Here is a 72,089-nt window from a genome sequence, read left to right on the forward strand (position 1 = left end):
GCGGCATATCAAGTCTAACCACTGGACTGGCAGCTCCGTCTGCTAAAACTTGGTGAACAACCTTCTGCGTTCTCCAAGGAAATAACTGAGGCGGCACAGTCGGCCAAGGTTAAGAATGTCTTGGTTGGAGTCTATGACGGCACCACCAACCCTGAAGACCACCTGATGGCCTACACCAACCTTATGTATTTACAGGGGTTGGATGATGCTGCATGGTGTAGATGCTTCCCAGCTACACTGAAGGGCATTGCCCAACAGTGGTTCGGCAACCTGCCGCCCGGGTGCATAAACAATTTCAGGACACTTGCGTTCTTGTTTGCCTCTAACTTCTCCATGAATATACCCGCCAAAAAGATAAGTCTTGACTTGGGCGCGGTACAACAGGGAGACAGGGAAGGGCTCCGTTCTTATATCAGGTGGTTCAATCTGGTAAGAATCCAAATCCAAGGACTATCTGACGATGTTGCATATACAGACTTCTTCAAGGGTCTAAAAGACGGGTCAACTTTTAAGTTTGACCTCGTCCGGAAGAGAATCGCCACTCTTCAAGAGGCGCTGATGGAGGCGGAAGCTTATATACAAGCGACCGAACTCCGCTCCACCAGCAAGCAGTCGGACTCAAAGAAGTCCGACAAATAAAAAGGGAGTCGGCAAGATCAGCCGGCTCAAAAAGCTGAAGGGAGAAAGAAAATAAAAGAAGTTTGGGCGGCGGAGGACTCTGATCAGCCGTCCAAAAATAAAAAGAAAGAGTTTAAACCGTATGTCCCCAAGTACGAGTTTAACAAGGACTGCTACTCCATCCTCATGGAGATAAAAGACCGGGTGACTATTGAGAAGCTCGCAGCTATGAAGGGTCCGGCAAAAAACCGGAACAAAAACAAGTACTGCCATTTCCATGAGGATATTGGCCATGACACCAACGACTGCTATAACCTAGAGCGGTTGCTGGACAGATTGGCTGATAAAGGGGGCTGAAGTCCACAATGCAAATAATGATTTGACATATTCCGAGTCGACTACTAGGTTGAGTGTATGTCTTTTTAAACACACGAGTGTATGAGTTGGGAGGGCATTGTTCACATTTAAAGGGTTGGTTGGGGAGCAATCGAGTACATCTTTTACTCGCCACATAAATGAGAGTTGAGTGTGTGAGCACTAGTCTTGAATTCTATATGCTCTTGTGGTTTGCTCTACTTGACAATTGTTAGGGAAGATTGGTAATTGAATGGATTTGAGTGATTGACTTTAATATATTTATCGGAATTGCCTTGAATCGTATTTATTGGTTTGAATGTATTTGGGGTGAAATATTGATTTATTTATTCATTGCTTTGCTTAGGGACAAGCAAAGGTTTAGCTTGGGGGAGTTTGATGAGTCTATTTTATATGTATTTTTATTCCCCGTCTCGTGGTCATAATTATGCTTATTTGAGCTCTGCGGAGCTATTTTTATTACTAACATACGTTTTCTAGTGTTTTTGTAGAGTTGGTATTATTTTGCAGGAATTTGCAGAATTATGACAATTCCCGAGGTTATTAGCCACTACAAAGATATTAGAGTCATACGTGAGGAGGTTCAATATTCCAAGTTACTAACACAGACCAACCAAGGAAGAAGAATTGGGCTAAAGTTAGAGGCTCAATCACGTTCACGCTAAAGATCTAGGTCGCGAGTTTACTCCAACCAACTGGGCCCGATTGGATGAAGAGTACTACTAGCCCTGCAGGGCCCTAGGGTAAAACTAACTCTTCTGATAATAAATTGTAGGGTACAACTCAAGATAAGATCGGAGATGTGCAGTCTTGCTATCAAACTTCCATTCCCTAATAGACATTTAAAGAGTAAGTTGGATAAGCAATTTGGTAAGTTTCTGGAGATTGTCAAAAATTTGCAGGTAACAATTCCTTTCACAGAATTAATTACTCAAGTTCCAGCATATTCTAAATTTATAAAAGAAATTTTGACTAGAAAAAGATCTATTAGTGAGGTAAAGACAGTTGCTTTTACTGCAGAATGTAATGGTATATTACAAAATAAATCTCCACCTAAACTAAAAGATCTGGGTAGTTTTTCTATTCCTTGTCATATTGGTAATGTGATAATTGATAAAGCTTTATGTGATTTGGGTGCTAGTGTACGTGTTTTTCCATTATCTGTGAACTCTAAATTAATTATGGGTAAATTAAAAGCTACCAATATTACTCTACAAATGGCCGATCGTTCTGTTAAATACCCTTTAGGTGTTTTAGAGGATGTTCTTTTTAGAGTAGGTAAATTTTATATACGTGTTGATTTTGTTATTGTTGATATTGAGAAAGATTTACAAATTCCAATTATTTTCTTACATTATGTGTAGGGGATGATAATATTACTTTTAATCTAGAGGAAAAATGAGCAAGTCGCGAAAATCGAGCCCGTAGTGAAAGTCCAACCTGATCGGGTGGCATTTGCTCAATCAAGCAAAAATACGAAGAAAATCAAGGCCAAAAAGGAATCTCGTGCAACGAGTATCAAGAAACCACCTGATCGTACCTTGGAGACGGGCTCGGTCGGGCTAAGCTCGCCCGGTCGGGTGCGAGAGCGCGTCAGCAAATATGGCCAACTTTCAAAACGCCATAACTTTTGCGTTTCTTAACGAAATTTTGTGTGTGACCAATCGTTGGAAAGCTCTTCAAGTCTACTTTCCAATGAAATTAGAACCATTGAATTATTATTTGTATAAAAAAAGTTATGAGCAAAATAGTGAACCTGACTTGTTTTTGCCTCTCTTCCTACTAACACTTTGTTCCTTTCTTGCTCAAAATTGTACTAAGGTGATGCATTGCAATGCTTGGGATGGTGGTGGTTACGAGTTTGATGATGTGGGGTAGTCACTTGGGTTACTAAATTCCCTTTAAGCCAAAGGGAACATTGTCTGATTTAGCTTGGGGGGGATTTCTTGTACATATATAGGCACTCTTTCTTTCCCTTCTCTTTTTATTTTCTTTGGTGTGCTTAGTTTAGTTTTATTGCTTTCTTAGTCTAGTTTTTATTTCTTTATTAGTCTAGATTTTATTGTTTTCCTAGGTTAGATTTATTGCTTTCAAAAAATAAAAAAATTCAAAAATACGTTCCAATGAATTATGAATCATGCTTCCCTGTGCCCCTTGATTAAAATTTTTGGAATTGTTTTGATTCTTGGTTATTGATGATAAATATTGTGGATTAGTTGATCATGATTGTATGTTTGATTGCCTTGAAACCTAAATATGCGTCAATTTTGCCAAACTACTTGTGAATATAGTGCTTGACTAGTTGATTGTTGAGGAATGTGTGTTAGTTCCTGGTATGTCAATGAAGTTGAGTATTGGTTTTTAACTTTGAGTAATGTTTGTATGACTCATTATTATGCACATTGAGGAGGACGAAGGCATTTGTTCTTTTAGGTAGCCTTCAGATGATATTAGATACATTTGTTCCCTTCTTGCTACCCATGTTGTTTTCTTAATCTTTTATTGTTTATTTAGCCACATTACAAGCTTAATTTTGCCCCATTGGTTACTAGTCCCAAGCTTAGCTTGGGGGAGCTATTAGTTAGTGAGGTGAGGGAGTTATAGTGTGCACATAATTTGCACAATTTGGGTGGATATGATAAGTTATTTGCTCTTGTATGTTAATTGGAAAAAAATGAAAATTGTTGTTCAAAGTTGAAAAAATTCCAATGTGAGATAAAAAGAAAAAAAGGAGCAAAAGAAAAAAATTGTTTCAATATTCAAGTGTTCTAATTGAAGGTTACTCAAAAAAAAAAAAAAAAAAAAAAAAAAAAAAAAAAAAAAAAAAGAGTTCAAATTTTGTTTGTTCACTCAAGTTCCATAATATCATATTTGTATGAGTGATTTATTGTAAGTGTTGAAAATATTGTTAATATTGGATTGGTTGTTTGGTGAATTTTTGTAGAGTTGAGTTGGAGATTTATGGTCATTATTTATTTTTGACCTTGGTTTTATTTGTTAGGATTTGGCTCCCTTAAGCATGGCTTTACTCTCACTTTTTCCCAAATTTATCCTACCCTTTACCAAGCCTTACATTACAAGCTTTGAAGACCTTCCGACCTTTGTTCATAGAGTTGTATGAATGTGAAATTAGTTGTTTATCAATGCAAAGAATGATTTGACATATTCCGAGTCGACTACTAGGTTGAGTGTATGTCTTTTTAAACACACGAGTGTGTGAATTGGGAGGGCATTGTTCACATTTAAAGGGTTGGTTGGGGAGCGATCGAGTACATCTTTTACTCGCCACATAAATGAGAGTTGAGTGTGTGAGCACTAGTCTTGAATTCTATATGCTCTTGTGGTTTGCTCTACTTGACAATTGTTAGGGAAGATTGGTAATTGAATGGATTTGAGTGATTGACTTTAATATATTTATCGGAATTGCCTTGAATCGTATTTATTGGTTTGAATGTATTTGGGGTGAAATATTGATTTATTTATTCATTGCTTTGCTTAGGGACAAGCAAAGGTTTAGCTTGGGGGAGTTTGATGAGTCTATTTTATATGTATTTTTACTCCCCGTCCCGTGGTCATAATTGTGCTTATTTGAGCTCTGCAGAGCTATTTTTATTACTAATATACGTTTTCTAGTGTTTTTGTAGAGTTGGTATTATTTTGCAGGAATTTGCAGAATTATGACAATTCCTGAGGTTATTAGCCACTAAAAAAATATTAGAGTCATACGTGAGGAGGTTCAACATTCCAAGTTACTAACACAGACCAACCAAGGAAGAAGAATTGGGCTAAAGTTAGAGGCCCAATCACGTTCACGTTAAAGATCTAGGCCGCGAGTTTACTCCAAGCAACTTGGCCCGATCGCATGATGAGTACTACGGCTACAAATTTTTACCTACACCTTAGTGTAGGTAGAACTCCCTACACCCCCTCCCCACTGCATCATCCTATACCTCTCCCCACTACATCTCCCCACACCATTCCCCCTCCCATCCCAAATTATAGCAGCTATCACCATTCACCGCATCTTACCTCCGAATTATACAGTATACAATATCCGTCTTTATTAACTCTAGAGAAATCCATTTTCAGCGATCTCACCGCCATTATCTCCTTCCCCAACGACATTATAATTCTCGCCTCGTTTGTGTAACCGCCGTTTTATAAAATCCAGATAAATCACAAGACTAATCACTTAAAAACACTCGATTCCGATAAGGAATCTCGAATCATTGAAATTAAATTTAATGGCAGTAGCAGTTGTGCTTCTGGGCAACAATTGTAGTAGTCATGGTTATGGTGGTGGTAGATGTATCTTCCATTATATGGAGTAGCGGCGGGAAATATAGGAGTTGATATTCTATCCCATCACCACCACCATGGATCGTTTGTCATGGAGGAACGACGGCTTGAGTTAATTTGGGATGGCGTAGCGGGCTAGAAAATCGAACAGGGGAAATTGTTGGTAAACATTTATAATTGAACATATAATATTTTTAAAATGAACATTTTTTAATGGTTGTAAATAAACAATTTTTTTTATTGATTGTAAATGAACATTTATTATTTTATAACTGAACATTTAATTATGGAGCATTAAAATTAACCTATTGCGGATAACATGTCACAATTTAATTATTTGATCAATAAATCAAACAATTTTTTAAGGATATTATTGAAAAATAAGTACTACATATCTAAAAGTCAATAACATAAAGAATTTAAGATATGTCAATTATAAAAATATTTAAAACTATATGTGCAAATGAATATATAGAAATATGAATATGTATTATTTTAATGTTCATTTGTATATGCGCAAATGTTCATTATTACAATATAAATGTATAGAAAAAAATAACTACTTCATGATATAATAGGTGTTTTAGTATCAAAATGAGCATTTAAGTATATGTATATGTTCATTTAAAATTATGCATTTACTTGTTCAATATGAAATGATCATGAATCATAATGAAAATGGACAATTATCAATATGAAAATGAACATTTACATATAATAAAATTTATTAATTTTTTGAAAAGTTAGTAAGCATATATGTGTACTATGGAAGGATGGAGTTTTAATATGTTACTGATGATTTTATATAGAGTATAAGTATATCTCTACTAGTCTACTTTACCCATTTTACTCTAGGGATTTAAGATATACAAGCATAACTTATTGTGATCATTGTGAACTGTTTAAATGATCATGGTAGTAGAGAATACTTTTTTTATGTTATTATATTGTTCATGAACATTTAATGATATGGTCATAAACATATAGTTAAAGAGATGATATAGTGTTGAGAATTTAATGAATTACTAGTACTGATATGATAATGAACATGTTCTCTTTTTTTTTATTATTTATTTTTTTTTGACGAGGATATTGAACATGTTCATTCTACTATAGTTTGCACAACAAAAAAAAATAATCTGTTTTCACATTTTTATAATAATATCTAGCAAACAATACTACTATTGTATGAAATACGACATACAAAATATATAACTTGTTTATACATCAAATATGTTAAAACAATATTCTATTTAAAGAAAAAAGAAATTGCTTATATTTTAACTCATTTATCAACCTTCTCGCTGCCCTTCATTTTTTTTCAATACATTTCATTCAAAAAGCATTACTTGAGGCGTGTATTCCATTTGCAGCTTCCTGATTTGATTTTCCTGTATATCCAAAAAACCAATATATATTATAAAGATAAATGGTTTATTATTGGAAAAAAAATAAGTGTCTAAATTTTAATAATATAAAAGTGATAAAATATGGCATAGAACATTCAATAACATATAAATGAACATAAAGAGATATGATTATGTACAATTATATACTTATATTATTTTTCTTCATTTTACAAATCCATTTTTGATTTGGGTATTGGATACACACACTCAACAAGTCCATAGTAAATACCTTATATAAGGGTTGTCTACAAGTACGCAATGTTATGGTTTTGCAAATATTAGTACTCCCTCCGTCCCATATTATAGTTCCTGTTTTCCTATTTTGGAGACCTAAAATGATGTTCCTGTTTTTATTTTTGGATAGTATGTAAAAATCATTATACCCTCGTTTTTTATAACTTTATTCATTGAACTTCCTAATTCACTCTTAAATTATCCACTTGCCTTGTACTTTTTTCCACTTTTTCTCTCTAACTTTTGTCTATAATTGTATTTTTCACTTTTTCTCCTTAAATTATTCACCTGTCTTGTACTTTTGTCTAGCTTTTTCCACTTTTAATATACTTCATCCACCTTTTCCTCCCATTTCTTAAATAGCGTGAAAAAATACAAACAGGAACTATATATTGGGACGGAGGGAGTACATATGTTCAAAATAAACATATTATTAGGAATAAATGAACATTACGTTTTTTTAATATGAACATTTGAATGATTATTTGACAATCAATTTTAAATTATTAAACATTCATTAATCTCATTTTTGAATCAACAATAAGTATATGAACATTATTCATTTTATGAATGATCATATGTTATTTTTTACAAATTAAATTCAAAACGAAAATGAACATTCATTAGAAAAAAAAATTCCCACAATAAACTAAATTTACATTTCAATCCCAACGAGTTTTGATCAAATTATCCAGAAAATTATTACAAGTAAAATATGTTTCTAATTTTTTGTGTCGAACACTTTCATAATTTAATAACTCACCACAAATTAATTTAACACAAAATAGAGTATATCATACATAATTTAACTATAATAATAGGAAACCACAATAATTTGATATACACCATAATTTGATGGCTAGAGTTTTCTGGTGAAATGGCAAAATTCAACAAAAAAATCAATGAGATAGAGAGTGTGATACCGTGTATACCTTACGATGAATTTTTGTTTGAATGACGACGATCTAAATTGTTATTCAACAATCAAATTGGGAAAAAAAAAATAGGATAATCCAAATAGTCATCGAACAATCATATCAAATTACTTCAAACCTTCACTTTCATTCAACAACAATTCACAAAATAAGAAATCAAATTGAAAAACAAGAGAGAATTTGGTACCTTAGCTTAATAACAATCTTGCATAGACAATGAAGATCTGGTGAAGGACAAAATGAATATAGGCAATTTCTAAGAGTAATATAGAGCACTTTTATTTTTTGAAGAGAGAGAATGTGGGGAAATAGCAAGGAAACTGATATGCGAGCGCCGAGCAGTATGAAGCGTGTTGTTTTGAGTGGGGGTGTAGGTAGAGTTCCCTACTCTAGGGTTCTAGGGTGTAGGGATAGATAATTCATACTACAGCTGGACGCGCCTTTATCCTTAGGCCTTACTCCAGCTGTTCAACTTAATGTCGATTTCCGACATTTATTGACCTTATTCCAATTCACGCAACTATGAAGTATATTTGAGGACTAAGTTTAGCTTAGAAGGTTAGCTGATTATTGTACTGCTTTAGTCTTAGTTTTATATTTTCCGTAACTTGTCTTTAGTTAAAGATTTTCTTGATTAAACTTTTAGAAACTAGTTTTAGTTTTATTTGATTTTAGTTTGTTACAATTTTACGGAACTATTTCCTTGGTTTTCATTCTTTTATGCTTTAGTTTAGTTTCCATTAGTTTATTTCTTTTTAGTTTTCATTCTTTTAAGTCTTTAATATTTTGCTTTATTATTAATTATTATTGTTTTGTTTTAGTTTTATTATTATTGTTTTAATTATGTTTAATTTAATTGCTTTGATTAGTTTAGTTTTAATTATGCACGAGTAGTTTATTTCTAGGGTTCTTGAGGATCCATGAACAATATGAAGGGATGATTTATTGTTATTGATTGTTAATATTTTGGGTTAATTTCCTATTGATTGTTATAATGCTATGCAATTACATTTGCGCAGGTTTAATTGTATGAGTTACTTTGATTCGAGATTCGACAGATGAGAGTTGATATTAAGGCTTAGTTTCAATAGACAGGTTAATTTATAAATGGTTAAATCAAGATTCGAGAGATGCGATTTAATATCGCTAAGTTAATTCTGTGATTATAATATGTAGCGAAAGCCCTTTATAATCTGGTTAATTTATGCATTGATAATTGGTTGTTATGTTTATCCCGGAATATTATTTATTGGTGAACATATGACCCTAGGTCTTTTTATTATTGCTTATTTCCCTTAGTTTAATTATTATTGTAGTATATTTCTCACAAAAATACTCGTTTCTTGATAATTTAGATTATAATAATTTATTAGGAATAAAAGAACATTATTTCCCTGTGCATTCGACCCTACTTCCCTATCTATTATAGTTAGTGGTTTTAGGAATTACTTTTGATTAGGTGATACGACTTTAGCCTGTCATTGATTGAGTTTCTCCTACTAACCAACCACTAATCTCTTCATTGTTATTTGCACCATCCATAATTATCATTTATATAGGTCAAATTGTAGGTAATTGCAATCTAAAGTCTAAAATACAGCATGCACGTCAGAAAAGCACTAACCATCATGTAAGTACTATGTATTTATGCTATATCAAGTTATAGACAAGACCAGGAAGAAGACTGATATAAATGCAAACATGAAGAAGACTGAAGTCTTCACAAGACAAAATAAGAAACGTGACATTGCAGACATTCCCATGTAACAACCACCTCCTCCTTATACTCATCTTGAATTATATACCCTAACATATTCTTATTTATACATTTCAATCTAACACCTTCTTTACGCACCAACTTGTAAACAATTAACACTTCCTTGTCATCCCTCATATAGCAATTAACGTATGATCTAATTTAAAACTTACTTGAGGATAGTGATCTAATATTATCCTGTGATTGTTAAAGTTGGTTTGTAAGCTGTAATTGATGGTTAGAAAAACTCTAGGAAATGAAACCTGTGTATATTTCTAAGCTAGTGATGCAACTGCTATGAATACAAGTAAATTTTGGTCATACCTCCTTAGTGTTTGATTCTTATAAAATTATGTATCAGATGGAAGCACTACAATGTAGTATTTCCCTTTTGATGCTATTTTGACTAAAGAACATTCAGGCAACTATCACTAAAGAATAAGTAACAATTAACATATGATCTATTTAAAAAAACGGTTTAAAATAGATCAATACACTATCGTTAAAGGCAACTATATTACTTAAAACTGGCTTTGCATGTCTCTAACTACTGTAAACCTATTTAATTTTCAATCAACATAAATCACGTACAACTGGTTACAATAATACGAATTAATACCTAAATGCCTAATTTAATTTTCCAAACAAACAATTGCAATTGCATAATCGCTTAATTCACATTATCAAATTCTAAAATCAATTGCATATATATCGCATAATACCTTGAGCTTGCATTACATGTTGATTATCCTCCTGAACTTCATTCTCATCCTTAGCTTCAATAATAGCTTGTTCTACATCTTCAAAAGCTTCATCTTCTTGTTCAAGTTCGAATTGAATGGGATTATGATACAAGTTTTATATATTTGACAAATCAAACAATGATCAATTAATTTGCACAATTGAATCAAAATCAAATAGATGATTAGTAATTTTTATAATTCTTACCTTCATAGTTGCTTTCAATTTGAGCTTCTCGTTCAGATCGAAATTGATGACGTTAATATCGAAGTTTTCTATAGTGTCCTATATATTTCGATTTAGATCAATTTCAATTAATTGTTTATAAGAATTAGCAATTTTTGCAGAAATTGATTGATTATGGAGAAATTATGAACCCTAGAATTGATTAGAAGGAGAGAGAGAAAAAATTCGAGCTCTGATGATGAAGTTGTTAATGGCGTCAATGATGAAGTTGTAGGAGAAAGAAATTATGAACCCTAGAATTGATCCATGCTTGCTAAGTGGATGAAAGACTACATAACTGTTCTAGAGAATGAAAATTCACCTCCTCCCGGTGAAATAAGTTGCCGGAAATTTTCATTTATGGCACGTGTTGCACCTAACACCATAGTTGGTGGTGTTTTGGCTACTACGCAAAGTTTAGGGTGCTCGGTGCACCTAAGCCATACCTTAGGGTGTTGCAGCCAATTTTACATTTTTTCTTTCGTTTGGGGTTTTACGAGTTTAGGGGTTAGTGGGCTGGGCTGTGAAGATTTCGGCATGTTTTGCTTGGGGTGGTTTTGGCACGTGAGATTTTTGGTCTAGTTTATTGTAGACCAGGTCCACCCAAGATTTTTTAGTAGACTTGTAGTGATGAAATCCAAAGCCGAGATAGATACATTAAATCCTCTTAACTATGAAAATTCATATCATAATAAGCTAGAGTTGGGATTTTCCACTATTCATGTCATCATTGACTTAATTTTTTTTACCAATATATAATATATAAATATGATTATATAATATGTTGTTGGATTTTTCATAATGTCTACTTTTATAAATTTATTTTTTCATAATTTTTATTAACCTCTAATTAAAAATACTAATGATCAAAGTTGTATCTCGACAGATGTGCAAATCCAACTCTAGCTTATAAAAAAAACAGATTGAGTACCATTGTGCAGTCAGTGTTATGACTAATGAGGCCTTCACGTCAATTCAACAAACTTTAGTTTGCTATCATTATAACCTACTACGTATTACTAATCAATTCTATAGTATTTGACATGACTAAATTTGATGTTTGGTTACTTGTACATGTTTTGTACTTGCACACTTGAGCGAGGCTGCAGTTTTCAGAATGGCTTTGGCAGCGGAATGAAGAGTCCAAGGAGGGAATCTTTCGTTGTATCCATTGAAGTTCAAACCAAAAATTCGATTGGAGACAATTTCAATATGTTTTACTAATCCAAAATGAATGTTGACTTTTGAGCTTCATACCTATGCTTATACCACCATACTGAAAATGAATGTTGACTTTTGAGCTGCATACCTATGCTTATTATACCTGAAAATGACCTGAACAAATGAACATCCTAATTTTTCAAAGTTTCAAACCACCTAAATTTTTCAAACCCTCGATTTTCAAACAAACAAGAGCAAAGGTTCAAACACTTAGTGCTTCAAACCTAACAAATAGTCCAAAATAAAACACAGTCTAAGTTTGGTACCTAATTATCAATTACAAACCAAGAGTGTACTTAACAAATTACAAACCAAGTTTCAAAACACAAGTTCAAATATTCTAGTTCTCAAATAAGATTAGAGGATGCAATAGGGCTTTCAATTGGATGAAGATCGGGTGATGTACAGTGGCGGATCCAGGATTTTGTGGGTGCTAGGTCACCGACTCACCGTCACCAATCGATCGCATACAAATCAATAATTAATGTATATATATTCTAAAAGCTAATAAAAAATTCATTCCAAATTTGTATACATACGGTGTACAGTAATTTACTGGACATCAGAGGACACTTTTATCAAATTTTAGGTCACTTTAAAAAAATTTTGGGTTACTTTTATTAATAAAGAATAAATACTTTGCAACTTATATTTATGCCAAGGTAACATTTATTCATATTAGGGTCATTTTTACTCATTTTAGGGTAACTTTATAACAGATGTATAATATTTTATTGTACATTCGATTTATTTAAAAGTTTGTCAAAATATCTTGTGGAAGAGGAGGATGATTTGTGGCAGATAATTGACAAATCACCAGTAAAATTACAAAAAAGATTTAGAAAGAATGTAAGATTTGAGGGATGAAGGTAATAAATTAAAAAATAAATTTCAATAAGTTACCTAGTGAGAATAAAAAAGGAAAAAAAAAAAAAGAAGTAACAAAGAAAGCAAAAGATAATGGAAACGCTGTTGGTGGGCTTTGATCAGTGACCTCAATATAGAGGAATGAGGCTTTAACCACTTGACTAATGAGCGCTTATGATTATTTAATGCAATGTTTAATATTTAATGGCCCTTTTTTTTTTTTTTTTTTTTTTTCCTTCTCCTGGGTCAAGTGACCCACCGTGCATAAGGGTGGCTCCGCCACTGGTGATGTATGTGGCGTATCATTCTTGTTCTCCACCTCAAGCTTCATAATTGATCCACAAAGCATTTCCAATTGAGGATCCATAGAGTCTACAAAACACCAAAAAAAAAAACAAAAAACAAGTTACTGCCAATTGAGGACATTACTTCCTGCCAACAGTCACAAGTCACAAGAGCAATTATAAATCCCTGAATCCTAATAGTGTACAATGTGTGCACTCTTAAATTGTAAAGAAATATGGCAGGGATGGAAATGTCCAAACTAGTTCCTAAGGTAAAGCAAGTCAAACATATACCTCAGCAACTGCATAACAGTAAAGTTTCCCAACATTACATCAACAATTAAGAAAACTAGTAGGGACTGGGGAGTAATAAAACAGGAAAATAAACTAATAAAATGCTGATTAGGGCTTTACAGTCTCAGTCAAAAGTTCAAAACCAAGCAAATATAATTCAATTCCAGGATTTTAAGGGGAAAAATAGTAACCAAGAACCAGCAGACAAGTTCATTGACCCAATATGTATTTCAGTATTTGCAAGGATGTATGATAAGTTCAAAGCTAAACTTCCCAAGGAGTCTTTCATGTAAGTCAGCAAAGGAACTATTTCACTAATCACCATTTAAATATTTAAGCTACCCAATTTCTACATAGGTTAAGAAACATACTACTCCTTAGTAGGTTCTAAGTTATAATAATACAATACCATCAACTCATCAAGCATAGAAACTTGGAGAAGAAAGAGGATTGAGTCCTCAAATTGGCTTTGAATTAGAGGGCACTGAACAACTTTAATACTCCATATTCACAATTCCATTAAGCTCCTTGCCTCCTTACAAATTATTGAAATTAACAATAAACCTTTAAGATATCTTCCTTTACCTGTCAACCACTTTGATGTCCGACATGTCACTCTTACAACTAACTGAAAAGCCTTCGATAAACTAACCCGATTATTGCAATGCCGCATAATGGCCTTTTTACAACACCCTTTCCTCACTTTCAATTAGCTAACAGCAGCTACTTTCCTTCCACTTCACAAATCCATACAATTCCATCTCTTCAACCCATAAAGGGAAGAAAAACACACGAAGTTACATCCACTGCCCAAATAAGCCTTGATTCTTCTGTTTAATATGGACAGAAGTACCAGGTATGGGAGATGAAATGGTCCTCCTCCGAATCTTTGCCATGTACTTATACAATTTACTATTATTGATCCAGCTCTATGTAATTTACAATATAATGGATTTTCCCTAAAGAGAGGGGGTGCAAGTCTACTTATGGGGAATATTCTAGAAACCCTTGAATCCTTGGATAGGGATAATCTCAGCAAAATACAGTGATAAAGCAAAATCCCTGAATCCTAATAATGTACAGTCTGTGCACACTCTTGCATTGATAAAGAATATGGCAAGGATAAAGAGTGTCCAAACTAGTTCCTAAAGTACAGCAAGTAAAACTTATAACTCAGCAATTCAGCATACCAGTAAAGATTCCCAACATTACATAAGCAATTACCCATCACTATCAGCAATTTATTAAGCTACCATTTTCGGAACAAACATAGCTTACATTTCCATTTGCATCCATCTACATTATACACAGCATGTTTTATAAATAAAGATCATTGAACAACCAAAAAAGGGGTGAATGCATGATCAACTCATTCCAATTACATCAAAAAAAAAAGTTGTGTTAGATGATTTTTATTAAACACTAAATATATCAAGACATAAATTTCTCAACACAAGAAATTATAACATACCTCCTTCGGCTCTAGGATCAGTTCCACGTTGCCAAACATAAGTCATCCCATCCCAAGCAGTACTAGCCAACAACCCTTCGTCAAAAAAACTCATATCGATCCCGCCTGGGGAATCAGTATGAAGATCATACTTCTCAATTAAAGCATCCTCCACCGTAAAATCCCACATACAAACCGTGTAATCTAAAGAAAAACTCATAACCATGTTCCGGCGATGTGGCGAAAACTTAACCTTCATTACAGCATACTCATGACCAGAAAGAACAGCAATGGGAGTCCTAATACTCCTCACATCCCAAACCCGAACCATATTATCCACCGCCCCGGTAGCCAGCAAATAATCATCATACATATTCCAATCACAAGACAAAATCTCATGTTCATTACCAAGTATGGTCATAGTAGAGCGCGGGTTTCGAACATCCCAACACCGAACCGTGTAATCCCCGGAAGCCGAGGCGAAAACATTGTCAAGCAGGGGATTCCAAGCAACAGAATAAACACAATAATCATGTCCCTTGAAGGTGCGCACACGGGTGGGGTTATCAACAGTCCAAAGATTAATTGTATGATCGAAAGAACCGGAGATGAAGGAATTACTGCGTTTTGGGCTCCAATCGACGGAATAAGCTTCATCGCTGTGTCGAACGAAAGAGCGACAAGGGTTTTGTTGAGGGGGAAGAGAGGTGTCGTACAGTTTGAGGGAGCCGTCGGCAAAGGCGGCGACGAGGAGGTTGTTGTCGGATTTGGACCAGGAGACGTCGTTGATGCCCTCGGCGGTATCGAAGAAGGTGAGCTCGGAGATGGGGGTGGGAGATGATGGGGTGGGGGAGAGGTCGAGGATGTGGAGGCAGCCATTGCCGTTCTTGCCGAAGTTTTTGGTGGTGGCGACGGCTAAGCGGTGTTCGTAGAAGGGGCTGAATTTGACGGAGCAGCCCTGGAAGGCGGTTTTGAACACCGGCATGATTGGAGTTGATTTGCTCTGGTGATTGTGTAGGGTTTGTCTACTAGGTTGGTGGGTGGATTATGAATTTATGATGGTCGTTTCTCAACAAATGATGTAGATTAGGGTTGTACAATTGTGGGGGAAATAACCTAAATTAGCCCATTTTAATTAGTGTTATATTATTGTCAAGCCCAACATCCAATATACATTAAACCCTAACCTTAGGGTGTCCTTATTCTATCAAGTCAATTCGTGAAGCAAGTCAAGCCCTACATCTTGTAAGGAATTAAGCCTGAAACGTTTCAACACTTGTTAAAAACTAATTTAAGAATATAATATGTTAAAACAACAATTATGTATCGCTCATTACCTCAAAGAACATAATACTTAAATTCAAATAACATAATAGCTAAATTTAAAGAATATAAGGGCTAAATTCAAAGAATATCGGCGCTAAAACAAATACTTCCTCCGTTTCTTATTAGTTGATGCGTTTCATTTTGGCGCGTATATTAAGAAAGAAAGCAAGAGATGTGCAAAATACCAAAATACCCTCTCATTCACTCTCTGACATTACCCCCCACCACAGGTACAACAACCACAGCAGAGGTAACCAACCTCCACATCAGAGACCACAACAGGTTGTTACTTCTCCTTCTGATTCTGGCCTATCAGAAATCAAAACTATGTTAGCCAATATGCAAAAGCAGATGCAGAGTAGGGATGCGCAAATTGATTCGATCCTAGCACATAATAAAATCATAGATAATCAAATTGCGCAACTTTCCTCTACTCTACAAACTTGCCAGCAGGGAGCCCTACCATCGCAGCCAGTACAACCTACAGATCACGTGAATGCAATTACCCTGAGAAGTGGTTCAAAATACGATGGGCCTTGTTGTTACTAGCCCTGCAGGGCCCCAGGTTAAAACTAACTCTTCTGATAATAAATTGCAGGGTACAACTCAAGATAAGATCGGAGATGTGCAGAGTCCTGCTATCAAGATTCCATTCCCTAATAGACATTTAAAGAGTAAGTTGGATAAGCAATTTGGTAAGTTTCTAGAGGTTGTCAAAACTTTGCAGGTAACAATTCCTTTCACAGAATTAATTACTCAAGTTCCAGCATATTCTAAATTTATAAAAAAAATTTTGACTAGAAAAAGATCTATTAGTGAGGTAAAGACAGTTGCTTTTACTGCAGAATGTAGTGGTATATTACAAAATAAATCTCCACCTAAACTAAAAGATCTGGGTAGTTTTTCTATTCCTTGTCATATTGGTAATGTGATAATTGATAAAGCTTTATGTGATTTGGGTGCTAGTGTACGTGTTTTTCCATTATCTGTGAACTCTAAATTAATTATGGGTAAATTAAAAGCTACCAATATTACTCTACAAATGGCCGATCGTTCTGTTAAATACCCTTTAGGTGTTTTAGAGGATGTTCTTGTTAGAGTAGGTAAATTTTATATACGTGTTGATTTTGTTATTGTTGATATTGAGAAAGATTTACAAATTCCAATTATTTTCTTACATTATGTGTAGGGGATGATAATATTACTTTTAATCTAAATAATGTCCCTAAAAGCCCCATCTTAGAGGAAAAGTGTTATAGTGTTGGTGTGGTTGATATAAATAATTTTTCTAATAAGCCCCAAGCTCTCGTTAGAGATCCCTTGGAGGCGGTATTTTGTGTTACATCTTCCGCAGGAAAAACTACTACATGAAAAGATGAAGTGGATGCTATAGAAAGAGCTCTAAATTGTGTAGGGCTTGGGGTTGAAGATGAACAAGTGGAGAAAAATGAGCAAGTTGCGAAAATCGAGCCTGTACTGAAAGTCCCACCCGATCGGGTGGCATTTGCTCAATCAAGCAAAAATACGAAGAAAATCAAGGCCAAAAAGGAATCTCGTGCAACGAGTATCAAGAAACCACCTGATCGTACCTTGGAGACGGGCCCAGTCGGGCGCGAGAGCGCGTCAGCAAATATGGCCAACTTCAAAACGCCATAACTTTTGCGTTTCTTAACGAAACTTTGCGTGTGACCAATCGTTGGAAAGCTCTTCAAGTCTACTTTCCAATGAAATTAGAACCATTGAATTATCATTTGCATAAAAAATTTATGAGCAAAATAGTGAACCTGACTTGTTTTTGCCTCTCTTCCTACTAACACTTTGTTCCTTTCTTGCTCAAAATTGTACTAAGGTGATGCATTGCAATGCTTGGGATGGTGGTGGTTACGGGTTTGATGATGTGGGGTAGTCACTTGGGTTACTAACTTCCCTTTAAGCCAATGGGAACATTGTTTGATTTAGCTTGGGGGGGGGGGATTTCTTGTACATATATAGGCACTCTTTCTTTCCCTTCTCTTTTTATTTTCTTTGTTGTGCTTAGTTTAGTTTTATTGCTTTCTTAGTCTAGTTTTTTTATTTCTTTATTAGTCTAGATTTTATTTTTTTTCCTAGGTTAGATTTATTGCTTTCAAAATATAAAAAAATCCAAAAATACATTCCAATGAATTATGAATCATGCTTCCCTGTGCCCCTTGATTAAAATTTTTCGGAATTGTTTCGATTCTTGGGTATTGATGATAAATATTGTGGATTAGTTGATCATGATTGTATGTTTGATTGCCTTGAAACCTTAATATGCGTCAATTTTGTCCAACTACTTGTGAATATAGTGCTTGACTAGTTGATTGTTGAGGAATGTGTGTTAGTTCCTGGTATGTCAATGAAGTTGAGTATTGGTTTTTAACTTTGAGTAATGTTTGTATGACTCATTATTAGGCACATTGAGGAGGACGAAGGCATTTGTTCTTTTAGGTAGCCTTCAGATGATATTAGATACATTTGTTCCCTTCTTGCTACCCATGTTGTTTCCTTAACCTTTTATTGTTTATTTAGCCACATTACGAGCTTAATTTTTCCCCATTGGTTACTAGTCCCAAGCTTAGCTTGGGGGAGCTACTAGTTAGTGAGGTGAGGGAGTTATAGTGTGCACATAATTTGCACAATTTGGGTGGATATGATAAGTTATTTGTTCTTGTATGTTAATTGGAAAAAAATGAAAATTGTTGTTCATAGTTGAAAAAATTTCAATGTGAGATAAAAAGAAAAAAAGGAGCAAAAGAAAAAAATTGTTTCAATATGCAAGTGTTCTAATTGAAGGTTACTCAAAAAAAAAAAAAGAAAAAAAAAAGAAGTTCAAAAGGAAAAAAAAAAAAAAAAAAAATTCAAATTTTGTTTGTTCACTCAAGTTCCATAATATCATATTTGTATGAGTGATTTATTGTAAGTGTTGAAAATATTGTTAATATTGGATTGGTTGTTTGGTAAATTTTTGTAGAGTTGAGTTGGAGATTTATGGTCATTATTTATTTTTGACCTTGGTTTTATTTGTTAAGATTTGGCTCCCTTAAGCATGGCTTTACTCTCACTTTTCCCAAATTTTATCCTACCCTTTACCCAAGCCTTACATTACAAGCTTTGAAGACCTTCCGACCTTTGTGCATAGAGTTGTATGAATGTGAAATTAGTTGTTTATCAATGCAAAGAATGATTTGACATATTCCTGAGTCGACTACTAGGTGGAGTGTATGTCTTTTTAAACACACGAGTGTGTGAGTTGGGAGGGCATTGTTCACATTTAAAGGGTTGGTTGGGGAGCAATCGAGTACATCTTTTACTCGCCACATAAATGAGAGTTGAGTGTGTGAGCACTAGTCTTGAATTTTATATGCTCTTGTGGCTTGCTCTACTTGAAAATTGTTAGGGAAGATTGGTAATTGAATGGATTTGAGTGATTGACTTTAATATATTTATCGGAATTGCCTTGAATCGTATTTATTGGTTTGAATGTATTTGGGGTGAAATATTGATTTATTTATTCATTGCTTTTTATAGGGACAAGCAAAGGTTTAGCTTGGGGGAGTTTGATGAGTTTATTTTATATGTATTTTTATTCCCCGTCTCGTGTTCATAATTGTGCTTATTTGAGCTCTGCGGAGCTAATTTTATTACTAATATACGTTTTCTAATTTTTTGTAGAGTTGGTATTATTTTGCAGAAATTTGCAGAATTATGACAATTCCCGAGGTTATTAGCCACTACAAAGGTATTAGAGTCATACGTGAGGAGGTTCAAGATTCCAAGTTACTAACACAAACCAACCAAGGAAGAAGAATTGGGCTAAAGTTAGAGGCCCAATCACGTTCACGCTAAAGATCTAGGCCGCGAGTTTACTCCAACCAACTGGGCCCGATCGGATGAAGAGTACTACAGCTGGACACGCCTTTATCCTTGGGCCTTACTCCAGCTGTTCAACTTAATGTCGGTTTCCGACTTTTATTGGCCTTATTCCAATTCACGCAACTATATATATTTGAGGACTAAGTTTAGCTTAGGAGGTTAGCTGATTATTGTACTGCTCTTGTCTTAGTTACAGTTTTACGGAACTATTTCCTTGGTTTTCATTCTTTTATGCTTTAGTTTAGTTTCCATTAGTTTATTTCTTTTTAGTTTTCATTCGTTTAAGTCTTCAATATTTTGCTTTATTATTAATTATTATTGTTTTGTTTTAGTTTTAATATTATTGTTTTAATTATGTTTAATTTAATTACTTTGATTAGTTTAGTTTTAATTATGCATGAGTAGTTTATTTCTAGGGTTCTTGGGGATCCATGAACAATATGAAGGGATGATTTATTATTATTGATTGTTAATGTTTTGGGTTAATTTCCTATTGATTGTTATAATGCTATGCAATTAGATTTGCGCAGGTTTAATTGTATGAGTTACGCAATATTGATTCGAGATTCGACAAATGAGAGTTGATATTAAAGCTTAGTTTCAATAGGCAGGTTAATTTATAAATGGTTAAATCGAGATTCGAGAGATGCGATTTAATATCGCTAAGTTAATTCTGTGATTATAATACGTAGCGAAAGCCCTTTATAATCTGGTTAATTTAAGCATTGATAATTGATTGCTATGTTTATCCCGGAGTATTATTTATTGGTGAACCTATGACCCTAGGTCTTTTTATTATTTCTTATTTCCCTTAGTGTAATTATTATTGTAGTATATTTTTCACAAAAATACTCGTTTCTTGATAATTTAGATTATAATAATTTATTACGAATAAAAGAACATTGTTTTCCTGTGGATTCGACCCTACTTCCCTATCTATTATAATTAGTGGTTTTAGGAATTACTTTTGATTAGATGATACGACTTTAGCCTGTCAAAATTTAGCGCCGTTGCCGGGGAAACGATTTTTTTTTTATTTTTTATTTCTGATTAATTTGTAGTCTAGATTATTTCCCTTCGTCTCAGAGAACGTAAGTTCTTTGGGACAGTTCTCATATTTGTTGTTTAGTTCTTTGTTTATGCCCAGGTGTTCTAGATCAGGTTACATCCCATTCGATCCTAAGATCGAGCGCTCTTTTCATAGACAAAAGAATTTTTACAAGCGAATACTGGCAGGTTTCGGGAGTGATATTCCTAGAGACCCTCCATCTGATTCTAGTGACACAGAAGTTTCTTCAGAACCAGAATCAGAGATGGTGCATCCACCACCACCTCCACCCCGCAAGTTCAGTGATTATTCGCAGCCATCCCTGGGTGATTTTCCACACCTAGCTCCTACACCAAATCTCGAGGGAGTACAATTCGATATTAGACCCCAGTTTATTACTATAATCGAAAGGAAGCAATTCAGCGGAGCTAAGGGTGAAGATCCAAATCTTTATATTCTGGATTTTTGCCAATATTGTAACACTATTAGACAAGCTGGGGTCACGCAGGACCAAATCAGGGAGATTCTTTTTCCTTATTCTTTATGTGGTAAAGCTAAATTATGGTATAATTGATTGAATAGGACTGCCCTTGGTATTAGTGACTGGAATTCTCTTGCTATGAATTTCTATAATAAATATTACCCTGCAGAGAGGACAGCTTTGTTAAGGAGTTCGATCCAAAAATTTTCCCAAGAAGTGGATGAAAGTTTATATGAAGCTTGGGAAAGATTTAAGGATTTGCAGAGAGAATATCCCCATCATGGGCTAGCACAGTGGCAGATAATCCAAGCCTTCTACAACGGGCTTGGAAATTCATCCAGATCAATCCTAGACTCAGCAGCTTATGGAAGATTTATGAATCTTCAAGAGGATGTAGCAGGCATAGTTATTGAAGAGATTGCAATTCATAATTCCCAATATGGGAATCCTAGAGGATTTGCAGACAAAGGGAAACATAATGTCGATTCCATATCCTTTGTGCAAGCTCAGTTAACCTCTATTTTCCATAAATTAGATAGTATTAGTACTGCTATTCCATCTTCCGTAGCTAATGTTTCTGCTGTTGGTACTAACACTACAATATTCTGTGAAAATTGTGGTCTTGCAGGTCATTGGGCGCAGGACTGTAGGAATTCACTTGAGAAGATTAATGCTTTTCAAACCTATAAGCAAATTAGTCCATACTCTAACACATACAATGCAGGGTTGAAAAATAACCAAAATATGTCGTACAATATTACGATGTGCTTAACCCCCCACCACAGGTACAACAACCACAGCAGAGGTAACCAACCTCCACATCAGAGACCACAACAGGTTGTTACTTCTCCTTCTGATTCTGGCCTATCAGAAATCAAAACTATGTTAGCCAATATGCAAAAGCAGATGCAGAGTAGGGATGCGCAAATTGATTCGATCCTAGCACATAATAAAATCATAGATAATCAAATTGCGCAACTTTCCTCTACTCTACAAACTTGCCAGCAGGGAGCCCTACCATCGCAGCCAGTACAACCTACAGATCACGTGAATGCAATTACCCTGAGAAGTGGTTCAAAATACGATGGGCCTTGTTGTTACTAGCCCTGCAGGGCCCCAGGTTAAAACTAACTCTTCTGATAATAAATTGCAGGGTACAACTCAAGATAAGATCGGAGATGTGCAGAGTCCTGCTATCAAGATTCCATTCCCTAATAGACATTTAAAGAGTAAGTTGGATAAGCAATTTGGTAAGTTTCTAGAGGTTGTCAAAACTTTGCAGGTAACAATTCCTTTCACAGAATTAATTACTCAAGTTCCAGCATATTCTAAATTTATAAAAAAAATTTTGACTAGAAAAAGATCTATTAGTGAGGTAAAGACAGTTGCTTTTACTGCAGAATGTAGTGGTATATTACAAAATAAATCTCCACCTAAACTAAAAGATCTGGGTAGTTTTTCTATTCCTTGTCATATTGGTAATGTGATAATTGATAAAGCTTTATGTGATTTGGGTGCTAGCGTACGTGTTTTTCCATTATCTGTGAACTCTAAATTAATTATGGGTAAATTAAAAGCTACCAATATTACTCTACAAATGGCCGATTGTTCTGTTAAATACCCTTTAGGTGTTTTAGAGGATGTTCTTGTTAGAGTAGGTAAATTTTATATACGTGTTGATTTTGTTATTGTTGATATTGAGAAAGATTTACAAATTCCAATTATTTTCTTACATTATGTGTAGGGGATGATAATATTACTTTTAATCTAAATAATGTCCCTAAAAGCCCCATCTTAGAGGAAAAGTGTTATAGTGTTGGTGTGGTTGATATAAATAATTTTTCTAATAAGCCCCAAGCTCTCGTTAGAGATCCCTTGGAGGCGGTATTTTGTGTTACATCTTCCGCAGGAAAAACTACTACATGGAAAGATGAAGTGGATGCTATAGAAAGAGCTCTAAATTGTGTAGGGCTTGGGGTTGAAGATGAACAAGTGGAGAAAAATGAGCAAGTTGCGAAAATCGAGCCTGTACTGAAAGTCCCACCCGATCGGGTGGCATTTGCTCAATCAAGCAAAAATACGAAGAAAATCAAGGCCAAAAAGGAATCTCGTGCAACGAGTATCAAGAAACCACCTGATCGTACCTTGGAGACGGGCCCGGTCGGGCGCGAGAGCGCGTCAGCAAATATGGCCAACTTCAAAACGCCATAACTTTTGCGTTTCTTAACGAAACTTTGCGTGTGACCAATCGTTGGAAAGCTCTTCAAGTCTACTTTCCAATGAAATTAGAACCATTGAATTATCATTTGCATAAAAAATTTATGAGCAAAATAGTGAACCTGACTTGTTTTTGCCTCTCTTCCTACTAACACTTTGTTCCTTTCTTGCTCAAAATTGTACTAAGGTGATGCATTGCAATGCTTGGGATGGTGGTGGTTACGGGTTTGATGATGTGGGGTAGTCACTTGGGTTACTAACTTCCCTTTAAGCCAATGGGAACATTGTTTGATTTAGCTTGGGGGGGATTTCTTGTACATATATAGGCACTCTTTCTTTCCCTTCTCTTTTTATTTTCTTTGTTGTGCTTAGTTTAGTTTTATTGCTTTCTTAGTCTAGTTTTTTTATTTCTTTATTAGTCTAGATTTTATTTTTTTCCTAGGTTAGATTTATTGCTTTCAAAAAATAAAAAAATCCAAAAATACATTCTAATGAATTATGAATCATGCTTCCCTGTGCCCCTTGATTAAAATTTTTCGGAATTGTTTCGATTCTTGGGTATTGATGATAAATATTGTGGATTAGTTGATCATGATTGTATGTTTGATTGCCTTGAAACCTTAATATGCGTCAATTTTGCCCAACTACTTGTGAATATAGTGCTTGACTAGTTGATTGTTGAGGAATGTGTGTTAGTTCCTGGTATGTCAATGAAGTTGAGTATTGGTTTTTAACTTTGAGTAATGTTTGTATGACTCATTATTATGCACATTGAGGAGGACGAAGGCATTTGTTCTTTTAGGTAGCCTTCAGATGATATTAGATACATTTGTTCCCTTCTTGCTACCCATGTTGTTTCCTTAACCTTTTATTGTTTATTTAGCCACATTACGAGCTTAATTTTTCCCCATTGGTTACTAGTCCCAAGCTTAGCTTAGGGGAGCTACTAGTTAGTGAGGTGAGGGAGTTATAGTGTGCACATAATTTGCACAATTTGGGTGGATATGATAAGTTATTTGTTCTTGTATGTTAATTGGAAAAAAATGAAAATTGTTGTTCATAGTTGAAAAATTTTCAATGTGAGATAAAAAGAAAAAAAGGAGCAAAAGAAAAAAATTGTTTCAATATGCAAGTATTCTAATTGAAGGTTACTCAAAAAAAAAAAAAAAAAAGAAAAAAAAAGAAGTGTCATATTCGTAATTTTCTCTTTATTATTACAAAGACTTTTTATAAAGTTTAGTATTGCAAGCAAGTAGAAAAAAATTTCCCAACCTTGTGATACATGGGAGATAAGAGAAAGAGGGGGAGGCAGGGAGATAGGAACATCTACATATTCGAACGCTAAACTTGTAGCCATTGTCATATTCGTAATTTTCTCTTTATTATTTCTTTTAAAGGATCTTTATTTTAGATGTGTTTCTAAAACTAGTGGGATAGTTGTTGTTACATAGTTGATGCTTGATCATGCTTAGTCACTCCTACTTTATTACCTTTGATGGATGTTTAAGTAAAAGCATTATGTGACGGACGTTTTTGGGCCCTTTTGTTTCATGAAATCGGTTTGCTAGGTGAGTACTTTGCATAAAGATAGTTCTGGGATTTCTATTGTTTCTTTTGTTGGGGTTGATGGTAAAAGGTATTATTGCCAAACTGGAGTGTAATAGAAATTAGAATTTCATTTAACTTTGTTTCGTATCTGAAAGTAGAAGATTGTGCTATTGATATCACAGAGGAGAGATCTAAATTTCTCTCTTTTGTATGAATTAATCTATCGATCAGTCAAATAAACATACAATTTTAGATTCGGTGTCTTTTACTTATGTATTTAATTTGGGTGAATGGCGAGTTGCTGAAGGAATAGTATGGTCTTATGTGGCAAAAAAAAGTTAGGATTTGGGTTTTATGTGGCAACAAGAAGGAATGTTGCCCGGCATTATTGCCTTTTGGATGGAAGCCAAAACTTGTGCCACTAATTCATCCAGTAATTTTCCACAAAGTTCTTATGCTGTTTGTTTAGTGTACACAAACTTCAATTCTTGTATGAAAATTTATGTCTAGGGTAGCAGTTTGGTGTGCGAGTGTGGTCTATACCTTAGCATTATGTCTGATTCTTTGGCTTTCGTGTATGAAAATTTTATGTCTAGGGCAGTGACTGTAAAGAAATGACATAATGTTTTTCACTTTATGTGAATTGTTTGGTAGCTAACAATTACGTTATTATTTTGCTCTAAGATAAGCACTCTCGTCGAGGATTGCAAGCAAAGGTGCATCAAAAGGATGAAGCTGTTGAAATATCTGAGGAGAACTGACTTGGAGTCCTATTGCTTTGTTCTTTCAAAACTTGGCCTTTGTGACAACCCTGATTACATGAATTATGATTGTATAACGATTACTAAGTTTTCATTGCAGTAATGAATATTTTGCCTTTAATCTTCTTGCTTCTATATTCACTTCAAGAAGTCCTTTGTTGGTTTAAAATCAAAGGTGCTAATGGTAACTGAGATTAGAAATATTAATGCATCCTTCCATTTTGTCTTAATTTGTATACAGTGCGTAAAGTGATTCAAAGTTCCCATGTAATATATCAGTTCTGGCCGACGAATGTTTGATTTTTTGGGGGAGAAATGCCCTTTTGTAAACATAGCATTTGCTTTGGCTACTTTATCTTGCATCGTCAAGGAAAGAGGATGTAATGTAGAGTTATTTTTCTCTAGAATGGTACTTCATCTTGCATTATGTCTCTTCGATGGTGGAGAATAACTTCTCTCAATTTTTCAAAGGTTGATGATAAGTTGATAACGACACGAGCCGTTTTATCAGAAGAGTAGGCAACAGGTTTCTTGGCTATTAGTGGAGATTTTGGTAGATATAACTGTCAATGGATACTTCAATTAGGCATAGTCAAGCATGGAAACTATGAAAATAAGTCTATTTTCTATATCATTAATTGATGCCCTAATTTATTTTTTGCATTACAATTTGCCATCACATGAATTGGTCTTGATGTCCAACTGTCTTAGGCATTGCATTTACATTGAATATGTTGTATATATGGGCAGCCTGTGCAACTTCTCTTTGTAAAATAGTTTCATTCTCAATGTCTATGCAAAATGTAAATCAAATGCATACAAGCTAATGTACTGACCATGTTTTTCAAATGTGATTTGCATGTATGAAGCTATGAGTAATTTCATTCTTTCGTCAAAAAAAAAAAAATTATTATGCTAATATAGTTAATTGGGAATTCAAATTAAAATGATAATTTTTTGCCACAATTAACTCCTTGGAGCTTCATTTTTAAGAAAAGCTTGAATTCCTACAAATCGGAAAATATTTGCGGCTGATGGTTAAGTAACATTACTCATTGGTTGATTGTTTAATTTATAATTGGATATATGCTAATCGGCTTATTAAAAAATTCATAAACAATACATTAAAAATGTTTTTCACTAATTACCTTTTGCAAAATTGGGGGGGGGGGGGGGGGGGGGAGGAAGGGGGTGCGCGCGCGTGGCGCGCACACCAACAACTAGTTTCTTTTAAAAGTATATATATTTGATGACATTACTTTTTTTTAGTTCAAATTTTCCACTAAATTTGAATTTATAGGTTTAAAAAACTCCTTGTAAAATTATCAAAAAAAAACCACATTTTTAAAACAAATAGTCCAATTACAACACACGAATCCCGTACTTATCCATTATCCAATTTAACTTGGTCCTAAAAATACAAAAAACAGTACAAAAACACATCAATTCGCCTAAAAACACCTCATAACATATCTAAATTTAAATACTAGTACAACACATTAGTCCCGTGCTTATCCATTATCCAATTTAACTTAATCTTAAAAATACTTTAATTGTTCAAAAACAAATCAATTCGCCTACAAACACCTCACAAGTTCACAACCTATCTAAATTTAAATCAATCCCACATTTTTTTTTAACATCCCATCATTATCCGTTAATTTCCATCTCAAAAAAAAAAAAAAAAAAAAAAAAAACTCCAATCATGTTCCCTAACCTTAAACACAAACACAAATAAATTTTATTTTTTATTTTTTATTTTTATTTATTTATATTTTCCAAAATTAGTTTCTCAATCCACAAAAAATAATTTCTTCCTAAAAACGTGTCAACACCGCTTTAACCGCGCTCTCCTCCCCTTCTCTCTCGCCGACTTTTTTCGCCCTCCGCCCATCACTCCTTTCTCACTCTTATCTTCTCCTTCTTCTTCCCCCAAACTCCCCCCAATATAAACCCTAACTTCCCCATTTCACCTCAGATTATCGAATTTCATTTCGATTCTTCATCGTTTTGAATGTTCAATTCGTAATATTTTGTTGGTTGTGATTAATTTTTCTGGGGTGGAGAGAGGAAGAAGAGGATTGAATTCGGCGGCGAATGTCGGTGGAGAGGTCGTTTGAAGCTTGGGAAGAGGTGCAGCGACACGGCCAAGACTTGGCTGATAAGCTAGCACAAGGTTTTACTGGGTTGATTCAATCGCATATTGCGCCGCCTTCATTTGCGTGGCCTAATCCTCCCAGTACTAAGCTCTTCGATGTCGAATTCGAGTTTCCTACCCAGAATTTTGTGCCCAGGGATTTTGGGCTTGCAATTGATAATTCTGGGATTACTGGGATTTTTGATATTGGGAATAGGATAGGGCAAGCTGGGGCTGATTTTGGGGCTTGTGTTAATGGGTTGGTTCAGCAGTTTTTTTGATCGATTCCCGTGCCATTTATTCATAATGATAGTGATAAGGGTATGGTGAAGCTTCATCATGCTGTTAATGGTGGGGAGAGGAGTGATATGAGTATATTGGTTAGGGAGGAATTGGGTTCATTGGCAGAACAATGGGGGGATTTAAGGTTTTCTGAGAAATCCGAAGCCGGTGTTGATGGAGTTGCTGATGAAGAGCTTTCGGGGTTTAACCTTAAAATTGCCGGTCTTTTCGGTAAATCTCAGGTATACTACACTGTCTGTGATATAGTATTGTTTTTGTTTACCTATAGTTTTAATTTGATGGTGTGGAACGAAGTTCATTTTAGCTTAATTTTTTCATTGATATAATACTTGTACTACTTGTAGTTAAATTGTTTTTAATGTCAAATTTATGATGATATTGCTCTGCTGGTTCGGGGGTAGGGTACAGTACTAAAGGTAGCTCTTGAGGTGACCTGTATAGGCTCAGTGTAGCAGCTTTGCGAAATGTTTGCTTTGCTTGCCCAAGCATTCTGATATAATTCTTTGTTCTAAAGTGATTGGTTTAAGGTTTAGATGGTAGAGAATCAGATTTCTGACTTCAGAGTGATATAAATCACTATTTTTTTTTCTCATGTGGCATTTTGATGTAGTAGGCTATGCGGCTGTTATATTGCTTTTTCATATCTTATATTGGTATAGTGATGAGTTTGTTTTTGCTTTTCCTTGATAATTTTACCTTTTTCTATTAGTCAAATTCTTACACTTATCAATTGTTTGCCGACATTTAAAATAAAGAACAACAGGTATTATCCTACCAATCCTTTCAACATAAAAATTTGTCGATTTACCATTGCCTATAGCTTGGGTTTCTGTGAATGTTTTGGACCTGGACCATCTTTAGGAAGATATCCAGTTTGTTGTTTTAGGCCCCATTCTGTTGAAAATGTTATTATTTATTTAGAAAGAATGTTTTTATTTAGTTAAGATAAGTTTGATAATTTCAGACCAAATAAGTTTAAAGAAAATAAATTCAGTCAAAATAAGTTTTGCTGCAATAAATATAAGTTTTGCCACAATTTATATAAGTTTTGACACACTTACAAATAAGTTGTGCTACAATGATTTCGTATAAGCACACATGATACGTAGAAGGTAGATATGTTGCTCTGTCTTGGTTCTTGACCTTGTCTCTGAAACATCTTATTATTTGTGTACACAGGGGACTGTAAATGTGACATCTGCTTATGACAGTAGAACCCGCGATGTTCAAAGCTCTGTTGTTGCACGTGGTGATCTATGGAGACTTGAGGCATCAAGTGGTAGCTCTACGTCAGGAACTCAGAATTCGTCTTTGTTTCTAGTCCAGCTTGGACCTCTTCTCTTTATTCGTGATACAACACTTCTTTTGCCAGTTCATCTATCAAAGCAACACTTGCTTTGGTATGGTTATGATAGGAAGGTGCGTTCTGATCTTTGTCTGTGTCTTACTTATAAAACATAGTTGATAAGGTGAATATGAATACATTATTTCTATGAAACTACCCTGTCATAATAATCTATAAATCACAATTGGGTTTTCTTTGCTCACTTCAAAAAGCAATCTTGTATGTCGCATGGTGATCCTAATCTCTCTGCTTCATGAGGTTTGGCAATGTGCCTCAGTGCTCCAAAACAAGCTATTTAACCTGATTTTGATCCATTTCTTCAGTTCATCTCTATTTCCTACTTTGATTCAGAATGTTTAATTAATTAAAAGTGGATGAAATATATTCTTAAATGATTTATAAGCATTCTTGCAAAACTTTTGATGCATCTCTCTCTAACCCACTTTTAAAGCCTTGACTTGAGGTCTTTTTGAGCTTTTGAAATCATGGTTCAACTTTATTAATTCTAATCAACTATGGATTTCTTACACTATTAATAGACTACAGGTGCAAGTTGCCTTCTGCTTGAAAAAAGAGGGGTGGGGGAGGGGGGTGTTCATACATATGCAGCCTAAAACTTGTATTAGAAAGAAAAGGTGTTTAATTGACCCTTCAACCACCAATTTACCTAGATATGTATGATTATAGGTTTTCTCTGTAACAAGTTTCTTTTAGTTTTCCAGATGGATTTTAATTGCCTATTTGTTGCATTTGTTTTTAGAATGGTTTGCACTCCCTATGTCCAGCAGTATGGACTAAGCACAGAAGGTGGCTTTTGATGTCAATGATCTGTCTCAATCCTTTGGCTTGTGTAAGTTCAACTCTTCTGGCATAAATTCGAAGGCATTTCATATGAGATATTGAGATGTTACATTTGTTTTATTTTGAAGGGTTTTAATTCCTTCAAGCTGTAGTTAATCTACCTTGTTAAGTTGTTATTTTACTTTGAAGCATCTGTTATTTCTCCTGTAAGGCAGCACATGGTTAAAGAAGAGGTTTCTTTTTATGTCAAGAGTAAGGAAGAGAGGACTGAGTATTGTATGAAAAATAATGGAATGCAGTAGTTTTTGTACTGCGATTGTTTTTAGTGATTGCCCTTGCTAGCTTAACAGGATTCACAGGCTCCGTGTTACTTTGTTATTCATTTTTGTATTCAAGTGTTTTGAAAATTGCAGCTCAATTAGCATGAAAGGTAAAACCAATGATACTTGAAGATATTATTATAAGCAGTAATGTATTCTAGTTAGTTTAGTGATATGGTGCAACAGAATGCGTACATAACACCACTAGTTGTCATTTTAGTTAGAGATGCTTTTTTAAATTGAGCAATGATCACATTCAAAGAACTTAGGTGAAAAAATTGAAGTGGTAGTAGATTTTTTGTACTGAACAAATCACTTGTCTCTGAATATAACAACAAGTTTGCATCATCTCTTCATGACCTTTTGCTGATTAACAGTAGTTAAAATTGCTGGTTATTTATTTTATAAAATTAATATATTTCTCCTCATTTTATTAATATCATGAGATTGGACCTGGAAACTATGAACCAATGCCTAAAGTTGAGCGAAATGGTTTTTCTCTATAATTTTTTTAGTTTGCACAAAACATTGTGTATGAACCAACAGTATACTGTATACTCTATATGGTTAAAGGTATTTGGTGATAACAATCCGTGCTTAATTTTGTACTTGTAAGATGACTTAGATATATGGTTTATTACTGGAGTGCCATCAAGATATCTTATTCTATGGTTTATTACTTAATTCATTTGTTGTAATGAAGCTTATCTTGTCTTCTCGGAAAATTTTGTTATTAGGATTCCTTTTGTTACAGTCCCTGCTATTGGATGAATTCTGTACATGAAGGATGGTTAATGTGTTATGTAATGCTGTTTGTTTTAAATAGTCTCTAAAATTTTCCTTTATGTGCTTTGCCTTGCAGTCATTCATGGATCTACAGTTTCCAAACGGGCAGCTTACTTATGTAGCAGGGGAGGGACTAACCACTAGTGCATTTCTTCCTATTTGTGGGGGTTTGCTTCAAGCTCAGGGTCAATACCCTGGTGAAATGAGGTTCAGTTTCTCTTGCAAGGTTGGTTAGAGGCTTGTTCAACATTATTTTGCTTTTTCCCCATTTATTTTTTAAATATCCTGTTCTCTTCAGCTGGTTTCTAATTTATTTTATTGGTGTTTGCAGAATAAATGGGGAACACAAATTACTCCAATGATACAGTTGCCTGATAGATCATTTACACTTGGTTTTGCACAAGACTTGGCTTGGAAGCGTTCCGGTCTCTTGGTGAGGCCAACCATTCAATTTAAGTAAGTATGAACTTCCTTGTATCCTTACACTTTCCCTCGTGTTTTCATTATTTTCAGATCCTGTCTGGATTCCAGTGAAATCTGATTATGGTTTTCATGCTGTACTACCTCTATCCTAGGATTATAGCTTCATGTACCGAGGCTTGGTTTGTCGATGTAGTGCTGCTTAGGGTGGATTTAAAACAAGATAGAATGCTTCACTTTTCCGATAATCTGATAGTGGATTAATTTTTTGTTTATGGGCTTAAACCTAATAGGAGTGGTAAACAAGTGCCTTGGATAGCTCAAACATGCAAAGGGAAGTAGTTTCTGATTATGAAAGTTTGTATTATTTATAATTCTATTAAGAATTTAAGATGTAAGAGTAGTTTACTGGTATTAATTTTAGACATGAGGATTTCCTGATTAAGAGTTTCTTTTAAACTTTAGATATTTGAAAATTGAAGAGGTTATTAGTTGTATCCTGTTGCTGTGGCAGTTTCCTTATCACAATGGCTACTGGATAGCGTCATATCAGATTTTAGACATGAAGATTGGCACTGTTGTATTTTTTCACTTCTACAGCTTTAGGGTTCAAATCATGGGATTTCTCATTATATCTACTAAAATACCTCTTATTTTTATTTGTTAGTCTATGTCCTACATTTGGTGGAAGTGATCCTGGTGTACGGGCAGAACTTGTTCATTCAGTCAAGGATAAGTTGAATCTCATTTATGGGTGTTCGTACTCAACATATTCGTCTGCGTTTGCATCTGTATCTGTAAGTTGCACAATGACCTTTGTTGCTTTATCTATTTAATTCTTGCCTTTTGCTGCATAGCTTTCATTTTAATGCTCTTTTTCCTTGGTCGCATTTTGAAATTCAGCTTGAGACCCTTTAAATATCTGTATCCTTGTAGTTTTGGTGATGGTACCGAGTGCACATGGATTTTCTAGTATATTTTTGTGAATGCATAAACTGGTTAAATGACTATATGAGATTGATAGGTATAAGTGTAATTTTGTACTAGGTTCTGCAACTGTCCTAAGATGATCTTTTCATATTTCATGAAGTATGTGGCTATCATTGCTTCATTTAGTTTTTCCCTAATTTCATCTTCAGCTATTAGGCTCATATGCTACTGAACAAGGCATCTATCGTCATGTACCCTTGATGACATGACATGACATGACATGGCATGAGTATGGGCATGGGCATAAATCCCTTTCTGACCTTTCATTCTGCGCAAAAATGGCATAAATCCCTTTCTGACCTTTCATGGGCATAAATGGCAAGATAGGGAGAGATTGCCTTTTACATGTATATGGTTCAGTTATTTCAGTCCTGGGGTGTTTACATTGAAAACCCTAGATCTGAAATTCTGAATCTACGTCAACATGTGAAATGTTAGACCTTCATCACAAGCTTTAGGAGAGGTAGTCCCTATGAATAACTATGATGAACTAACTCGCTATCAGCGATAGCCATGTTGAATTTAACTTGTTTTGCTGTTTTCTGAATTGATTTTAAATTTTCGGAACTTATATGAACTAATTTATTTGAAACTTTTTTAAAAGGTGAAAATAATACACTGTTAGTATGTGAATATTTGAACATTAAACCTTCTCTGATTATATTTGTATGAAATTGTTTTTATTACAATTATACTACCAATTATACATTCATTATTTCATATTGTAAGTTATGGGTTTTCCCAAGATCTAGCTATAGGTGAAGTTTTGCATGGAATGTGGAAGTTTACATTTTAAATTTATTTACAAATGTAAATTCAGATTAAGATGACTTGTGGCTGGACACATTACTCTCTCTCTAATGCAGTCTTGTAAAATCGTCTATTTTTGCTCATATATTTACACTTTTTTCTGCTGCAAAATTTCAGCTTGGTAGGTCTAAGTGGAACGGGAATGTTGGAAGCACTGGGATTGTCCTGAAAGCTGAGACTCCTCTCTCAAATGTTGGCAGACCTGCGTTCTCTGTACAACTGAACAGTGGCATCGAGTTTTAGCCCCTCCATGCCACATCATGTATTAACTTGAACTGTATATAGTACCACACTTGTAACATACCTCACAGCCACCTGTAAATATCGACATTTCCGTAAATACTGGTACATTGGTACCTTGTATCATCTAAGGATCCATATTATGTCTGGATTCTGAAATTTTGCGGAACTGTCTCTTCTCATACTTGGAAATGTTTGCAATAATGAATGTTCGAGCAGCTTTCAAAGTATGAAATTGGTTCACTCCTCTTGCAATCGTTATGCTAGTATGTGTAGTTGTAGAGTAGTGTTTAATCAATTAATCATATATTCATAGGTTTTATTGCATTTTACAAAGTACAAGTCCAACAACTTTTCTTCACCAAATACTAGTAACATAAACATCTAGTGCTTTGACTGCCTACCTTTATTACAAGCTACTAGTTGACAAGTTGTTTTTGCTTCCACAATTGCCATCTACTTATAAGATGAAGGCTAGAAGTGACAAGTTTTGTCAAATAAGAATATAGACAGCATTTGACTTATTTGAGGCACATAAGTTTAGATAAGTTCATACAAAATAAGTTTCTTATTTTTGACAATTGTAAATATTTCTTATTATTGACAATTGTAAATGTAGACACTTTGACTTTTTTGAGATTAAATAATTTGAAATAAGTTTCACCTGATATATTTTTATTAAATCTAAAAAAAAAGTGAAAGAAGTTCAATTGAAATTAATCTTGAGTTTTGATTTGGGGATTTTTACCCCGCCACGTGGCCCAATGAGAGTGTGACATGTGTCATCCTAAAAGGAGTCCAAATGGACTCACCTGGATTTGACACGTGGCATACAGATACTCATCAGGGAATGACGACTTTCAGGGCCTAATTCCCAAGAAAGCCGTAAAGCGGCGCAGCCCACCAAATCTAGGTCAGAATGACCTAGGTAAGGGCACATTTACCAATGACCCTATAAATAGGGAGATTTACCCTATTTTGGGGACACATTTATTTATTACATCACAATCAATTCTCTTACAACAGAGAAAACACCTGATCTCAGGACTCGAGAAGATCTACTTTTACTTTTCGCTTTTTACTCCGAACACATACTAACTTGATCGTCGGAGGCAGAACTCCGAACAACCGAAGCTTCCATTTGTTTGCAGGTACAACCAGCGAGGACCCAATCTTGGTGACGTAACTTTCTCGCAGGACACATAAAAATCCCCAAAACATTTGGCACCGTCTGTGGGGAGAGTACCTCTAAGATGGTTTCTCAAGAGACTGTAACTCCTCCTGAGGACAAACGTCCAGAAGCAAAGGTCCACTCGGCCCATGATACAGATTCCCATCCAGAGGTCGAAGTATTTACGGCCAAAGATGGATCTCTTAAAACCAGACGCATCCGTTCCAAGGATAACAGGGAACGGGGCGTTGATCAGGCGGGTCCGAATAAGTCAACCGGCCAGCCCCAGGCGGCAGGACAGACTGCTCACATCACCCGAGAAGAGTTCATGAAATTCATGACGAGCTTTAAGGGGAAGATGAAGGACCTGATCTCCAAGAAAATGGCTGGACCTAACAAGGGTCAGTCGGCAAAGAGGCCCTCCCACTCTGAGAAGGCTAAGTCCGTGAAAGACAGGCAGCCCACTCCACATCCCAATATAAAGGAGGGGGGCAGGCCTTTTATCGATTAGTCCAAGTTCCGCTTCCCGGACCAGGGAAAGAGGAAGCCCATCCGGTATACTGAGCCGGATGGCAGCAAGAAGACTTACTCTGATGCTCGACTTATCATTGAGCAAAAGAGAAACAAGCAGCTTTCTGACTCGGTTTCAACGTCGACTATGCCAGACAGCTTCAAGAATACCTCGATGAGGTATTCCCAATCTATACAGGAGAACCTGTCAGGCAGCCCGTCCGTCCATACAGGTCCTCAGATGATAGGCTCGGTCCTGTATGTGCCCCAGCAACCATACAGGCTGTTCGCCCAATCATATCAGCAACCTGCCCTCTTCGGGGGTCAGGCGGCATATCAAGTCTAACCACTGGACTGGCAGCTCCGTCTGCTAAAACTTGGTGAACAACCTTCTGCGTTCTCCAAGGAAATAACTGAGGCGGCACAGTCGGCCAAGGTTAAGAATGTCTTGGTTGGAGTCTATGACGGCACCACCAACCCTGAAGACCACCTGATGGCCTACACCAACCTTATGTATTTACAGGGGTTGGATGATGCTGCATGGTGTAGATGCTTCCCAGCTACACTAAAGGGCATTGCCCAACAGTGGTTCGGCAACCTGCCGCCTGGGTGCATAAACAATTTCAGGACACTTACGTTCTTGTTTGCCTCTAACTTCTCCATGAATATACCCGCGAAAAAGATAAGTCTTGACTTGGGCGCGGTACAACAGGGAGACAGGGAAGGGCTCCGTTCTTATATCAGGTGGTTCAATCTGGTGAGAATCCAGATCCAAGGACTATCTGACGATGTTGCATATACAGACTTCTTCAAGGGTCTAAAAGACGGGTCAACTTTTAGGTTTGACCTCGTCCGGAAGAGAATCGCCACTCTTCAAGAGGCGCTGATGGAGGCGGAAGCTTATATACAAGCGACCGAACTCCGCTCCACCAGCAAGCAGTCGGACTCAAAGAAGTCCGACAAATAAAAAGGGAGTCGGCAAGATCAGCCGGCTCAAAAAGCTGAAGAGAGAAAGAAAATAAAAGAAGTTTGGGCGGCGGAGGACTCTGATCAGCCGTCCAAAAATAAAAAGAAAGAGTTTAAACCGTATGTCCCCAAGTACGAGTTTAACAAGGACTGCTACTCCATCCTCATGGAGATAAAAGACCGGGTGACTATTGAGAAGCCTGCAGCTATGAAGGGTCCGGCAAAAAACCGGAACAAAAACAAGTACTGCCATTTCCATGAGGATATTGGCCATGACACCAACGACTGCTATAACCTAGAGCGGTTGCTGGACAGATTGGCTGATAAAGGGGTGCTGAAGTCCACAATGCAAATAATGATTTGACATATTCCGAGTCGACTACTAGGTTGAGTATATGTCTTTTTAAACACACGAGTGTGTGAGTTGGGAGGGCATTGTTCACATTTAAAGGGTTGGTTGGGGAGCGATCGAGTACATCTTTTACTCGCCACATAAATGAGAGTTGAGTGTGTGAGCACTAGTCTTGAATTCTATATGCTCTTGTGGTTTGCTCTACTTGACAATTGTTAGGGAAGATTGGTAATTGAATGGATTTGAGTGATTGACTTTAATATATTTATCGGAATTGCGTTGAATCGTATTTATTGGTTTGAATGTATTTGGTGTGAAATATTGATTTATTTATTCATTGCTTTGCTTAGGGACAAGCAAAGGTTTAGCTTGGGGGAGTTTGATGAGTCTATTTTATATGTATTTTTACTCCCCGTCCCGTGGTCATAATTGTGCTTATTTGAGCTCTGCGGAGCTATTTTTATTACTAATATACGTTTTCTAGTGTTTTTGTAGAGTTGGTATTATTTTGCAGGAATTTGCAGAATTATGACAATTCCCGAGGTTATTAGCCACTAAAAAAATATTAGAGTCATACGTGAGGAGGTTCAACATTCCAAGTTACTAACACAGACCAACCAAGGAAGAAGAATTGGGCTAAAGTTAGAGGCCCAATCACGTTCACGTTAAAGATCTAGGCCGCGAGATTACTCCAAGCAACTTGGCCCGATCGCATGATGAGTACTACGGCTACAAATTTTTACCTACACCTTAGTGTAGGTAGAACTCCCTACACCCCTTCCCCACTGCATCATGCTATACCTCTCCCCACTACATCTCCCCACACCCTTCCCCCTCCCATCCCAAATTATAGCAGCTATCACCATTCACCGCATCTTACCTCCGAATTATACAGTATACAGTATCCGTCTTTATTAACTCTAGAGAAATCCATTTTCAGCGATCTCACCGCCATTATCTCCTTCCCCAACGACATTATAATTCTCGCCTCGTTTGTGTAACCGCCGTTTTATAAAATCCAGTTAAATCACAAGACTAATCACTTAAAAACACTCGATTTCGATAAGGAATCTCGGATCATTGAAATTAAATTTAATGGCAGTAGCAGTTGTGCTTCTGGGCAACAATTGTAGTAGTCATGGTTATGGTGGTGGTAGATGTATCTTCCATTATATGGAGTAGCGGCGGGAAATATATAGGAGTTGATATTCTATCCCATCACCACCACCATGGATCGTTTGTCATGGAGGAACGACGGCTTGAGTTAATTTGGGATGGCGTAGCGGGCTAGAAAATCGAACAGGGGAAATTGTTGGTAAACATTTATAATTGAACATATAATATTTTTAAAATGAACATTTTTTAATGGTTGTAAATAAACAATTTTTTTTATTGATTGTAAATGAACATTTATTATTTTATAACTGAACATTTAATTATGGAGCATTAAAATTAACCTATTGCGGATAACATGTCACAATTTAATTATTTGATCAATAAATCAAACAATTTTTTAAGGATATTATTGAAAAATAAGTACTACATATCTAAAAGTCAATAACATAAAGAATTTAAGATATGTCAATTATAAAAATATTTAAAACTATATGTGCAAATGAATATATAGAAATATGAATATGTATTATTTTAATGTTCATTTGTATATGCGCAAATGTTCATTATTACAATATAAATGTATAGAAAAAAATAACTACTTCATGATATAATAGGTGTTTTAGTATCAAAATGAGCATTTAAGTATATGTATATGTTCATTTAAAATTATGCATTTACTTGTTCAATATGAAATGATCATGAATCATAATGAAAATGGACAATTATCAATATGAAAATGAACATTTACATATAATAAAATTTATTAATTTTTTGAAAAGTTAGTAAGCATATATGTGTACTATGGAAGGATGGAGTTTTAATATGTTACTGATGATTTTATATAGAGTATAAGTATATCTCTACTAGTCTACTTTACCCATTTTACTCTAGGGATTTAAGATATACAAGCATAACTTATTGTGATCATTGTGAACTGTTTAAATGATCATGGTAGTAGAGAATACTTTTTTTATGTTATTATATTGTTCATGAACATTTAATGATATGGTCATAAACATATAGTTAAAGAGATGATATAGTGTTGAGAATTTAATGAATTACTAGTACTGATATGATAATGAACATGTTCTCTTTTTATTTTTTTATTTATTTTTTTTTTACGAGGATATTGAACATGTTCATTCTACTATAGTTTGCACAACAAAAAAAAATAATCTGTTTTCACATTTTTATAATAATATCTAGCAAACAATACTACTATTGTATGAAATACGACATACAAAATATATAACTTGTTTATACATCAAATATGTTAAAACAATATTCTATTTAAAGAAAAAAGAAATTGCTTATATTTTAACTCATTTATCAACCTTCTCGCTGCCCTTCATTTTTTTTCAATACATTTCATTCAAAAAGCATTACTTGAGGCGTGTATTCCATTTGCAGCTTCCTGATTTGATTTTCCTGTATATCCAAAAAACCAATATATATTATAAAGATAAATGGTTTATTATTGGAAAAAAAATAAGTGTCTAAATTTTAATAATATAAAAGTGATAAAATATGGCATAGAACATTCAATAACATATAAATGAACATAAAGAGGTATGATTATGTACAATTATATACTTATATTATTTTTCTTCATTTTACAAATCCATTTTTGATTTGGGTATTAGATACACACACTCAACAAGTCCATAGTAAATACCTTATATAAGGGTTGTCTACAAGTACGCAATGTTATGGTTTTGCAAATATTAGTACTCCCTCCGTCCCATATTATAGTTCCTGTTTTCCTATTTTGGAGACCTAAAATGATGTTCCTGTTTTTATTTTTGGATAGTATGTAAAAATCATTATACCCTCGTTTTTTATAACTTTATTCATTGAACTTCCTAATTCACTCTTAAATTATCCACTTGCCTTGTACTTTTTTCCACTTTTTCTCTCTAACTTTTTTCTATAATTGTATTTTTCACTTTTTCTCCTTAAATTATTCACCTGTCTTGTACTTTTGTCTAGCTTTTTCCACTTTTAATATACTTCATCCACCTTTTCCTCCCATTTCTTAAATAGCGTGAAAAAATACAAACAGGAACTATATATTGGGACGGAGGGAGTACATATGTTCAAAATAAACATATTATTAGGAATAAATGAACATTACGTTTTTTTAATATGAACATTTGAATGATTATTTGACAATCAATTTTAAATTATTAAACATTCATTAATCTCATTTTTGAATCAACAATAAGTATATGAACATTATTCATTTTATGAATGATCATATGTTATTTTTTACAAATTAAATTCAAAACGAAAATGAACATTCATTAGAAAAAAAAATTCCCACAATAAACTAAATTTACATTTCAATCCCAACGAGTTTTGATCAAATTATCCAGAAAATTATTACAAGTAAAATATGTTTCTAATTTTTTGTGTCGAACACTTTCATAATTTAATAACTCACCACAAATTAATTTAACACAAAATAGAGTATATCATACATAATTTAACTATAATAATAGGAAACCACAATAATTTGATATACACCATAATTTGATGGCTAGAGTTTTCTGGTGAAATGGCAAAATTCAACAAAAAAATCAATGAGATAGAGAGTGTGATACCGTGTATACCTTACGATGAATTTTTGTTTGAATGACGACGATCTAAATTGTTATTCAACAATCAAATTGGGAAAAAAAAAATAGGATAATCCAAATAGTCATCGAACAATCATATCAAATTACTTCAAACCTTCACTTTCATTCAACAACAATTCACAAAATAAGAAATCAAATTGAAAAACAAGAGAGAATTTGGTACCTTAGCTTAATAACAATCTTGCATAGACAATGAAGATCTGGTGAAGGACAAAATGAATATAGGCAATTTCTAAGAGTAATATAGAGCACTTTTATTTTTTGAAGAGAGAGAATGTGGGGAAATAGCAAGGAAACTGATATGCGAGCGCCGAGCAGTATGAAGCGTGTTGTTTTGAGTGGGGGTGTAGGTAGAGTTCCCTACTCTAGGGTTCTAGGGTGTAGGGATAGATAATTCGTACTACAGCTGGACGCGCCTTTATCCTTAGGCCTTACTCCAGCTGTTCAACTTAATGTCGATTTCCGACATTTATTGACCTTATTCCAATTCACGCAACTATGAAGTATATTTGAGGACTAAGTTTAGCTTAGAAGGTTAGCTGATTATTGTACTGCTTTAGTCTTAGTTTTATATTTTCCGTAACTTGTCTTTAGTTAAAGATTTTCTTGATTAAACTTTTAGAAACTAGTTTTAGTTTTATTTGATTTTAGTTTGTTACAATTTTACGGAACTATTTCCTTGGTTTTCATTCTTTTATGCTTTAGTTTAGTTTCCATTAGTTTATTTCTTTTTAGTTTTCATTCTTTTAAGTCTTTAATATTTTGCTTTATTATTAATTATTATTGTTTTGTTTTAGTTTTATTATTATTGTTTTAATTATGTTTAATTTAATTGCTTTGATTAGTTTAGTTTTAATTATGCACGAGTAGTTTATTTCTAGGGTTCTTGAGGATTCATGAACAATATGAAGGGATGATTTATTGTTATTGATTGTTAATATTTTGGGTTAATTTCCTATTGATTGTTATAATGCTATGCAATTACATTTGCGCAGGTTTAATTGTATGAGTTACTTTGATTCGAGATTCGACAGATGAGAGTTGATATTAAGGCTTAGTTTCAATAGACAGGTTAATTTATAAATGGTTAAATCAAGATTCGAGAGATGCGATTTAATATCGCTAAGTTAATTCTGTGATTATAATATGTAGCGAAAGCCCTTTATAATCTGGTTAATTTATGCATTGATAATTGGTTGTTATGTTTATCCCGGAATATTATTTATTGGTGAACATATGACCCTAGGTCTTTTTATTATTGCTTATTTCCCTTAGTTTAATTATTATTGTAGTATATTTCTCACAAAAATACTCGTTTCTTGATAATTTAGATTATAATAATTTATTAGGAATAAAAGAACATTATTTCCATGTGCATTCGACCCTACTTCCCTATCTATTATAGTTAGTGGTTTTAGGAATTACTTTTGATTAGGTGATACGACTTTAGCCTGTCATTGATTGAGTTTCTCCTACTAACCAACCACTAATCTCTTCATTGTTATTTGCACCATCCATAATTATCATTTATATAGGTCAAATTGTAGGTAATTGCAATCTAAAGTCTAAAATACAGCATGCACGTCAGAAAAGCACTAACCATCATGTAAGTACTATGTATTTATGCTATATCAAGTTATAGACAAGACCAGGAAGAAGACTGATATAAATGCAAACATGAAGAAGACTGAAGTCTTCACAAGACAAAATAAGAAACGTGACATTGCAGACATTCCCATGTAACAACCACCTCCTCCTTATACTCATCTTGAATTATATACCCTAACATATTCTTATTTATACATTTCAATCTAACACCTTCTTTACGCACCAACTTGTAAACAATTAACACTTCCTTGTCATCCCTCATATAGCAATTAACGTATGATCTATTTTAAAACTTACTTGAGGATAGTGATCTAATATTATCCTGTGATTGTTAAAGTTGGTTTGTAAGCTGTAATTGATGGTTAGAAAAACTCTAGGAAATGAAACCTGTGTATATTTCTAAGCTAGTGATGCAACTGCTATGAATACAAGTAAATTTTGGTCATACCTCCTTAGTGTTTGATTCTTATAAAATTATGTATCAGATGGAAGCACTACAATGTAGTATTTCCCTTTTGATGCTATTTTGACTAAAGAACATTCAGGCAACTATCACTAAAGAATAAGTAACAATTAACATATGATCTATTTAAAAAAACGGTTTAAAATAGATCACTACACTATCGTTAAAGGCAACTATATTACTTAAAACTGGCTTTGCATGTCTCTAACTACTGTAAACCTATTTAATTTTCAATCAACATAAATCACGTACAACTGGTTACAATAATACGAATTAATACCTAAATGCCTAATTTAATTTTCCAAACAAACAATTGCAATTGCATAATCGCTTAATTCACATTATCAAATTCTAAAATCAATTGCATATATATCGCATAATACCTTGAGCTTGCATTACATGTTGATTATCCTCCTGAACTTCATTCTCATCCTTAGCTTCAATAATAGCTTGTTCTACATCTTCAAAAGCTTCATCTTCTTGTTCAAGTTCGAATTGAATGGGATTATGATACAAGTTTTATATATTTGACAAATCAAACAATGATCAATTAATTTGCACAATTGAATCAAAATCAAATAGATGATTAGTAATTTTTATAATTCTTACCTTCATAGTTGCTTTCAATTTGAGCTTCTCGTTCAGATCGAAATTGATGACGTTAATATCGAAGTTTTCTATAGTGTCCTATATATTTCGATTTAGATCAATTTCAATTAATTGTTTATAAGAATTAGCAATTTTTGCAGAAATTGATTGATTGTGGAGAAATTATGAACCCTAGAATTGATTAGAAGGAGAGAGAGAAAAAATTCGAGCTCTGATGATGAAGTTGTTAATGGCGTCAATGATGAAGTTGTAGGAGAAAGAAATTATGAACCCTAGAATTGATCCATGCTTGCTAAGTGGATGAAAGACTACATAACTGTTCTAGAGAATGAAAATTCACCTCCTCCCGGTGAAATAAGTTGCCGGAAATTTTCATTTATGGCACATGTTGCACCTAACACCATAGTTGGTGGTGTTTTGGCTACTACGCAAAGTTTAGGGTGCTCGGTGCACCTAAGCCATACCTCAGGGTGTTGCAGCCAATTTTACATTTTTTCTTTCGTTTGGGGTTTTACGAGTTTAGGGGTTAGTGGGCTGGGCTGTGAAGATTTCGGCATGTTTTGCTTGGGGTGGTTTTGGTACGTGAGACTTTTGGTCTAGTTTATTGTAGACCAGGTCCACCCAAGATTTTTTAGTAGACTTGTAGTGATGAAATCCAAAGCCGAGATAGATACATTAAATCCTCTTAACTATGAAAATTCATATCATAATAAGCTAGAGTTGGGATTTTCCACTATTCATGTCATCATTGACTTAATTTTTTTTTACCAATATATAATATATAAATATGATTATATAATATGTTGTTGGATTTTTCATAATGTCTACTTTTATAAATTTATTTTTTCATAATTTTTATTAACCTCTAATTAAAAATACTAATGATCAAAGTTGTATCTCGACAGATGTGCAAATCCAACTCTAGCTTATAAAAAAAACAGATTGAGTACCATTGTGCAGTCAGTGTTATGACTAATGAGGCCTTCACGTCAATTCAACAAACTTTAGTTTGCTATCATTATAACCTACTACGTATTACTAATCAATTCTATAGTATTTGACATGACTAAATTTGATGTTTGGTTACTTGTACATGTTTTGTACTTGCACACTTGAGCGAGGCTGCAGTTTTCAGAATGGCTTTGGCAGCGGAATGAAGAGTCCAAGGAGGGAATCTTTCGTTGTATCCATTGAAGTTCAAACCAAAAATTCGATTGGAGACAATTTCAATATGTTTTACTAATCCAAAATGAATGTTGACTTTTGAGCTTCATACCTATGCTTATACCACCATACTGAAAATGAATGTTGACTTTTGAGCTGCATACCTATGCTTATTATACCTGAAAATGACCTGAACAAATGAACATCCTAATTTTTCAAAGTTTCAAACCACCTAAATTTTTCAAACCCTCGATTTTCAAACAAACAAGAGCAAAGGTTCAAACACTTAGTGCTTCAAACCTAACAAATAGTCCAAAATAAAACACAGTCTAAGTTTGGTACCTAGTTATCAATTACAAACCAAGAGTGTACTTAACAAATTACAAACCAAGTTTCAAAACACAAGTTCAAATATTCTAGTTCTCAAATAAGATTAGAGGATGCAATAGGGCTTTCAATTGGATGAAGATCGGGTGATGTACAGTGGCGGATCCAGGATTTTGTGGGTGCTAGGTCACCGACTCACCGTCACCAATCGATCGCATACAAATCAATAATTAATGTATATATATTCTAAAAGCTAATAAAAAATTCATTCCAAATTTGTATATATACGGTGTACAGTAATTTACTGGACATCAGAGGACACTTTTATCAAATTTTAGGTCACTTTAAAAAAATTTTGGGTTACTTTTATTAATAAAGAATAAATATTTTGCAACTTATATTTATGCCAAGGTAACATTTATTCATATTAGGATCATTTTTACTCATTTTAGGGTAACTTTATAACAGATGTATAATATTTTATTGTACATTCGATTTATTTAAAAGTTTGTCAAAATATCTTGTGGAAGAGGAGGAGGATTTGTGGCAGATAATTGACAAATCACCAGTAAAATTACAAAAAAGATTTAGAAAGAATGTAAGATTTGAGGGATGAAGGTAATAAATTAAAAAATAAATTTCAATAAGTTACCTAGTGAGAATAAAAAAGGAAAAAAAAAAAAAGAAGTAACAAAGAAAGCAAAAGATAATGGAAACGCTGTTGGTGGGCTTTGATCAGTGACCTCAATATAGAGGAATGAGGCTTTAACCACTAGACTAATGAGCGCTTATGATTATTTAATGCAATGTTTAATATTTAATGGCCCTTTTTTTTTTTTTTTTTCCTTCTCCTGGGTCAAGTGACCCACCGTGCATAAGGGTGGCTCTGCCACTGGTGATGTATGTGGCGTATCATTCTTGTTCTCCACCTCAAGCTTCATAATTGATCCACAAAGCATTTCCAATTGAGGATCCATAGAGTCTACAAAACACCAAAAAAAAAAACAAAAAACAAGTTACTGCCAATTGAGGACATTACTTCCTGCCAACAGTCACAAGTCACAAGAGCAATTATAAATCCCTGAATCCTAATAGTGTACAATGTGTGCACTCTTAAATTGTAAAGAAATATGGCAGGGATGGAAATGTCCAAACTAGTTCCTAAGGTAAAGCAAGTCAAACATATACCTCAGCAACTGCATAACAGTAAAGTTTCCCAACATTACATCAACAATTAAGAAAACTAGTAGGGACTGGGGAGTAATAAAACAGGAAAATAAACTAATAAAATGCTGATTAGGGCTTTACAGTCTCAGTCAAAAGTTCAAAACCAAGCAAATATAATTCAATTCCAGGATTTTAAGGGGAAAAATAGTAACCAAGAACCAGCAGACAAGTTCATTGACCCAATATGTATTTCAGTATTTGCAAGGATGTATGATAAGTTCAAAGCTAAACTTCCCAAGGAGTCTTTCATGTAAGTCAGCAAAGGAACTATTTCACTAATCACCATTTAAATATTTAAGCTACCCAATTTCTACATAGGTTAAGAAACATACTACTCCTTAGTAGGTTCTAAGTTATAATAATACAATACCATCAACTCATCAAGCATAGAAACTTGGAGAAGAAAGAGGATTGAGTCCTCAAATTGGCTTTGAATTAGAGGGCACTGAACAACTTTAATACTCCATATTCACAATTCCATTAAGCTCCTTGCCTCCTTACAAATTATTGAAATTAACAATAAACCTTTAAGATATCTTCCTTTACCTGTCAACCACTTTGATGTCCGACATGTCACTCTTACAACTAACTGAAAAGCCTTCGATAAACTAACCCGATTATTGCAATGCCGCATAATGGCCTTTTTACAACACCCTTTCCTCACTTTCAATTAGCTAACAGCAGCTACTTTCCTTCCACTTCACAAATCCATACAATTCCATCTCTTCAACCCATAAAGGGAAGAAAAACACACGAAGTTACATCCACTGCCCAAATAAGCCTTGATTCTTCTGTTTAATATGGACAGAAGTACCAGGTATGGGAGATGAAATGGTCCTCCTCCGAATCTTTGCCATGTACTTATACAATTTACTATTATTGATCCAGCTCTATGTAATTTACAATATAATGGATTTTCCCTAAAGAGAGGGGGTGCAAGTCTACTTATGGGGAATATTCTAGAAACCCTTGAATCCTTGGATAGGGATAATCTCAGCAAAATACAGTGATAAAGCAAAATCCCTGAATCCTAATAATGTACAGTCTGTGCACACTCTTGCATTGATAAAGAATATGGCAAGGATAAAGAGTGTCCAAACTAGTTCCTAAAGTACAGCAAGTAAAACTTATAACTCAGCAATTCAGCATACCAGTAAAGATTCCCAACATTACATAAGCAATTACCCATCACTATCAGCAATTTATTAAGCTACCATTTTCGGAACAAACATAGCTTACATTTCCATTTGCATCCATCTACATTATACACAGCATGTTTTATAAATAAAGATCATTGGACAACCAAAAAAGGGGTGAATGCATGATCAACTCATTCCAATTACATCAAAAAAAAAGTTGTGTTAGATGATTTTTATTAAACACTAAATATATCAAGACATAAATTTCTCAACACAAGAAATTATAACATACCTCCTTCGGCTCTAGGATCAGTTCCACGTTGCCAAACATAAGTCATCCCATCCCAAGCAGTACTAGCCAACAACCCTTCGTCAAAAAAACTCATATCGATCCCGCCTGGGGAATCAGTATGAAGATCATACTTCTCAATTAAAGCATCCTCCACCGTAAAATCCCACATACAAACCGTGTAATCTAAAGAAAAACTCATAACCATGTTCCGGCGATGTGGCGAAAACTTAACCTTCATTACAGCATACTCATGACCAGAAAGAACAGCAATGGGAGTCCTAATACTCCTCACATCCCAAACCCGAACCATATTATCCACCGCCCCGGTAGCCAGCAAATAATCATCATACATATTCCAATCACAAGACGAAATCTCATGTTCATTACCAAGTATGGTCATAGTAGAGCGCGGGTTTCGAACATCCCAACACCGAACCGTGTAATCCCCGGAAGCCGAGGCGAAAACATTGTCAAGCAGGGGATTCCAAGCAACAGAATAAACACAATAATCATGTCCCTTGAAGGTGCGCACACGGGTGGGGTTATCAACAGTCCAAAGATTAATTGTATGATCGAAAGAACCGGAGATGAAGGAATTACTGCGTTTTGGGCTCCAATCGACGGAATAAGCTTCATCGCTGTGTCGAACGAAAGAGCGACAAGGGTTTTGTTGAGGGGGAAGAGAGGTGTCGTACAGTTTGAGGGAGCCGTCGGCAAAGGCGGCGACGAGGAGGTTGTTGTCGGATTTGGACCAGGAGACGTCGTTGATGCCCTCGGCGGTATCGAAGAAGGTGAGCTCGGAGATGGGGGTGGGAGATGATGGGGTGGGGGAGAGGTCGAGGATGTGGAGGCAGCCATTGCCGTTCTTGCCGAAGTTTTTGGTGGTGGCGACGGCTAAGCGGTGTTCGTAGAAGGGGCTGAATTTGACGGAGCAGCCCTGGAAGGCGGTTTTGAACACCGGCATGATTGGAGTTGATTTGCTCTGGTGATTGTGTAGGGTTTGTCTACTAGGTTGGTGGGTGGATTATGAATTTATGATGGTCGTTTCTCAACAAATGATGTAGATTAGGGTTGTACAATTGTGGGGGAAATAACCTAAATTAGCCCATTTTAATTAGTGTTATATTATTGTCAAGCCCAACATCCAATATACATTAAACCCTAACCTTAGGGTGTCCTTATTCTATCAAGTCAATTCGTGAAGCAAGTCAAGCCCTACGTCTTGCAAGGAATTAAGCCTGAAACGTTTCAACACTTGTTAAAAACTAATTTAAGAATATAATATGTTAAAACAACAATTATGTATCGCTCATTACCTCAAAGAACATAATACTTAAATTCAAATAACATAATAGCTAAATTTAAAGAATATAAGGGCTAAATTCAAAGAATATCGGCGCTAAAACAAATACTTCCTCCGTTTCTTATTAGTTGATGCGTTTCATTTTGGCGCGTATATTAAGAAAGAAAGCAAGAGATGTGCAAAATACCAAAATACCCTCTCATTCACTCTCTGACATTACCCCCCACCACAGGTACAACAACCACAGCAGAGGTAACCAACCTCCACATCAGAGACCACAACAGGTTGTTACTTCTCCTTCTGATTCTGGCCTATCAGAAATCAAAACTATGTTAGCCAATATGCAAAAGCAGATGCAGAGTAGGGATGCGCAAATTGATTCGATCCTAGCACATAATAAAATCACAGATAATCAAATTGCGCAACTTTCCTCTACTCTACAAACTTGCCAGCAGGGAGCCCTACCATCGCAGCCAGTACAACCTACAGATCACGTGAATGCAATTACCCTGAGAAGTGGTTCAAAATACGATGGGCCTTGTTGTTACTAGCCCTGCAGGGCCCCAGGTTAAAACTAACTCTTCTGATAATAAATTGCAGGGTACAACTCAAGATAAGATCGGAGATGTGCAGAGTCCTGCTATCAAGCTTCCATTCCCTAATAGACATTTAAAGAGTAAGTTGGATAAGCAATTTGGTAAGTTTCTAGAGGTTGTCAAAAATTTGCAGGTAACAATTCCTTTCACAGAATTAATTACTCAAGTTCCAGCATATTCTAAATTTATAAAAGAAATTTTGACTAGAAAAAGATCTATTAGTGAGGTAAAGACAGTTGCTTTTACTGCAGAATGTAGTGGTATATTACAAAATAAATCTCCACCTAAACTAAAAGATCTGGGTAGTTTTTCTATTCCTTGTCATATTGGTAATGTGATAATTGATAAAGCTTTATGTGATTTGGGTGCTAGTGTACGTGTTTTTCCATTATCTGTGAACTCTAAATTAATTATGGGTAAATTAAAAGCTACCAATATTACTCTACAAATGGCCGACTGTTCTGTTAAATACCCTTTAGGTGTTTTAGAGGATGTTCTTGTTAGAGTAGGTAAATTTTATATACGTGTTGATATTGTTATTGTTGATATTGAGAAAGATTTACAAATTCCAATTATTTTCTTACATTATGTGTAGGGGATGATAATATTACTTTTAATCTAAATAATGTCCCTTTGGTGTGCTTAGTTTAGTTTTATTGCTTTCTTAGTCTAGTTTTTTTTATTTCTTTATTAGTCTAGATTTTATTTTTTTCCTAGGTTAGATTTATTGCTTTCAAAAAATAAAAAAATCCTAAAATACATTCCAATGAATTATGAATCATGCTTCCCTGTGCCCCTTGATTAAAATTTTTCGGAATTGTTTTGATTCTTGGTTATTGATGATAAATATTGTGGATTAGTTGATCATGATTGTATGTTTGATTGCCTTGAAACCTTAATATGCGTCAATTTTGCCCAACTACTTGTGAATATAGTGCTTGACTAGTTGATTGTTGAGGAATGTGTGTTAGTTCCTGGTATGTCAATGAAGTTGAGTATTGGTTTTTAACTTTGAGTAATGTTTGTATGACTCATTATTAGGCACATTGAGGAGGACGAAGGCATTTGTTCTTTTAGGTAGCCTTCAGATGATATTAGATACATTTGTTCCCTTCTTGCTACCCATGTTGTTTCCTTAACCTTTTATTGTTTATTTAGCCACATTACGAGCTTAATTTTTCCCCATTGGTTACTAGTCCCAAGCTTAGCTTGGGGGAGCTACTAGTTAGTGAGGTGAGGGAGTTATAGTGTGCACATAATTTGCACAATTTGGGTGGATATGATAAGTTATTTGTTCTTGTATGTTAATTGGAAAAAAATGAAAATTGTTGTTCATAGTTGAAAAAATTTCAATGTGAGATAAAAACACTAGTAGAAAAAACTAAATGGGAAGCCCCAATTGGCAAGCGGTTTTTCAAATCCGCTTCTAAAGACCCTATTTTTTTTAAAAAAAACTCTTTTTTAGAATGGCAAGCGGTTTAGGCGCGAACCGCTTCCCATTACATGTATTGGCAAGCGGTTCGGGGTTGAACCGCTTGCCATTTGGTGTAATGGTAAGCGGTTCAAACCCGAACCGCTTGCCAATTCAAAAAAAAAATTGCGGGAGAAATTAACTCAGCATTCAGTAGCGGCACTTAGTCGAATTTTTGTCAAAAATTCGAACATACAGTAGCTCTAATTCACTTCCCCTCTCTTTCTCTTTTCTTGCTTCAATTCCAACTCCACTCTCAAGCATACTCCACCACCGCCGCCGCCGCCACCACCACTCCTTTCACTCCCTTTTCTCTCTTTTTTTTTTTAAATTTTCGTGGGTTTGTTTGTAGCTGCTCCTGTGCGAAAATTTGCAGCGTTCGTGGGGAGGTGTTGCTCAAGGTCGCTGGTGGTGTTCGTGGCTGCATGTTGCTGCGCTCGTGGGGAGGTGTACTGTTGCTGGTGGTTGCTGGTGTTTTCGTGGGTGTGGGTGTCATCAGTTCGTGGGTGCAGTGGCTGGTGCCTGGCTGTCACCACCACACCTCTCTCTCTGCCCTAATTGAAGCTACTACCTCTAATTAACTCTCACTCTCAAATTAGGGTAAGCTCTTGCTAAACTTTACTTCAATATGTATTAATTGTTTGTTTATTCCAAACTTTAAAGTTAGGGTTTCAAATTTAGTGAACACATTTATCTTAATTGTTTTATTAATTGTGATTTTTTTCCATAAAGTATGTTAATTGTTACTTTAATTGTTTAAATTTAGTGAACACATTTAGTTAACATGTTAATTAGTTTGTTAAATTTGGTTAGTAAATTATAATGTTTGAATGGATTGCTATGAATGAATTAATGGAATGTAAACCTTAGTTTGATTTTAGGTAATTTAATTAGCAATACATGAATGAATGAACTTGTGTATTGTTAGTTGAATGTCATATAAATGCAAATTATTGAATGCTTGCATCATCATTTGCCTAGATACCCGTTCGAGTCTTTCTCATTAGGAGAAAGTCTTGAATAGTCCCCGGTTGGGACTGTTCTTGGACGTTTAATCTCACTTAGGTAGTGAATGTATGTCTCTTTTTCGATTTAAAGGAAATCTCGGCTTATCATTTTCTCACCATGTTCTCTGGGTGCATATGTAGGTAAGTAATTACCTACATTGTGTACTTGGAGAACTGGGGGGAAATGCTGCCGGATTTTCCTTAAAATTGAAAAGTTGACATACCTTCACTAGTGAGATTAGACGTTCAAGGATGGGTTAGGTTGGAGTGATAAGGACCTTTTGGGAGCATTCATTTTTACGCGATATGGATGAATTATATGATATATGTACTTTGATTATTATAATTCATGTTACATTTATACATTATTTGAAATGTGTCGGTATATTTAAAGGCAATTTAAAACGACAATGGATCGCGGTTGGATGTATGGTAGACGTGATACATTCGAATTCTTTAATGGGCTTCAAGAGTTTTGCAAGAGTGCTTCACAGTATCAGCTCAGTACGGGTGAAAATTACCTTTATTGTCCTTGTGTCAATTGTAATAATGTCACAAGGGTCGATAGTGTTGATACCATCATGGCTCATGTACAATGTCATGGGTTTAGGCCTCAATATCATGTGTGGGTTTGGCACGGTGAAAAGGGATCGTATAGAGAGAATGTTGTTGGGAATGAGACGCATTGTAAAAGTGCCGAGATTCGTGTGGAAGAAGAATATGGGAGTGATGATGATGGAGATGGGGTGAGGATAGGGATGAGATCGAAGATGTTGGTTATGATCACTTGGATGAGATGATGCGTGATGTTGAAGGTGAATTTGGTGACCGATCTGATGTATTTGACTCATTATCAGAGGCTGCCAAAAAGCCTTTGTATCCTGGGTCCAAAAAATACACAAAACTCTCAGCCGTGCTAACACTTTTTAATATTAAGTCGAAGCATAACTGGAGCGACACTAGTTTTACTTCTTTGTTGACCGCGTTATGTGACATGTTTCCTGATGGGAATGAACTTCCTAATTCCTACTATTATGCAAAGAAACTCATGTGTCCATTTGGTTTGGAATATAAGAAGATACATGCATGTCCTAATGATTGTGTTCTGTATCGAAACGAATATGAAGAATTGGAGGAGTGTCCACGTTGCGGTGAGTCGCGCTACAAGCAAACAAGCTGCAATGTTGGTATGAATGGACCTCCTGCCAAGGTGTTGTGGTATCTTCCCATTATTCCAAGGTTAAAGCGTCTATTCTCAATACCAAAAGATGCTAAGAACTTGAGATGACATGCAGAGGGGAGAAAGAAAAATGGTTTGTTGAAGCATCCGGCTGATTCTCCACAATGGAAGAACATGGATATGAAGTTTAGGGAATTTGGTGATGAAGTTAGAAATTTAAGGCTTGGGTTGTGCACGGACGGTATGAATCCATTTGGCACTCTTAGTACCAAACATAGCACATGGCCGGTACTTTTAGTGATATACAACTTGCCTCCGTGGTTGTGCATGAAACGGAAGTACATAATGCTTTCACTTTTGATAACGGGGCCAAGGCAACCTGGAAACGACATAGATGTTTACTTTGAGCCCCTTGTTGATGATTTGAGAAAGATGTGGGATGAAGGAGTTTCCGTTTTTGATGCCCATACGAACGAGATGTTCATATTGCGTGTTGCCCTTATGTGGACCATCAATGATTTTCCCGCATATGGCAACTTGTCCGGGTACAAGAACAAAGGGAAGAAAGCATGTCCCATATGTATCGATGACACACCAAGCGTGTACCTTCACAACTGGGGCAAAGATGTGTACGTGAGGACCCGAAGATTGCTTAGGCGCGATCACCCATATCGTAGGCAGAAAAAGGCCTTCAATGGGAAAGTGGAAGAGGGGGTTGCACCTAGGGCATTGAGTGGAAAAGAGGTTTATGCTAGAGTGAAGGGTATACCATGTGTTTTTGGTAAAACAACGAAACCAATAGACCCACATGCTCTTTTTAAAAAGGAATCAATCTTTTGGAAGCTTGAGTACTGGAAAGAACACGATGTTAGACATTGTCTCGATGTGATGCATATAGAGAAGAATGTTTGTGATGCAATTGTTGGGACAATTATGAACATTTCTGGAAAAACAAAGGATGGAAAGAGTGCACGATTAGATTTGCAAGCTTGGGGGGTTCGTCCGGAATTGTGGGTTAACACAAAGGTAGTGAAGGCAATGGTAAAGGAAAAGGGAAGCGAAGATGGTGGACAAAAACGTAAGGGGAAGCGCAAGGACAAGGCCACGGGTAGCTCAAAGAAGAAAGTTGATGGAAAAGGCAAGAATAAAAAGGTTTATTTACCTCCAGCTTGCTACACATTGTCAAAGGAAGAAAAACGAAAGTTTTGTGCTTGTTTGTATGACATTAAAGTTCCATCTGGGTTCTCGTCAAACATGAAAAGATTTGTGTCCTTAAATGGAGAATTGAAGTTGACAAGTATGAAATCCCATGATTGTCACATGATGATGCAAGTATTCCTACCGATTGCAATTCGTGGTATTTTACCGAAGCACGTGAGAGAAGTTATTACAAGCCTTTGTTCGTTTTTCAATACTATATGCAGCAAAGTGCTTGATCCCTTTACACTTGATGCGCTCCAGGCGAATGTTGTTGTAACTATGTGCAAATTTGAGATGTATTTTCCACCGTCACTTTTTGACATAATGGTGCATTTGATTCTTCATTTGGTTCGAGAGATTAAGTTGTGTGGTCCAGTCTTTATGAGGTGGTGCTATCCTTTTGAAAGACACATGGGTACATTGCAAGATAAAGTCAGAAATCCAGCCCATCCGGAAGGTAGTATGGTACAAGGAATAGTGGCCGAGGAGATTGGTAATTTCGTGGCAGAGTATGTTGCCGTTGCCGAACCTATTGGGCTTCCCACTTCCCGACATGAAGGGAGACTTGATGGTCATGGCACAATCGGGTCGAAACGGATCTCACCTACTCGAGATCAGTTCTTGCAAGCTCATCTATTTGTGCTTCATCATGTTGTTGAGGTTCACCCTTATTTAGAAGAGCATATGGATAGTTTGCGTGTCGAATTTCCATCTAAAGGGGAAAGGGCACTAATGCAGTTGCATAATAAGATGTTTGTGAAGTGGTTCCATGATCGTGTGATGCATCAATTGGAATTGGATGAGGGTGTCTCTAGTACAATAAAATGGCTAGCTTATGGTCCAAAGGAAGATGTTCATTCATTTGAGGGATATGACATAAATGGATACACATTCTGGACTGAGCGTCGGGATCAGAAATCCTCATCGACTCAAAACAGTGGTGTCACTCTTGTGGCTTCATCAACAGAATTTGCAAGTGCAAAGGATACATCACCAGTTGAGGCACTATTATCCTACTATGGACGAATTCAGGAAATATGGGAACTAGATTACCGTGAGTTCAAGGTAGGTCTATTCAAGTGTAAATGGGTCGATAATAACAGGCGCAACGTCAGACATGACGACTTCACTCTTGTAGACCTTGGCCACTTGCGGGATAGTTTGGAACCATTCATCCTTGCATCTCAAGCTAAGCAAGTGTTCTATGTAACTGACCCAGCCGATCCTAAATGGTCCATTGTCCTTGCTGGCAAAAGAAGAATTTTAGGGGTTGGAGATGTTGAAGACGAGGAAGAATATGATGCATTTGATGATTCACCCCCTTTCACTGCTCCTAGACTTGATGTAGCAAATGATGTAGACAATGACACTACTTATATTCGATCAGACCACAACGAGGGAATACTCGAATGAGGTACTTTTATTGATGCATGATTATAAAAATCTCTAGCTTGATTAGATGTGAACTATAAATTCATGAAAATAAAGATGTTGGAAAAATTAGAATCTCATTTATGTCATTTTGAGCTTATATCGCTCCTAAAACCTTGTTTTTGCATGAAATCAATGACTTATAAGCATTTTCAACTTATAAATATGTTATGTATACCAAATATATATTGTTAGAAGGATTAGATGTAAAGGTGGAATGAAAAGAAAGAAGTTGGGAAAGTTAGAACATGTTATATATAACAAATTTCTTTCGCTCTTAGCGGCTTGTTTTTGCATGAAATATTTGACTTTTAAGCATTTTCAACTTATATACATGTAATATACACTAAATATGAATTGTAAAGAGGATAACATGTGAATTTGTTGTGAAAACAAAGAAGTTGGGTAAGTGTTTGATATTTTGGTGAAGCACCTTTGATTACTTTTAGTTATGACTAACAATTTGCTTTGCTTGTGATCGTAGGTGTGTACACATCATGGGTAGTGATGAGAACCTTCATTTGGATGAGGATGTGGATGATGAAGACCGTAGAAGTTCTCACTCTGATGACCCGGAGTATGATGTTAATAAGGAGACAGATTTAGGTGAAGAGGAAGACCAAGCTCATGACGAGTTGCAACGTAGGCTTGTGGAGTATGAGATATCAGCTGAATGTGCCCCCCCTATTAATGATAATGTTGTTTCCGAGTTTGTATGTGATTCACAAGGACAAAGTCACATGCAAAGTCAAGTGAAAACCACCGGTGGTGGAGGGCGGGTAAAGGAACCGGTGAAGAGAAAAGCTAGGGGTGCAACAAAAGCTTTTAAGAAACCCGGGGTACCCATGGTTCTTGAGTATGACGAGTTCGGTCAACCTGCTGGCCAATGGCGCGACAAATATTCCCAACACGTTGGCATACTAACTCGTAAAATACCCATTACACTTGATTGGGCCGAGGTACCACCCGGGTTGCTTCAAACGGCTTGGGACGATACAATGGTAAGTGTTTTGAATTTGCTTTTTTATTTTGGCTTACAAATCATGTAGTACATGAAAGAGGCAAAACCCGCAATTCCCCTCGGCTTGGGCCTGCCAGGGCTGCTGCAGCTGCCTGGGCCTGCTGCAGCTGCCTGGGCAGTTGCCTGAGCCTGCTGCAGCTGCCTGGGCCTGCCAGGGCTGCTGCTGCTGCAGCTGCCTGGGCAGTTGCCTGAGCCTGCTGCAGCTGCCTGGGCAGTTGCCTGGGCCTGCTGCAGTTGCCCGAGCCTGCTGCAGCTGCCTGGGCCTGCCAGGGCTGCTGCAGCTGCCTGGCTGCTGCCTGGGCTGCTGCCAGGGCTGCTGCAGCTGCCTGGGCTGCGGCTGCTGCCTGGGCAGGTGCCTGGCCTGGGCCTGCTGCAGCTACCTGGGCAGTTACCTGGGCATGCTGCAGCTGCCTGGGCCTGCCAGGCCTGCTGCTGCTGCTGCCTGGGCTGCTGCTGCTGCCTTGGCAGTTGCCTGGGCTGCTGCTGCTGCCTGGGCAGTTGCCTGGGCTGCGGTAGTTGCCTGGGCCTGCTGGGCCTGCTTCTCCTTTTGTTTTTGCTTTTTTTTTTTATAAAAAACTATTAACGTTGACAGTTGTCATTCTTACAGAGTGTGTTTAACATTCCTGATGAGCCAGCCAAGAGAAAATCATTTGAATCTTTTGTACAAGAGAGATTCAAAAATTTCAAAAGTTACTTGAGAACTAGATGGATCCATAAGAAAAAAAGGAAAAGACCGAAGAAAAATAAACAAGCTACTGAAGGAGAGGAGAAACCCGATATCAAACCGTGGGAGCTATATCCACAAATACTTCCGGATGACTGGAACAAGTTTGTGGCGAAATCAGTTACCGCGGCTGCACTTGTATGTGTTGTTTATATATATATCTGTTTGAGTAGTTTTTTGATGTGATTTTGGTTTACTACAAATATGGATGCTAACATTTCTTGATATGTCGTAGGAAAAAAGTGAAAAAGCTAGAACCAATGCTCAGAAGAAATTGTATAGCCATCATATGGGTTGTAAGACATTTGCGGAATCTAGACCAAAGTGGATCAAAGAGGGTCTATACCCCATAGACAAATTTTCAAAATCTGATAAACCGCTTTCTTCCACGGTCTCCACTTTGGTATGTCGTGCAATTGACTGGTGGTGTGCTATGCATGGGATTGACAAGAACACAGGCAAGTATGTCATGCATCCGGATACAAAAGCAGTAGCAGATGCACTTGTAAGCAACCTAAGCTACTTTTGCTATTATTACACCCTTATTATTAAATATTTTCATATAAACTACTTCTTACTTGGAATTTGTAACTTCTTGTTTTGTTACAGCTTGATCATACATCGGAAGTAATTGAAGGCAAGCTGACTCCAAGCATCGAGAATGATCCTTTTACCTTGGCTTTGGGAAAACCATACCACCCTGGGCGAGTTATTGGTTCAGGAGGGAAACAACTAGGGTGGGAAAAGGTGATGGGTTCAGAATACACTAGATCGGGAAGAAGTAGATCAAGTGTTAATTCACCATATCATTTGGATGACAAGGAAAAGGAATCACTTAAGGCGGAGATACGCGCGGAGATGCAAGAACAAATGCAAAGTCAATTCAATGCCATTTTGAAGCACATGAACTTGCCAAACTTGCCGTTACCCTCGATTACCCCGGTGGACTCATGTAGTACTCACCCAGACCACGTCGTGGACGATCTAGTTGTTGAGAGCGAGGTAATTTCATTACAATCAAAATTTAAAATATGAACTTAATTGGTCTCTTTAAGAACTTGGTGTAACTATTACCATTGCAGATTCATAGTCCTCCGCATGCAGAGTTAATGAAGATTGCAAATCCAACACCAGAACCTTTCCCTGATCTTAAGGTAAACTTCAGTAGCTAATCATATGTGCTTCTATTAAACTTTCGTCGGTTAGTTCATAACTAATGTCCTTATCAACTGTGTAGGAAGAGACGCCTTGTGAGCTTCTTCACCCCGGGGAAAACAAGGATGGAGAGTTGCCTTTGGTGGGGTATGGTAGCGCACAACCGTTTGACAAGGTCCATTTCAAGTCTAATACTAGTACCCACTATATCTCGGTCGGGATCAATTCTATAGTAGTCGGGTTTGAGGACTTACCACTACCGGTGCCTAGAGAGGAATATGATTTCATTAACCTGATTGATGCGAAAGGTAGCTTTGTGCAATGGCCACGTGATCGGGTGAGGTTGTTAGGAGTGGTAAGTATACACTACTTGTTTTTAATTAAATCATGTCTACATAAACAATAACTTCTAATATGACCATGTGTTTTTATGTTACTAGGTTACAAAGGAAAATCAGCCCGCTAAAAGGAAGAAGGTGGAGAAGCCAAAATCCAAGGATGTCCAACCTCCAAAGATCATGGAACAAGGACAAGGGTCAAAGGGTGAACACTTGTCGAATAAGAGTTCGAGAGCTCCTTCGACTCCACTCGTAGAAGCCGATGTCCTTAAGTCGTTCTCAAAAGCTTGTTATTTTCTTCACAACCGTGTTAGTGAATTACCCATGGACAAACAAATTCAAGTGTTTTTACCTAAGGCATTGTTCCACTATGATGAGGATGCGATCGCATTTATTTCAAGAGTCGATGTGAAGGAATTTCTCACCGGTTCAGAGCTTAACATTTCCATTATTCAAGCGTTCATGAGGTAATGCAATGCTACCATTCCTAATGATATTGTTTTCTTGATATTTCTGAATGAAAAAAATGCAAATACTAATAATTTTCCCACATTACTCTTATGAAGGTCACTACAGGTGCTCATTCTTAGTAAACCCAATTCTCAGGCTGCAGTTGGGTGGTTATGCCCCGAGCAGACCTCCGAAACCAGATGCTTACATAACCCTCGTGAGGTGGTAGATTACCTTGCGCGGAGTTTGAAAGAATCAACGCATGCGGGAGACAAGTTCATATTAGCCCCATGCTTTGAGGAGTACGTTTAAATATGTCATACTTTAGTTCTTTGTTAAGTATATATGTTGACGTCTAACACTGATGGATTGTTATTTGGTGAAAATATATATGCAGTCATCATTGGAGCCTTATGGTGGTATGTGTTTCTAATAACACAATCTACTACTTTGATTCAGCTAGTACTTGGCCACCACGGAAGTTGCTAGTGCAGAGCCTACTGAATGGGTAAATATTGATTCCTGTTGTTGAATATCCTCACCTAAGTTATTGAGTATTTATGTTTCTTACTTTGAACTTATTTTCCTAAAGTGTGATGAAGAAGCTAAATTGTCGTTCTGTTGCCGGTCCAACGTGGAAATATGCAAAGGTAATGCTTTGAACAGTGCTTTGTTTAGTAAACTTGGCTTTGATTATGGCTATGCATGACTAGAATACCTTTAATTTGTGTCATGTAAGTGTGCGCAACAAGACAACGGAGTTGATTGTGCCCTATACGTGATGAGGTTTATGTTTGCCATAGTCAATTGTTGCACGGAAGTTCAACACGTTGAGGAGGTATGTGTTTTTTTTTTTTTTTTTTTATTCTCCAGATCAATAATTGCTTCTCATGGCAGCTGCAGCAGCCACGGTAGCAGCAGCAGCAGCCCAGGCAGGTGCCCAGGCCGCTGCAGCAGCCACTGCAGCAGCCCAGGCAGCTGCAGCAGCCACGGCAGCAGCCCAGGCAGGTGCCCAGGCCGCTGCAGCAGCCACGCCGGCAGCCCAGGCAGCTGCAGCAGCCACGGTAGCAGCCCAGCTAGCTGCAGCAGCCACGGCAGCAGCCCAGCTAGCTGCAGCAGCCATATGGCAGCAGCGTTGGTAGCAGCCCGGGGAATGTGGTAGTATTTTATGAACTTGGTGCGTAAATGAAAGTGAATTTGGCCATTGTGGTAAAATTTTTTGAACTTGTTGCATAATTGATAGTGAATTTGGTAATGAAGTCATACATTTCATATTTAGGCCATTTTGGGTAAATTGCGTCCTAAAACTAAGTAAATTGTTATTTTGATGTGATTTCAAACCTTATACACCTAAGACTAGGTAATAGTGACATGTTATGAGAAAGAAATAGTCCATTTGATAAAAAATGTAGAAATTGGGTAAAGTAGTAGTCACATATGCCTTATTTGGGCCATTTTGGATGAAATCCGTCCTAAAACTTGGTAAAATGCATTTTGATGGGATTTCAAGCCTTAAACTCCTAAGACTAGGACATATTGACATGTTATGAGAAAGAATTAATTCATTTTATAAGAAATGTAGAAAATGGGCAAAGTGGAAGTCATATAGGCCTTATTTGGGGCATCCATGTATAAAATGTGTCCTAAAACTTAGTAAAATGTTTTTTTGATGTGATTTCAAGTCTTAGACACCAAATCCTAGGTAATATTGACATGTTATGATAAAGAATTAGTGCATTTGATAAAAAATGTAGAAAATGGACAAAGTATAAGTCATATGGTCCTTTTTTGGGGCATCTTGTATAAATTGCGTCCTAAAACTTAGTAAAATGTTCTTTTGATGTGATTTCAAGCCTTGGACACCTAAGACTAGGTAATATTGACTTGTTTTGATAGAGAATTAGTGCATTTGACTAGAATAGTAGAAAATGGGCAAAGTAGAAGTACAATAGGCCTTATTTGGGGCATCCTTGGATAAAATAGGCCCTAAAACTTAGTAAAATGTTTTTTTGATGTGATTTCAAGTCTTAGACACCAAATCCTAGGTAATATTGACATGTTATGATAAAGAATTAGTGCATTTGATAAAAAATGTAGAAAATGGACAAAGTATAAGTCATATGGTCCTTTTTTGGGGCATCTTGTATAAATTGCGTCCTAAAACTTAGTAAAATGTTCTTTTGATGTGATTTCAAGCCTTAGACACCTAAGACTAGGTAATATTGACTTGTATTGATAGAGAATTAGTGCATTTGACTAGAATAGTAGAAAATGGGCAAAGTAGAAGTACAATAGGCCTTATTTGGGGCATCCTTGGATAAAATAGGCCCTAAAACTTAGTAAAATGTTTTTTTGATGTGATTTCAAGTCTTAGACACCAAATCCTAGGTAATATTGACATGTTATGATAAAGAATTAGTGCATTTGATAAAAAATGTAGAAAATGGACAAAGTATAAGTCATATAGGCCTTTTTTGGGGCATCTTGTATAAATTGCGTCCTAAAACTTAGTAAAATTTTCTTTTGATGTGATTTGAAGCCTTAGACACCTAAGATTAGGGAATATTGACTTGTTTTGATAGAGAATTAGTGCATATGATATGAAATGTAGAAAATGGGAAAAGTACAAGTCATATAGGACTTATAATGGGGCATCAATGCATGGGTAAAATGCGTAATGCTCTTTTGATGTGATTTGTAAATGGCATAATGCTCTTTTGATGTGATTTGTAAATGGCATCAATTAGTCCTAGCTAGCTAATTATTTTAATTTTTTTTTATAATAGTCAAGTGTTATATATATAATGTTTGTTTTTTTTTTCCTAAAGGTTTGCGCGATTCAAAGGGAAGGCCCGTTAACAAGCAAAGAAATCGATGAAATTCGCGACATGTGGGCTTATTTCGTGACATTTGATGGCATCTATTAGTATTGTCGTAGTGGGTGCACACACACCAACTTAATTAGTGAGCTTGAGTTTATTAGTTATTAGTATGATGAACATTATTTTAGTTAGTATATGTTTTTTTTATATTAACATTATTCATTATGATTAGTACGTAGCTATTGATGGTGTTATATATCTTTACACATTTTGTTGTACTTACATATTATTGTTAATTCAATATTACAATGATGTTACTTTTGATATGATATATATATATATATGTAATTTTTATTTCATGTTATATATTATATTGTATTATTATTATTAATAATATTAATATTAATAATAATAATATTATTATTATTATTATTAATAATATTAATATTATTGTGACAGGTCCCTATTATAATTAAGACATGACTTTATATTAAAACAGGTCAATAATTATATTATATATTTACAAATTAATAATAATTTAGGAAAAAAAAAAAAAGAGAATGGCAAGCGGTTTAGGTAAAGAACCGCTTCCCATTTGAAGAAAATGGCAAGCGGTTTGGCGCCAAAACCGCTTGCCATTACAATTGACATAAGAATATGTCATGTGTAATGGCAAGCGGTTTTGGCGCCAAACCGCTTGCCATTCTCATCAAAAGGCAAGCGGTTCTGAACCGCTTGCCATTTAAATGGTCATTGGCAAGCCCCCCATTAGGGAGCGGTTCAAAACCGCTTGCCATTGGGGGGTTTGAACCGCTTCCCAATTAGTTTTTTCTACTAGTGAAAAGAAAAAAAGGAGCAAAAGAAAAAAATTGTTTCAATATGCAAGTGTTCTAATTGAAGGTTACTCAAAAAAAAAAAAAAAAAGAAAAAAAAAGAAGTTCAAAAGGAAAAAAAAAAAAAAAATTCAAATTTTGTTTGTTCACTCAAGTTCCATAATATCATATTTGTATGAGTGATTTATTGTAAGTGTTGAAAATATTGTTAATATTGGATTGGTTGTTTGGTAAATTTTTGTAGAGTTGAGTTGGAGATTTATGGTCATTATTTATTTTTGACCTTGGTTTTATTTGTTAAGATTTGGCTCCCTTAAGCATGGCTTTACTCTCACTTTTCCCAAATTTTATCCTACCCTTTACCCAAGCCTTACATTACAAGCTTTGAAGACCTTCCGACCTTTGTGCATAGAGTTGTATGAATGTGAAATTAGTTGTTTATCAATGCAAAGAATGATTTGACATATTCCGAGTCGACTACTAGGTTGAGTGTATGTCTTTTTAAACACACGAGTGTGTGAGTTGGGAGGGCATTGTTCACATTTAAAGGGTTGGTTGGGGAGCAATCGAGTACATCTTTTACTCGCCACATAAATGAGAGTTGAGTGTGTGAGCACTAGTCTTGAATTCTATATGCTCTTGTGGTTTGCACTACTTGAAAATTGTTAGGGAAGATTGGTAATTGAATGGATTTGAGTGATTGACTTTAATATATTTATCGGAATTGCCTTGAATCGTATTTATTGGTTTGAATGTATTTGGGGTGAAATATTGATTTATTTATTCATTGCTTTTTATAGGGACAAGCAAAGGTTTAGCTTGGGGGAGTTTGATGAGTTTATTTTATATGTATTTTTATTCCCCGTCTCGTGTTCATAATTGTGCTTATTTGAGCTCTGCGGAGCCAATTTATTACTAATATATGTTTTCTAATTTTTTGTAGAGTTGGTATTATTTTGCAGAAATTTACAGAATTATGACAATTCCCGAGGTTATTAGCCACTACAAAGGTATTAGAGTCATACGTGAGGAGGTTCAAGATTCCAAGTTACTAACACAGACCAACCAAGGAAGAAGAATTGGGCTAAAGTTAGAGGCCCAATCACGTTCACGCTAAAGATCTAGGCCGCGAGTTTACTCCAACCAACTGGGCCCGATCGGATGAAGAGTACTACAGCTGGACACGCCTTTATCCTTGGGCCTTACTCCAGCTGTTCAACTTAATGTCAGTTTCCGACTTTTATTGGCATTATTCCAATTCACACAACTATATATATTTGAGGACTAAGTTTAGCTTAGGAGGTTAGCTGATTATTGTACTGCTCTTGTCTTAGTTACAGTTTTACGGAACTATTTCCTTGGTTTTCATTCTTTTATTCTTTAGTTTAGTTTCCATTAGTTTATTTCTTTTTAGTTTTCATTCGTTTAAGTCTTCAATATTTTTCTTTATTATTAATTATTATTGTTTTGTTTTAGTTTTAATATTATTGTTTTAATTATGTTTAATTTAATTACTTTGATTAGTTTAGTTTTAATTATGCACGAGTATATTTCTAGGGTTCTTGGGGATCCATGAACAATATGAAGGGATGATTTATTATTATTGATTGTTAATGTTTTGGGCTAATTTCCTATTGATTGTTATAATGCTATGCAATTAGATTTGCGCAGGTTTAATTGTATGAGTTACGCAATATTGATTCGAGATTCGACAAATGAGAGTTGATATTAAAGCTTAGTTTCAATAGGCAGGTTAATTTATAAATGGTTAAATCGAGATTCGAGAGATGCGATTTAATATCGCTAAGTTAATTCTGTGATTATAATACGTAGCGAAAGCCCTTTATAATCTGGTTAATTTATGCATTGATAATTGATTGCTATGTTTATCCCGGAGTATTATTTATTGGTGAACCTATGACCCTAGGTCTTTTTATTATTTCTTATTTCCCTTAGTGTAATTATTATTGTAGTATATTTTTCACAAAAATACTCGTTTCTTGATAATTTAGATTATAATAATTTATTAGGAATAAAAGAACATTGTTTTCCTGTGGATTCGACCCTACTTCCCTATCTATTATAATTAGTGGTTTTAGGAATTACTTTTGATTAGGTGATACGACTTTAGCCTGTCAAAATTTAGCGCCGTTGCCGGGGAAACGATTTATTTTTTATTTTTTATTTCTGATTAATTTGTAGTCTAGATTATTTCCCTTCGTCTCAGAGAACGTAAGTTCTTTGGGACAGTTCTCATATTTGTTGTTTAGTTCTTTGTTTATGCCCAGGTGTTCTAGATCAGGTTACATCCCATTCGATCCTAAGATCGAGCGCTCTTTTCATAGACAAAAGAATCTTTACAAGCGAATACTGGCAGGTTTCGGGAGTGATATTCCTAGGGACCCTCCATCTGATTCTAGTGACACAGAAGTTTCTTCAGAACCAGAATCAGAGATGGTGCATCCACCACCACCTCCACCCCGCAAGTTCAGTGATTATTCGCAGCCATCCCTGGGTGATTTTCCACACCTAGCTCCTACACCAAATCTCGAGGGAGTACAATTCGATATTAGACCCCAGTTTATTACTATAATCGAAAGGAAGCAATTCAGCGGAGCTAAGGGTGAAGATCCAAATCTTCATATTCTAGATTTTTGCCAATATTACAACACTATTAGACAAGCTGGGGTCACGCAGGACCAAATCAGGGAGATTCTTTTTCCTTATTCTTTATGTGGTAAAGCTAAATTATGGTATAATTGATTGAATAGGACTGCCCTTGGTATTAGTGACTGGAATTCTCTTGCTATGATTTTCTATGATAAATATTACCCTGCAGAGAGGACAGCTTTGTTAAGGAGTTCGATCCAAAAATTTTCCCAAGAAGTGGATGAAAGTTTATATGAAGCTTGGGAAAGATTTAAGGATTTGCAGAGAGAATATCCCCATCATGGGCTAGCACAGTGGCAGATAATCCAAGCCTTCTACAACGGGCTTGGAAATTCATCCAGATCAATCCTAGACTCAGCAGCTTATGGAAGATTTATGAATCTTCAAGAGGATGTAGCAGGCATAGTTATTGAAGAGATTGCAATTCATAATTCCCAATATGGGAATCCTAGAGGATTTGCAGACAAAGGGAAACATAATGTCGATTCCATATCCTTTGTGCAAGCTCAATTAACCTCTATTTTCCAGAAATTAGATAGTATTAGTACTGCTATTCCATCTTCCGTAGCTAATGTTTCTGCTGTTGGTACTAACACTACAATATTCTGTGAAAATTGTGGTCTTGCAGGTCATTGGGCGCAGGACTGTAGGAGTTCACTTGAGAAGATTAATGCTTTTCAGACCTATAAGCAAATTAGTCCATACTCTAACACATACAATGCAGGGTTGAAAAATAACCAAAATATGTCGTACAATATTACGATGTGCTTAACCCCCAACCACAGGTACAACAACCACAGCAGAGGTAACCAACCTCCACATCAGAGACCACAACAGGTTGTTACTTCTCCTTCTGATTCTGGCCTATCAGAAATCGAAACTATGTTAGCCAATATGCAAAAGCAGATGCAGAGTAGGGATGCGCAAATTGATTCGATCCTAGCACATAATAAAATCATAGATAATCAAATTGCGCTACTTTCCTCTACTCTACAAACTTGCCAGCAGGGAGCCCTACCATCGCAGCCAGTACAACCTACAGATCACGTGAATGCAATTACCCTGAGAAGTGGTTCAAAATACGATGGGCCTTGTTGTTACTAGCCCTGCAGGGCCCCAGGTTAAAACTAACTCTTCTGATAATAAATTGCAGGGTACAACTCAAGATAAGATCGGAGATGTGCAGAGTCCTGCTATCAAGCTTCCATTCCCTAATAGACATTTAAAGAGTAAGTTGGATAAGCAATTTGGTAAGTTTCTAGAGGTTGTCAAAAATTTGCAGGTAACAATTCCTTTCACAGAATTAATTACTCAAGTTCCAGCATATTCTAAATATATAAAAGAAATTTTGACTAGAAAAAGATCTATTAGTGAGGTAAAGACAGTTGCTTTTACTGCAGAATGTAGTGGTATATTACAAAATAAATCTCCACCTAAACTAAAAGATCTGGGTAGTTTTTCTATTCCTTGTCATATTGGTAATGTGATAATTGATAAAGCTTTATGTGATTTGGGTGCTAGTGTACGTGTTTTTCCATTATCTGTGAACTCTAAATTAATTATGGGTAAATTAAAAGCTACCAATATTACTCTACAAATGGCCGATCGTTCTGTTAAATACCCTTTAGGTGTTTTAGAGGATGTTCTTGTTAGAGTAGGTAAATTTTATATACGTGTTGATTTTGTTATTGTTGATATTGAGAAAGATTTACAAATTCCAATTATTTTCTTACATTATGTGTAGGGGATGATAATATTACTTTTAATCTAAATAATGTCCCTAAAAGCCCCATCTTAGAGGAAAAGTGTTATAGTGTTGGTGTGGTTGATATAAATAATTTTTCTAATAAGCCCCAAGCTCTCGTTAGAGATCCCTTGGAGGCGGTATTTTGTGTTACATCTTCCGCAGGAAAAACTACTACATGGAAAGATGAAGTGGATGCTATAGAAAGAGCTCTAAATTGTGTAGGGCTTGGGGTTGAAGATGAACAAGTGGAGAAAAATGAGCAAGTTGCGAAAATCGAGCCTGTACTGAAAGTCCCACCCGATCGGGTGGCATTTGCTCAATCAAGCAAAAATACGAAGAAAATCAAGGCCAAAAAGGAATCTCGTGCAACGAGTATCAAGAAACCACCTGATCGTACCTTGGAGACGGGCCCGGTCGGGCGCTAGAGCGCGTCAGCAAATATGGCCAACTTCAAAACGCCATAACTTTTGCGTTTCTTAACGAAACTTTGCGTGTGACCAATCGTTGGAAAGCTCTTGAAGTCTAATTTCCAATGAAATTAGAACCATTGAATTATCATTTGCATAAAAAAAGTTATGAGCAAAATAGTGAACCTGACTTGTTTTTGCCTCTCTTCCTACTAACACTTTGTTCCTTTCTTGCTCAAAATTGTACTAAGGTGATGCATTGCAATGCTTGGGATGGTGGTGGTTACGGGTTTGATGATGTGGGGTAGTCACTTGGGTTACTAAATTCCCTTTAAGCCAATGGGAACATTGTTTGATTTAGCTTGGGGGGGATTTCTTGTACATATATAGGCACTCTTTCTTTCCCTTCTCTTTTTATTTTCTTTGGTGTGCTTAGTTTAGTTTTATTGCTTTCTTAGTCTAGTTTTTTTATTTCTTTATTAGTCTAGATTTTATTTTTTTCCTAGGTTAGATTTATTGCTTTCAAAAAATAAAAAAATCCAAAAATACATTCCAATGAATTATGAATCATGCTTCCCTGTGCCCCTTGATTAAAATTTTTCGGAATTGTTTTAATTCTTGGTTATTGATGATAAATATTGTGGATTAGTTGATCATGATTGTATGTTTGATTGCCTTGAAACCTTAATATGCGTCAATTTTGCCCAACTACTTGTGAATATAGTGCTTGACTAGTTGATTGTTGAGGAATGTGTGTTAGTTCCTGGTATGTCAATGAAGTTGAGTATTGGTTTTTAACTTTGAGTAATGTTTGTATGAATCATTATTAGGCACACTGAGGAGGACGAAGGCATTTGTTCTTTTAGGTAGCCTTCAGATGATATTAGATACATTTGTTCCCTTCTTGCTACCCATGTTGTTTCCTTAACCTTTTATTGTTTATTTAGCCACATTACAAGCTTAATTTTTCCCCATTGGTTACTAGTCCCAAGCTTAGCTTGGGGGAGCTACTAGTTAGTGAGGTGAGGGAGTTATAGTGTGCACATAATTTGCACAATTTGGGTGGATATGATAAGTTATTTGTTCTTGTATGTTAATTGGAAAAAAATGAAAATTGTTGTTCATAGTTGAAAAAATTTCAATGTGAGATAAAAAGAAAAAAAGGAGTAAAAGAAAAAAATTGTTTCAATATGCAAGTGCTCTAATTGAAGGTTACTCAAAAAAAAAAAAGAAAAAAAAAAAGAAGTTCAAATGGGAAAAAAAAAAAAAAAAGAATTCAAATTTTGTTTGTTCACTCAAGTTCCATAATATCATATTTGTATGAGTGATTTATTGTAAGTGTTGAAAATATTGTTAATATTGGATTGGTTGTTTGGTAAATTTTTGTAGAGTTGAGTTGGAGATTTATGGTCATTATTTATTTTTGACCTTGGTTTTATTTGTTAAGATTTGGCTCCCTTAAGCATGGCTTTACTCTCACTTTTCCCAAATTTTATCCTACCCTTTACCCAAGCCTTACATTACAAGCTTTGAAGACCTTCCGACCTTTGTGCATAGAGTTTTATGAATGTGAAATTAGTTGTTTATCAATGCAAAGAATGATTTGACATATTCCGAGTCGACTACTAGGTTGAGTGTATGTCTTTTTAAACACACGAGTGTGTGAGTTGGGAGGGCATTGTTCACATTTAAAGGGTTGGTTGGGGAGCAATCGAGTACATCTTTTACTCGCCACATAAATGAGAGTTGAGTGTGTGAGCACTAGTCTTGAATTCTATATGCTCTTGTGGTTTGCTCTACTTGAAAATTGTGAGGGAAGATTGGTAATTGAATGGATTTGAGTGATTGACTTTAATATATTTATCGGAATTGCCTTGAATCGTATTTATTGGTTTGAATGTATTTGGGGTGAAATATTGATTTATTTATTCATTGCTTTTTATAGGGACAAGCAAAGGTTTAGCTTGGGGGAGTTTGATGAGTTTATTTTATATATATTTTTATTCCCCGTCTCGTGTTCATAATTGTGCTTATTTGAGCTCTGCGGAGCTAATTTTATTACTAATATACGTTTTCTAATTTTTTGTAGAGTTGGTATTATTTTGCAGAAATTTGCAGAATTATGACAATTCCCGAGGTTATTAGCCACTACAAAGGTATTAGAGTCATACGTGAGGAGGTTCAAGATTCCAAGTTACTAACACAGACCAACTAAGGAAGAAGAATTGGGCTAAAGTTAGAGGCCCAATCACGTTCACGCTAAAGATTTAGGCCGCGAGTTTACTCCAACCAACTGGGCCCGATCGGATGAAGAGTACTACAGCTGGACACGCCTTTATCCTTGGGCCTTACTCTAGCTGTTCAACTTAATGTCGGTTTCCGACTTTTATTGGCCTTATTCCAATTCACGCAACTATATATATTTGAGGACTAAGTTTAGCTTAGGAGGTTAGCTGATTATTGTACTGCTCTTGTCTTAGTTACAGTTTTACGGAACTATTTCCTTGGTTTTCATTCTTTTATGCTTTAGTTTAGTTTCCATTAGTTTATTTCTTTTTAGTTTTCATTCGTTTAAGTCTTCAATATTTTGCTTTATTATTAATTATTATTGTTTTGTTTTAGTTTTAATATTATTGTTTTAATTATGTTTAATTTAATTACTTTGATTAGTTTAGTTTTAATTATGCACGAGTAGTTTATTTCTAGGGTTCTTGGGGATCCATGAACAATATGAAGGGATGATTTATTATTATTGATTGTTAATGTTTTGGGTTAATTTCCTATTGATTGTTATAATGCTATGCAATTAGATTTGCGCAGGTTTAATTGTATGAGTTACGCAATATTGATTCGAGATTCGACAAATGAGAGTTGATATTAAAGCTTAGTTTCAATAGGCAGGTTAATTTATAAATGGTTAAATCGAGATTCGAGAGATGCGATTTAATATCGCTAAGTTAATTCTGTGATTATAATACGTAGCGAAAGCCCTTTATAATCTGGTTAATTTATGCATTGATAATTGATTGCTATGTTTATCCCGGAGTATTATTTATTGGTGAACCTATGACCCTAGGTCTTTTTATTATTTCTTATTTCCCTTAGTGTAATTATTATTGTAGTATATTTTTCACAAAAATACTCGTTTCTTGATAATTTAGATTATAATAATTTATTAGGAATAAAAGAACATTGTTTTCCTGTGGATTCGACCCTACTTCCCTATCTATTATAATTAGTGGTTTTAGGAATTACTTTTGATTAGGTGATACGACTTTAGCCTGTCAAAATTTAGCGCCGTTGCCGGGGAAACGATTTATTTTTTATTTTTTATTTCTGATTAATTTGTAGTCTAGATTATTTCCCTTCGTCTCAGAGAACGTAAGTTCTTTGGGACAGTTCTCATATTTGTTGTTTAGTTCTTTGTTTATGCCCAGGTGTTCTAGATCAGGTTACATCCCATTCGATCCTAAGATCGAGCGCTCTTTTCATAGACAAAAGAATCTTTACAAGCGAATACTGGCAGGTTTCGGGAGTGATATTCCTAGGGACCCTCCATCTGATTCTAGTGACACAGAAGTTTCTTCAGAACCAGAATCAGAGATGGTGCATCCACCACCACCTCCACCCCGCAAGTTCAGTGATTATTCGCAGCCATCCCTGGGTGATTTTCCACACCTAGCTCCTACACCAAATCTCGAGGGAGTACAATTCGATATTAGACCCCAGTTTATTACTATAATCGAAAGGAAGCAATTCAGCGGAGCTAAGGGTGAAGATCCAAATCTTCATATTCTAGATTTTTGCCAATATTACAACACTATTAGACAAGCTGGGGTCACGCAGGACCAAATCAGGGAGATTCTTTTTCCTTATTCTTTATGTGGTAAAGCTAAATTATGGTATAATTGATTGAATAGGACTGCCCTTGGTATTAGTGACTGGAATTCTCTTGCTATGATTTTCTATGATAAATATTACCCTGCAGAGAGGACAGCTTTGTTAAGGAGTTCGAT

At 35.6% G+C, this 72,089-nt stretch overlaps 2 protein-coding genes and 4 pseudogenes across 2 annotated transcripts; 1 reads left to right on the forward strand and 5 right to left on the reverse strand.

The window, feature by feature from the left end:
* Positions 1-12,677: 12,677 nt before the first annotated feature.
* LOC145604814 (peroxisome biogenesis protein 7-like) lies at positions 12,678-15,765 on the reverse strand. Its single transcript, XM_081660778.1, has 2 exons — positions 14,730-15,765; positions 12,678-13,052 (listed from the first exon to the last, which is right to left on the reverse strand). The coding sequence occupies exons 1-2, from the start codon at positions 15,691-15,693 to the stop codon at positions 12,859-12,861; spliced, it is 1,158 nt and encodes a 385-aa protein (XP_081516904.1). The 5' UTR covers positions 15,694-15,765; the 3' UTR covers positions 12,678-12,858.
* A 5,887-nt stretch (positions 15,766-21,652) lies between these two features.
* On the reverse strand, positions 21,653-21,744 carry LOC145606447 (small nucleolar RNA R71; annotated as a pseudogene).
* Positions 21,745-27,781: 6,037 nt separating this feature from the next.
* On the forward strand, positions 27,782-34,370 carry LOC145604945 (uncharacterized; annotated as a pseudogene).
* An 11,276-nt stretch (positions 34,371-45,646) lies between these two features.
* On the reverse strand, positions 45,647-48,755 carry LOC145605230 (peroxisome biogenesis protein 7-like). The gene is made up of 2 exons (XM_081661268.1): positions 47,719-48,755; positions 45,647-46,042 (listed from the first exon to the last, which is right to left on the reverse strand). The coding sequence occupies exons 1-2, from the start codon at positions 48,680-48,682 to the stop codon at positions 45,855-45,857; spliced, it is 1,152 nt and encodes a 383-aa protein (XP_081517394.1). The 5' UTR covers positions 48,683-48,755; the 3' UTR covers positions 45,647-45,854.
* Positions 48,756-66,114: 17,359 nt separating this feature from the next.
* On the reverse strand, positions 66,115-66,206 carry LOC145606448 (small nucleolar RNA R71; annotated as a pseudogene).
* A 5,881-nt stretch (positions 66,207-72,087) lies between these two features.
* Positions 72,088-72,089, reverse strand: part of LOC145606449 (small nucleolar RNA R71) — a 92-nt pseudogene continuing 90 nt past the window's right edge.

The sequence above is a fragment of the Chenopodium album genome, chromosome 22 (genome assembly GCF_948465745.1).
Source record: "Chenopodium album chromosome 22, dcCheAlbu1.1, whole genome shotgun sequence".
Classification (NCBI taxonomy): Eukaryota; Viridiplantae; Streptophyta; class Magnoliopsida; order Caryophyllales; family Amaranthaceae; genus Chenopodium; species Chenopodium album.

Excerpts from the sequence above, each read along its gene's own strand:
- LOC145605230 (XM_081661268.1), bottom strand. The coding sequence starts at position 48,682 with ATGCCGGTGTTCAAAACCGCCTTCCAGGGCTGCTCCGTCAAATTCAGC. Across the intron at positions 46,043-47,718 it reads TGATCCTAGAGCCGAAGGAG|ACTCTATGGATCCTCAATTG; the intron begins GTATGTTATAAT and ends GGTGTTTTGTAG.
- LOC145604814 (XM_081660778.1), bottom strand. The coding sequence starts at position 15,693 with ATGCCGGTGTTCAAAACCGCCTTCCAGGGCTGCTCCGTCAAATTCAGC. Across the intron at positions 13,053-14,729 it reads TGATCCTAGAGCCGAAGGAG|ACTCTATGGATCCTCAATTG; the intron begins GTATGTTATAAT and ends GGTGTTTTGTAG.